Here is a 71310-nt window from a genome sequence, read left to right as displayed (position 1 = left end):
TGTGTTGAAAATGTTACAACCAGTTTGATAACGATATTTTTCAGTCTGCAGTTTTCTCCCACCAACCATTAATAAGAACTTTTCTTAGAGGGCACTTAACCCAAATGCGATAGACGCAGATTGAGAGTCGCGTCACAGCTTTGTCTTGTGAAAGATCGGATTTGATATTAGAACAGCCTGTTTATATTCGCTTAAGTGGATTGTTCATGAGGTCAGCTGAATTACCTTGTTTACAACATTATTCAGCAAAGCAATATCTCTTTTTATTATTGTTAAATCCGGCTTTATATGGCCTCCGAAAACTTTGCTTTGTAGGTTTTGTAAAGTAATTATAAAAGTAAACTTCAAATTTTATTTCCGTTTCAGTATCAGTAAAATAATTGAAAACAAACATTTCTATAGGAAAATGAACTAGAACATGAATGCGTGGTAATTTTCGTTAAATAAAGTACCCTGTACTTCTTAAAAAGTACTTCACAGGTTCCAAAGGTAAATTTTTTTTTCGCCTGACCCTTTTGGGACTATGGAAAAAAGCTAATGATATTAGACATTGCTGGATCGGTAGCGGTAAGAATATGCAAAAACGTAAAACTTTCTATTGAGGAAACAGGGGGTGTAATTGCGCAATGTTAGTGTTGAACACTCAATCTGGGAGGTTGTTACGCGTCTTTTTAAGTACGTAAATGGCGCAAACTTTACCTAAAAACCAAAATGCGTGACGCCTTTATAGATAATTATTGCACTGATATCATCAACCTTCGCTTCTCGATCGCAAATGTCCATGATAAAGTGCAGGGAATACTGAACTTTTTCATTTTCTTATTTTTCGCAGTGGGAAGGGGCAATTCTTTGAGCTTTCTGCAATTGGCGGGTAATGAACGCTCCAAGATCACACTTTATTAAATAGAAGACGGCCCTGATGTATAGGAAAAGAAAAACAGTACATTGCACCAGATCAACAACTTGCGCATGTCGGAAAAACACAATAGATGAAAACAATTGGAGGATAGAAACTTTTCTTTGTGGTTAAGGGTATAAATTCGTTAGTGCTTATAATTTTTTTATAATGAAAACCAAACCATTATATTTTGAAACAATGTCACAAGCACCCGTTAATACAAGGAATTCATTCAAAGGAATGAAGAGGTTCAATACTCAAAATGTTGCGTAGGTTGGGGTCCTGTAAAGCGAGCGAATCGCCGTAAATTCTTGGACTCAATACAATGACCAATTTGTTGTGTATCGACTCAGTCGGAAAATAAGTTTCTGACTCTACCTTTAGGTAAACTGAATTTACCGTCGGAAAAACCTTAAAACACCAGAGTTTTTTGTTCCATTTCTGCGAGTAAATGGTAGTTAAGGGGAAAAGCACTGCCGTGAACTGGAAGGAGTCTGTAGGACCTCTATCAGTTACGCATCTTTCGGGAATGTTTCTTTGCACCCCTAGGAGTCAATATGCACCATACTCTAGTCGCCGCCGAGCCAGTGAAAGTCGCTCAAATGGTAATTTTAAGAATCAAAAACTGCCGCTGATGCCTTATTTACCGCCATTAAGTGAGTCGCATTCAAGCTCGACCTTTCATTAACGGTTTACCTCGACACCGGCGTCAATTCAACTTCGTCAATGAGAAAAAAGATAAATTAATCGTTCGTTTACCTAATAACCGGTAAAATATCTTCACCAAAGGAAGTTGTGGCTGCTTCTATTTTTTCTTCACCTAATAGACAAAGCGGGCCGCTCATGTTGTTGTTTTGTTCAGATCTGGTTCAAAGTTGACTCTGTCCAAGTGGCTATTAGTTACGCCTTTTCGTACGCACCGGTGTTCATTCTACTCAACACGTTTAGAAACTATTAGCAAGTTTTGCATCTAGTTCCGGGAAGTTAGTCAGCGTACAGCTGATCTGAGACAGGCTATAAAGGTATAGATAACTACTCACCTTGAATTTACTTCACCCGTCAAGTTACAAATACTTAAATCGCTTCCAGTCCAAGACTGAATATAAAGGCAAATTGACCTGACTTCATCACCCAAAATAGACTTCAATCGGACAATGGAAGCTTTGTGGAGTTGTTTTTCAAAAATGTTAATTTCTACTCTATTTGATTGAGAGTGTGGATTTGTCAGTATTAGCATGTGACACACGAACTACAAGGATAGGACAATCAAAAATATTATCCGGAACTTTGCCAACTTTTAAGCTATTGTTTTTGGAACTTGGACGGAAGTTTGCGGTCCAGAAACAATCTTCAAGTTGATTGCGTATCAGATTTTTGCGGACAAACTTTGTAATCCCCTGTACAGCTGTATAAATGTTTTGAAGTGTTGATAATTTTTCTTCGCGTTCATTATACTATAGAGTTACTCGCTTTAACAGCCAAGTGACGTTTTTTGATTACCGGAATGCGAACGAAAAAAAAAACGCTGCTCCGGCTCAGAACTTTATAATGTCCACGGATAATTAATGGCCCATCGATTTGATTTTTCAACATTAGCTCCATTCACGGTTGTCACACTGTCTGTGCCACGAATGAAAGGATTTTTCGACAAACTTTTTTTAGTAGTAAATGACAGTTGAGCAAAGTTTTTATCAACAACTGTGTCGAAGTGCTGTCAAAAAACAAAACGCCATTTTTCGAGCTTTTTTTATCTCGTCGCGACATCGCGTCGCTGCAATTTCAATTGGAAGTTCATCTGTCAAATTAAAACTTGTCGTCTTCAGCCTTTTGTGTCATTGTTAAAAACTTGTCTCAAGGTTAATGTTTAATTGTCACTCTTAGCAATGCGTGTGACTGTCTGCTAAAACCCCAACAATGATCGAAGAATCCATTATTTGTTATTATAATCTCCCTAGAAATTGACAGACAACATCTCTTGTGGGGTTGGTGATTATTTTAACGAGCCGAAAGACTCGCAGAAGAGGTCTTTCTTCATTTTTATTCGTTCAGGTTGGCTTAGAGAGAGATAATAAAAAGTCAACTCCTACACCAACCTCCAACTCGTCTGCAAGGGCAAGCAAGATCACTTGATGAGCTTAATATACAGTTATTTAAGGCAAAACCCTCAATATTGACGGAAATGCAAGTGAAGGTGTGCGAGTCAAATATACATAAGCTGACCAAAATCGAGTTATTTGCGACAATAAGTCGCCTATAGTGATCATACATTCTTTAAATAAAGTAATTTACAAGTTACTTTTATCAAAGAAGTTATTGTTTGGCGGTGAATGTTTACCGAAAACAAGACCGCCCTATGTTGGCTTTTAAAAGCTGTTTAGTAATCTGTTAAACACTCAAGTTATGAAACAATAGAAAAGTAGGAACATCTGATGTGGGGAGGAAATATTTAACGGCAGTAAATGGCAGCTGGATTAAAGGACTCTTATGATAAGTTCATAGAATGAAAAGAAATGATTGCATGCTGTGAAATTTCAGAAATTTGAAAGTGCAATGGCGCGAAACATTGACACCTGCGTGCAAACAAAACACAAACTTTTGTTTTCGATAAAAGTAAAGTATGTGAGCGAAAAAGATTTTAAAAAAGATAAAAAAACCTAACGATCAGTTCCATAAAGAATTCACCGTGCTTAATGCTTTGGTACGCATGTTTTTCAACTGAATTGTTCTATGGAGTTTTGAGTCTTGAAATTTTGATTTATGAGGCCAATTAGTGTCTCTGCCATTGAAGGGCATGATTGACAGCCTTGAAAAGGTTCCCCGCTGCTAAGCACAGAAGATTAAAACTTTCGATCTCCAACATAATGCCTCACAATAAAAAAAGAAACAAAAAAAAATGCAACATTTCAACCCGGGCGGGCATTTCAACCTCTAACACACTGAACACCAATTGGCATGTTGCGTAATATCTACTGAAGAGGTTTTATTTGAATGGCAACATTGCAGTCTCTCGCTTTTGTACTATACAAATCATGGTCACTGCTTGAGGTGGGTTAAAACAATTTGTATCTAGCCTGACAAAAACAACTAATAAAAAATCCTCGTTATGAGCCTTCAGTTAACCGTTAATCAGTCCGGGAAGCTAATGGTTAAACAATTTCGGCGCATGCTTTCAAAACATTAAATAAATTTTCCTTAAAAATGCTGCGCTCTTGCACCTTACCTTTACCGCAGATGCGACTCAGCCGTCTTTTCACTTTTTGGGAGAATTTAAGCCAAAGTTTCCTACGTTTTTCTTGAAAAGATCTGTGTTGTTTTGTTGTCGCAAAAGAGGAAAACCATAGCTCCACAACCTGAGGCTGATGACTGCACTCTGGGCCTCTTAACGTGAAATGGGCTCGAAATTTTGTTATATGAACACTTCAGCCCGGTTACCGGGATGAATTCTGGCGGTTCGGATGGCATCGTCTTGCTTTGCCTGTTGTATTTTCCATATCATAATATAAGCATCCTATTTAATACAGTGATACAGCTTTAGGGGTTGCCGAAGCTATGATGATAGGCGCGAAAGTGAAAATTTTTGTGTTTTGTCATTTTTTGCTTTGTTTCTCAAATTTGGCACCAGAACTCGTTCCCAGGATCTTTGGCCTTTTCTCGTCTCGGAAACCGGGCTGAAACTCAAGGCGAAATTCATCCCGGTAGCCGGGCCAGCCCTGTCTGCAATCGGGCTCATATGAAGAGGCCCTAAGTTCTACCATTCTCATCGCCAGTGCGCTGCCAGTTTCAAGTCGGTCATCAGTATTAATGAATTACACTGTAACTAAAGGTTTATAAAAGTCGTTAACCAACTTGGAACCCTGCTCACACCCTCTTTTGCTCAGTATCGTCTCAGTCTTTGTATCGGTAACCAAATGTCGACTCTTGTTGAAGAAATTAACCGGTTCGTTAACTCGAACCAGATTAAATGACTTTTTACGGTTTCACTTCTCCCCATGTCTTGCTTTATAGTTATAAAAAACTTGATTAGCAAGTCCATCTTTTGATAATAGCTAGATCAGCGAGAATCGTTTAGAGCATATAGACAGTCGAATAGAGATGCCCCAAACATGCAGTTTCCTACTTATTAAATATCAGTCGAGATTTTGCCGGAGGTCATTTAGAGTCAGTTGGACGAATTGAATGACAGTGACTTACAGTTTGAAAACGTGGCCTCTGGATTTATAGCCATTTGAATTCTTACCTTCTTCTTAAGTGCTCGTTATTTGTTTTCCCTACAACAACTCTCCAATCTCCAAAATATTCCTCAAGCACCAGTGCTATTTAAGGACTAAGATGTACACGTCAGAACAAAGGTCCTTATCTTAAGTTTATCCTAGGCAGTCAAAAAAAGGAAAAATTCATCCCCGTAATTCGCCTCCGGCAGCTGCCTGTGGTCGAGACAAATTGACTTGTGGTTGCGAGTTGGGTCATAATAAGTCGCTTGATAGTAAGATCACGATTGAGATAGAGGTATTTAACCTTGTGAGAGATATTGCTATAAGAACAGGAGACTAACAATGTCTGTAAAAGTCGCCAGAGAAAGTTATCGACTCTGTACTCGAAACGCCCAAGAACTGACAACAATTCCAGCGGTTCGATGCAGTTGCATAGAATGATTTTCAAGAGAAAACGTTCTACTTGACCATTCATCGCGGCTATCGTCAGTGGAAAAACGTCCCGAACCTTACAAGTGAATAAAAAAGTTTTTACAGTTTAGAAAAGCGAATTTAGCACCCGATGTCACAAATGTCGCATATTACCATAATAACCGATGCTCGATACTACAGGTAGTTTATCCATATTCATTGTATTTTTTAACGTATGAAAATAAGGTGCTTAAGCGCATCAAAACTGTTTCTTTACAAACGTGACTTCGCAGGCTAAAAAACACGGCGTGTTCAGTTCACTAATTGATTTGGAAAGAAGTGGATAAAAGCTATTATCTACTCTGAGGGCTTTCATTCAGGGATTTTCTCCGTGACAGTTTCACCCATTCCTCACTGTAAAAAACCCGATTTTTGCTGCCATACACACAGTACATGAAAGAAAAGATATAGTTTATAATTATTTATTTGTTTATTTATTATTTCATTGTCGACCTAACATTTAATCACAGGAGAATTCGGAAAAGCTCACATTTTAAAAGAGCGAAGTTCACTTATGGATTTCAAGTGTCAAGTCGCACGTATTTTCTATTTTATTTTTCCCCGATTTACTGAACCATACGAGTCTATATTTATTATTTTGGTCCATCATGCTATGCTGGGTATTCGAGCTGGAGATGCCTAAAATTCTGCTGGAATTTAAACGAAAAAGAAAAGTCTAAAATATATTTTTGTGGAGTTTTTGTAAGTTAGTACCTCATCCTAGGTATGAATAAATTTACCAGTCAATGGCCAGTGAGAAATTTTGTCTGGCAACAATTTTACAATGGAAAATATTTAATGCATGTGCAAGAATTTCAATCAGCGTCTCGACCAACAGAAGTTGAAGAATTTATATATGCGTGATGGAGGTGTGTTTTTCTTGCGTGCAGCACCGCTCTGAAGCTGAGAGGTCATTACATCCTGATGTCGAGACCTGAGACCAAATAAATGATAATTGTCACGACCATAAAACTTATTTATAGCGGTAGATAATTGTTTATGATCGTAAAATAGTGTACTCGCGTGATGTTAACACGTGCTTCTTTTTCATTGCGTGCAGCCTTTTAAGATTTAGCTGGTCATACTGTCATCGTGAATATGTGCTGGCGAGACAGCAGGTTATGGTGAAAACTCCACCCTTACCGGCATCAGTTAGATATCTATATAAAATCTCTATCGCCCTGTGAACTGGTAGTACGAAGAGTAGCAGAATACAATTAACAAATTAAACATGAAAGGGCGAAAGCCATTTATAGCGGAAATCGAACCCGAACTAATGAAAACTGATTTGGTCTGAGTCTACCTGCAATAACGCGCCGGGACACAGCTTTGAGGAATACTATAGGGTACGTGTTTTTGATGCAGACTTGTCCTTAAACTGCTGATGCCAGCTCGGTTATTACAATTATGGACGTGACGTCAAAAAGTATTTTAAAACTGAGAAATGTTGAACCTTAGTTATCGTCAAACTCAACACGTTCTAATATTTTTGTTTCGTTGAAATTAATTGCCCAATGAATGAACCGTTTTTGATAAACAATGCCAAGTAAATACATCCTCAAACAACTCTCTCGTTGATGCATTGCTAGGCGGTTGTACTTAGAAAGAAGTACAGTCTTTTTGGCCACCGATCCATTGTATCTTGTTGCAGATTATAACTTACAACTATTTTATTCAGACGGTGGAGGGAAATATAGGCTGTCCATAACTCCCTTCAATAAACGAGCACTCAAACATTCTCGTTATTCCATTATCCCTGTCAAAAGAAAAATCATTACATTTCATTCAAGAAAATATACTTATTCTGAACAGCGGGAGTAAATCGTTCTCTCATATGCCCGCTCAAACAAACGGCATTATTCTAGTATTCCAAAGACAAATATCTCATTCCATTCTGATCCCTCTTCAGGCCCAAAATTCATCGAATGAACTTTCGGTAAGAAGATGGCATGAAACAGCTGAGGGAATTGAAGTTCTTGAAAGGAACAAAAGTACTGTTAAGAACAAAGCAACTCCACCCATAGTTAGGCTTTTGTACATTATGCTTTTGCTTCCCTACTAAAATGCTCCACCTTAATGCTCCATTTTTCCCACTAAAATGCTCGGTCTCCCCCCAAAAAGTCACTAAAATGCTCGGATAATGCTCATTATACAAACGGGTTTTTAAATTAATTTCAAAGTTTACACTTACAAAAACGTGCAAGTGTTCCAGCTGTATTAGGTTTTTTGTGAATTTTGAATTTCAGTCTTCATTTTGTTTAAAGAAGCACCATGGGCTCCTGAAAAAAGTTAATTCCTATTTTATTTTCTCGGAAAATTAATTTTTCGGGGAAAATGCCACTAAAATGCTCGAATAATGCTCAATGCTTTTGCCTCACTAAAATGCTCGAAAAAATGCTAGCATAATGTACAAAAGCCTACCCATAGTTCAACCACTAGTGGGACGATAAAATACTGACTTCACTTCAAGAGAGTAAAACAAGAGAATGGTTGTTTCTCTCGTACAAAATTTCAGTTTTAAGTTTTTCATGAACAAATTTTCCTCACATTAAGGAGCACTGTATGGATGAGTCCTTTCCAACCATTTAGAGATATGTTTGCCCATCGGTTTGCCATATTCGCTTTCCCGCCAAAAACGGCGCATACAATCGAATCAGTAACATTTAATTTTGGCTTTCAAGGAAATATGGACGGTGTTCCCGCCAAATTTCTCGTATCCAGAGGGGTGCACAGGTTACAGATTTTCTTATACCTGTTGTGCTCAGCAAAGCCTCGCAGACAGTTGGTTAGTTCAGTCGAACCTCCATGTGCGACCACCTCTCGTAAGCGACCACGTCCGATCCAAAACATCAAATTCCCAGTCAAAGCCCTGCAGTTAAGACCTCCCGTAAGCTACCGCGACCACTTTTTGCCGGGCCGCTGACGGTTTTATAATTTTCCATATAGTTTTACCCTCTTGTAAACGACCACTTGACGCATGTTCGGATCTCTTGTAATACGCCACTAACCATACGGAGAACTATCAATGACAACTTAGAACTACTTATTTCGTAACTTAGAAATTGCATGCATCAAGTTCTTTTACAACGAGTACAGACCACCTCTTCTCGGAAAAGATCACCGGTGCTTCAATTCTCGTAATATAGGCGACCACCCTTCGTAGGCGACCACTGAGTCCTCACATTTTGGGTGATCGCTGACGGGGCGGGTTCGACTGTATTCCTTTTCAGCCATCTTTTATTATACAAGGCTGCTATTTTAAAAAATTTGAATATTTCACTAACATGTTACAAATCAGCTTCTAGTTAGTTATTTACATTTTTTTTAGAAAGTCCAGCGCTGCTAAATTAGTTCTTCTTTTTGAGGGGGACAATCAGGCAGACAACTTATTTTAGCTTGTTGGGAACCAAATCTTTGCGTGTCTTTTCATTTCCTGCAATTTCTGTCCGGTCTAACGCTTGCTCAAAAATCACTCGACCTCCATAAGCGGAGAGCGGAAAAAATGGAACGTACAAATATTTTCTTTTCAGTTCCCCCCCCCCCCCCCCCACCTTTTTATTTCGCTGGGCTGCCGTTAACATTTTGTTAATTTGTCATGTTCTTTTTGTTTCTGTTATTCTATCCCGCTCAATGCATATAGGTGGAACGTCAGCGGCAAATCTCGAAAACTGCGAGAAGGGGGAAGCCTGGGACTGACCCTGCAACAGACGAGAGTTTTGAAACTAAGGTGCTCAAATAAATGTTTTATGCAAAAATGAAGATTTTCTTTCAGTCCAAAAGCACAATTTTCTTGTCAAGGAGGAGTCAACGAGCGCTGGTAGAGCACGAGAGATCGAAAAATAGTTGCGGAGAATTTTGTTGCTGGCTCCCTGAGCGCACATAAAACGGTGTAAGATAAACGCAGGGTACCGGGTAAGATTAGGCCCCCATGACTATTGTTATGGGACTGCAGAAGCCCTACGGGGCCGGGATGGGCTGGGACCATGAATCTTCAGATTATTTTGATACCCCACCGGGGACTCCTACTTGAATCGAGCCACCAAAAAAATACTTGCCAAAGTTTTCTACGCGAAAAGATCCCTGAATCGAAAAGTAGCAGAGTCAAGAGTATGGCTCTTGGCAGGGTACAATAAACTGGAATCAGTCCCCTGGGACTGAAGCAGCAGTGTTAAGCCTTAAGCTTGAAAAATGTTTCGTTGACAAGGGAAACTTGTTTATTATATAGTCCCGGATTCCGGTGATCCGGGGAATCAGTTTTGCTTGCCGAATTCACGATTCGGGAAATTTTTGCTTGTGGAGTCTGGAATCCTGGACTTTGGAATCCGTTATTCAACTCCAAGAATCTGGAACCCTGGTAACGATTCGAATCGGGAATTCAAGTTCCACTGACAAGGAATCTGGAATGCAGTACCTGGAACCCAGATTCTAGAATCCACAGGGTGAAATATAGAAGGTAGGTAGGAAGGTAGGTAGGTAGGTAGGAAGGTAGGTAGGTAGATAGGTAGGTAGGTAAGTAGGTAGGTAGGTAGGAAAGTAGGTAGGTAGGTAGGTAGGAAGGTAGGTAGGTAGGAAGGTAGGTAGGTAGGTAGGTAGGTAGGTAGGTAGATAGGTAGGTGGGTAGGTAGGTAGGTAGGTAGGTAGGTAGGTAGGTAGCAACCTCGTTCCCAGGGCTTTTCCCATTGAATTTGGGAGGGGAACGAGGTTGGGTAGGTAGGTGGGTAGGTAGGTAGGGAGGGAGGAAGGTAGGTAGGTAGGTAGGTAGGTAGGTAGGTAGGTAGGTAGGTAGGTAGGTAGATAGGTAGGTGGGTAGGTAGGTAGGTAGGTAGGTAGGTAGCAACCTCGTTCCCAGGGCTTTTCCCATTGAATTTGGGAGGGGAACGAGGTTGGGTAGGTAGGTGGGTAGGTAGGTAGGGAGGGAGGAAGGTAGGTAGGTAGGTAGGTAGGTAGGAAGGTAGGTAGGTAGGTAGGTAGGTAGGTAGGTAATATTTTATTGAAAAATTCATGTCACAAGAGTAACACGCTAACCCCAGTAACACTTGGCTGCTTTCCATGGAGGGCGTGACATATAAATACCATATATAATTCCTAAACTAATACTAAAGTTTCTTATGCTACTACTACTACTAATGCTATTCCATACTGAAGTCATGTAAAAAGCATAACCAGTATTAAGATACACAGCTAGGCAAGACCCAACTACAATCTAATAAGGCTTTTAAATGAAGAGATTGACTCAGCGAGCTTTGCTTCATTCGAGAGCTGGTTCCAAAGCATAGCACCGCTAAATTTAAAACTTCTTTTCGGTTATATCCCTCTTTTCCGTTTAGGAAGTGTTAGATCAGTAGCTTTGTTAACGGTAGATGGTAATTAGTGTGATCAACATTCCTTCTCACAAAAGAGTTCCTTAGGCCGAGGGCGGCTTGATCGTTTAATATTTTATACATCAAAATTGACTTTGCACAGCGCCGTTGACCATAAAGTGTTTGCCAAGAAAGAGAGTCTGCGGAGCGAATATCATAACTGGCACCTGCGAGAACTCTAGCAGCTCCTGACTAAAATCGCTGCAGCTTATCTACAGCAAACTTTCAGGATCTTGTGCTTACTACAGTTGATCAAAATGTACCGAAGTTCAAGCTTAGAAGTATCTCAAGACCTCCATGGATAGATAAAGATGTCTTAAGATTAGTAGGGAAAAAGAAAGCAATGTGGAAGCGCTTGAAGTCCGATACTTCTATTGAACTGACATCTAAGTTTAAGCTTCTTAGGAAGCAGACCAAGCCTGAGCCTTATCTCTTCCAAGTATTGTCAATACTTAAAGTCTCTGTAGGATAAGCTGAAGCCCAACCCCAAAAAGTTTTGGTCTTTTCACTCCCTAGATCCGTGAAAACGACTACCTGAGGCAATGTCTTACTCCAGTATAGATAAGTCTGCGAACCCTGTCTTCAAATCTTTTCTATCTAATGAATTTTTTAGTTCTGTTTTTCCCACAAAGTCGTCAGACTTTTCCAGCCTTCAGATTGATGTGGTTTATCCTAACTTATTGATGGATGTATCCACTTCCCACAATGAGGTCAGGGATATCCTATGTAAGCTGGAGGTCAACAAAGCAACTGGAGTGGCTGGTATGATACCGGCTAGGATCTTGAAGGAATGCGCAGAGGAACTATCGTACCAATTAGCCTTATTGTTTAACATATCTCTTAGAAGTGGGAGAGTCCCTTCTTCATTGAAAAAAAAAAAGGTCACCCGGAGAATTATCGATCTGTCTCCCTGTTATTATCCATCCCTAGTAAATGTCAAGAGAAGATGGTACATAAATGGCCGAGAGCCCACCACGTGACCTGCAAATAACTGCCTACAAATAATGGTCTGCTCATGCGCAATGCCGTCCAACTGTGTTTGGCTGCAAATAATATTCTGCACGTGAGTAAAGGAAACCGTGCTTTTCTCCTTCTTGTGATCGCTCTTGCGTGAAAATGGCAGATCGCTTCGCTTCCCGAGGATATTCATTAAAAAAAAAAACAAACTCGGTGATCGAATGAAAAACAATTATTGAACTCGGTTATCGCAAAATACTGTGATTTGTCAGTGTCTCGCCGATCAATTATTTGCCTCAGCCTTCGGCTTCGGCAAATAATTGATCTGCTCGCCACAGACAGATCAAGATATTTTGCTCAACCTCGTCCAATAAATATTCTCATGTGGCCCCTTTCCTGACAGCTTGTTAAGGGTTGTTCATGTGCTACCAAGTTAGCGATTACACATCATCAGTGGAAAAAGGCCTTGGATGACAGACTACAGGTGGATGTGGTGTTCCTATTTCGCCAAGGCATTCGATAGAGTTTCACATGTTATTCTTCTGCAGAAGCTTTACAATTGTGGCATCTCTGGTAGTTTGCTTAACTGTTGTAAGGATTACTTGACCGAAAGAGAACAAAGGGTTGTCATTCAGGGTCAAAGTTCTACCGCAGTGGTCTGTCATTCCTTCTGGTTTACACCAGGGTCCCTTATTAGGGCCATTATTCTTTATGATTTTCATCAGCGATTTACCTGATGTAGTAATGCCCGGGAACACAATAAAATAAATAAAAATAAAATAAAATAAAATAAAATAAAAGGTCTTTATTGTTTTTTAAGCAAAAATACACGCTAAAACCAAGAACACTTACATTAAAAATAGCAGAAAGAATTACAGAGCTTAAAAAATTCCATGTGGAAGCATTGAATTTAACATTCAAGATCCACATTACATTAAATAGCTACTCTATATTTGAAAAATAGCCTGTTAAAAACCTATTTTTAAAACCCTCGGTATTAACCCTGGGGAGTTGACTGCTAGGAACTCGGAGGCGCGCTGAGCTTTGTTTCGTTTAGGGGACGAAAGGGTACAGAGGGTGACCGGGCATACTGGAGATCTTCTTGAATAGTGAGCGTTCTACCTCTTCTAATACGTTATTATATATGTCAATTTGGTACGAAATATAATTTCTTTTAAGGCAGCGTTGCAGAAAATTCTGGACTGTTGTTAATTCAGGTATTGAGGAGGAGTATACAGGAAGACCTTACGTTAGTCTCGGTAAAACAGTTGATCTAAAAACGTAATCTACATCTGGTTGTTGGTATCCCTCTTTACGTAAACATCTTATAACATAAAGACACTTATTGGCCTCCTGCAGCTTAACCTTAATATACTCATTAAATCTGTGATTACTTTGTAAGGTAACCCCTAACACTGTTAAACATGAAACTTGTGTTATATTGTTCACAGGGTCTATATCATGAGCAACCATCTTGCAAAGTATCAGTTCATTACTTTTTTGGGATTACACGCAATGGCGTTATCTCGAGTCCAACTGAAAAACTGATTGACAACCTCTTGAGAAAGATCTGTTTCATTTTTACATACTTTGACTAGCGAGGTGGTGTCGTCAGCATTAGCCTGCGTGGCAGGCGTCATTATCCCTAATGGCCAAATCGTTAATAAACAAATTAAAAAGATGGGGCCCACTTACACTTCCCTGGGTTGTTCCTTTGTTCACATTATGCCATTTGTAGATAACCCCCTTTAAATATTAGTCTTTGTTGACGACTGTAAAAGATCTAGAGTAATAAACTGTCCATCTGACCAATGTGAGTTTCCGCCGGATCTAGACAATCTATATGCCTGGAGTCAACAAAATCTAATGGATTATGATGTTAAGAAGTGTAAATTGATGCGTATCACCAAGAAAAGTATGCCTCTTCTCTCTGACATTAAGCTTAATAACAACACTCTGGAAGAAACTTCGGAATTCGGTGATCTTGGCTTAGTCACTAGTAACAAACTGTCCTGGAGTGCTCATGTTGATAAAACATCTAATACAGCTAGCAAGATTCTTTGTCTTATTAAAAGGACTTGCAAAGGTCTGAATGAAGTTGCTACCCTAAGGACGCTGTATATTGTGCCCTGGTAAGATCCCAACTGGAGTTTTGACTGCCAACCGTTATCTGGTCACCACACACAGCAAGGAAAATCAACACTAGAAAGAATTCAGAGAAGAGCCACTAAGTTTATTTCTAAAACTGGTGATGAAACTTGTATACAGGACAGACGTTTTTTGTTTGATGTTTTTTTATAAAGTTCTTAATGGATACATTACATTTACAGTATTCACTTTAACTCGGATTCTGATAGACACTCCGGCTTTGAGAGGTAGGGATGATTGTGTACTTAAGAAGAACTATGCTAGGACAGACATTTTCAAATTTAGCTTTTTTAATAGGATTGTTGATATGTGGAATGCGTTATCACCGTCAACTCCGCGTTGTGCTTCAAGTATCATTGTAGTTTCAAGCAGCAATTGTCGGATTTCTTGTCTACTCGAAAATACTCTCGAATATTTCTGTAGACATCTATATGTCAGTTGTCATTTTACTTTTTTGATGTACATAATAATTCCCTTTTCTTTTTAAGGTGGTCGGTCTCGTATGGGGTCTATGACTCCGTTGTTGACCATCCTTATGGCAGTTTTTTTGCTCTTTTTATTCTTTCATTCATGTTTGTTTCCTAGTCTTTTTGCCATTAAATCGTGTAAATAAACCGCATCCATGTCATTTTTTAGTTTACAAAGTTTCTCTAAAGCATGTAAAAATGGATCTTCTTTGTCTGTTTCGGAATATCGATCGTCCTGGCTTAATTGTCCCTCTGCTGTTTCCTCGGGGCCGGGTCGACGTCTGAATACCATGCTGTTGCAAGAATTCAATTGCCTTCGTTTGACTGAAGAAGCTTTTGTATATTTGATCAGGTTTTCCGTTCACAAGCCCTTTCACTATTTCCCAAGAATGAAATATCCCGGTTTTTTTAATTGTACATTTGCTTTCAGTACTCCGTATTTTTCTGGTAATTGTTGTAGGCACGACCCCACAAGCAATGCTGATCTTCTTACCGCGCTAAAATAAAGTTATCTTTATCTTTGGCAATAGCATATCTTCTTCTTCCTTGGTATCCATTGGAGTAGAACATGATATACAAGAAGACGATAATTCGCTGGTCTTTTACCCCACCCCAGTTACCAATGTTCTTTTTTTCTCTCTGCTTTCTTTTTCTCGCCCCCTCCCCCATCGTTTTCTCGTTTGACTACGGTTCGCTGGGAAAAAATACCCTGTTACCCCTCATAATCATTTGCACCATGAATAGTAGAAAGACTTTCTATTATCTCCCGGAGTAGTCAATCGATAAAAATCGGTATCGATTTATCAATCGATAAATTGATGACACACTCGGGTAGTTTATCGATTTATCTAGATTTTACCGATTTCATCGATTTATATTGGAAGATGCATCTGTTCTTCTGTTCATCCAATTTATGCAATTGAAAGTCGAAGGATCAAACAATTTATTATTACTTTAAAAAAAAGGTTAAAAAAATCTTACTTTTTGTTTAAAATCCGCATTAAAGTTTTCTTCTGATGACCAATATTGGCCAAGTTTGTAGGCGCCCAGTTTTTTCACGATTTAGATAAAAATAACATCACTTCCGAGTGTACCGTATTTACTCGAATAGACGCCGCGGCGTTTATTTCATTTTTCGCGATCCAGCTGCGGCGTTTATTCGAGGGCGGCGTCTATTCGGGGGCGGCGTTTATTCAAAAGTCACTTTATTCAGTACTAAATATCGTACTTCATATGGTAACTTTTTTACTAGGTAACAGTAACAAGTCTCAATATATAAATGTCGTTGCAAAAATTCTTGAAAGAGAACTTAACACAAGAGCAAAAAAGTACAGTGACTTTGAACTAAAAAATGTTGTTCTAAAAGAAAATAAATTTCCATTTGTGGTTTAAACTCGAAATAGACTTTTCTTTAATTATTATTAGAAATCATTATTTCCTCAAATAAACGCCTCACCGTAGACGCGGCGTCTATTCGGAGGCGGCGTCTATCAATATTTTGAGTCTCAAATGCGGCGTCTATTTGAGGGCGGCGTCTATTCGAGTAAATACGGTAGTTACTTCTCGGAGAAGACAATAGATAAAAATCGAAATAGATAAAAATCGTTAGCGATCAAGTGATTTTATCAATTGATAACCGAAAACGATGAAAAACTATCCAGGGAAACCTTTTTAGCCTGAATTTCATTTCCCTTCGGCTCTAGAGGATGTCTGAAATTATGGCTGGGAAATCTTTTATTTGAGGTTGTATTTCTCGTTGTACTTGCCCGCGAGAAGTGCGAATGTAATTAAACCGAACCATTTTTGTTATTATTTACAAAGGGGTCACAGTTTTAGAGAGAATCTTGTGTCTGTGATAGTTTCCACATTTCTTATTTTCATGTTTGTTGATCAGTTGTTACTCGTGCATGTGTTTTCTAAGCTGTACTGTCTAACTTATCCTGACTTATGCCAAAAAACAACAATGTCGGACTTACCGTTTTAAGTCATTAAAAATTGACGATTTGACACAGCAATTAAGTTTATCTATTTTCACCGATTTCCGTTATCAATCGATAAAAATCACTTAATTGCTATCGATTACTCCGGGATTCGCATTGCACAACAGAAACATTTCTTCCGTCATTTTTTCTTCGTCGCTGATACCGCTGTCCATAAAGACTACAGTTTCATTTGACGCCATTTTACGATAACGTGGGAGAAGAGCTTGAAGGAGAAACAGTTTTAAATTAAGTACAGGATGCCGAAGAACAAAGGTTTGAACTAAGAAAAGTTCTCTCACCATGTGATATGGTGTCGAACCGTCTAACTGAGTTGTTTTCCTTCAGGAAAGGGAGGTAAAAACCGACGAAGGGGAAAGAATGAAAACGAATCGGAGAAACGCGAACTCGTGTTTAAGGAAGATGGCCAAGGTGCGTGATAATAAGTTTGTCTTCCTGGTGATCTCAAAGTTTCCTCATAGTAATATTCCTCTTCTTAATCATCTTCTCTTTTAAGAGTATGGCCAAGTTTTGAAGATGTTAGGGAACGGAAGGCTGGAAGCGATGTGTTTCGATGGCATCAAACGGCTTTGTCACATTCGTGGAAAACTTCGGAAAAAGGTTTGTTAAAATCAGGCCAAGTTTAGTACTCTTTGGTATGCTCTGATGTCTGTCCAATACACACTAGTTGCTATCCATCATATATAACGTAGGTCTTGTACAAGTATACTAAGGGTTACTCAGAAACATTAATGTCGAAAAATTATAGTGTACTTTCGATTTTTAAATAAGCTTAATATTGTGTGGTTTAAGCTTAATTTTATCTTGGTTTACACTTTCCGTTTTTTGGCTATAGTAGTGTCTGACAACGAATTTAAAACAAAGAAAAATGTTATTTAATTCAGGGATAAAACTGAGCCACAGCATGTGCAGCACCTTATGTAGTTTATGATTATAACCCCTCATATACAGTTAATATATATTACATTCAAAAAGGTTGACGTATTGGAAATACATATATTGTTTGTTTTTTCTTTTGTTTCGCAGAAAAAAAACAGAGAAATATATATTTTATATTTCTTAAATGTCGACCTTTATGAAAAAACAGAGATTCCAACCCTCCTGATTTCACATGTTGCCTTCCGCTCTCCTGATTTGTATTAGATTCTCCTGATTTATTCTGAAAACAAGGAAGACAATTGCTTATCTTACCTATTTTTTTGTGATGTGAGTGTGAAACCTTATGTATTACACTTTCCTATCCTATAATGTCCCAACAAGTCTCTCCATTGAACATCACTATAGTGTCAAAAATGCAGCAAATGCTGCTTGAGATAAATTAAATTTGCCAAATTTCCTGGTGGAGCATACCCCAGATCCCTCTGGAGGCTCACACCTAAGGTGCTTGTGTGAGTGCCTTCAGTGCTAAAAATACTCCCTATTTTCCTTGAAAAGGGGTTGGAATCTCTGGAAAAACAATTGCAGGGCAATATCCAGCCATCTTGACTGAAAAGGTTGGTCAATAAAGAATTAACCATATTTCCAGCAAACTTTTTCTTGTGGAACCAATGTGGGAAATTCCCACCGCAAGACAGGCCTTTCTTACCTACTTGGAGAGCCAATCAGAACTCAAGATTTACTTTATCTTGCCCATTTGCAGATTCAGCCTTACAATAATGGATTTTATAATGTCTGATTTGAAAGACTGTTTTGGAAACCTTGTTACTGATTAAATGCCTTTAGAAAGAATGACAGATTGCTTCTCTGCTGGCTGTTCATGCTTTAAGTTGAGGCCCTCTGTTAGAAAAAAATTTTGTCAAGTGACATAGCCTTGGAACAGAGACATAAGACAAGATGAAAAGGCTACAAACAGAATTAAGATGGGTTAAATACCAACAGGGACATGGTGTATGCACTCCTTAAAATGCAAAACAACCGTATTTGAAATTCAGACTAGCGACCTACTGTAGGTGCTCACCCTCCCTCCCCATCCTCCTGAAAGGGCCTTGTCCATGGGTCCACTCTGTTAGGGTCAATATAAATGCAAAAATGAATGAGGCCAATATCCAGCCATCTTGACTGCAACTGCTTGGTCAATAAAGGTTTTTTTTATTTCCAACAAGAAAACTGGGTGTTCATAGCGTGGAAATTACTCAAAGCTCACCATTTTATAGTGGTGTGGGTTCTGTCTGATGTTAATATTTCATATTATGTCATTAGTGCATCATCTGCAACACCAAGAAACTGCTGTTGTCCTACTTAAAAAACATGAACGTAATATACATGCTCTACTGGCTTGTCCACTGCTATGTTAATGGTTAAGTGTTTCAGGCTATGCGGGGCTGTGCGCTAGCAGAGCCCTGTGGCCCCTGGCGCCTAACTTTTGCCCTTGGGCAATTAGAAGATCTCATACTTTTCATACAAATCATATGCTGGGCACCCTAGATTTTACAGTTTCAGAGCACTGGGCTCCCTTCAATTTTCCTTCAAGCACAGCCTTGCTATTTGATTGGCAATTTCTTGCAATATCTTTTGATTTTTTATTTCTGTCGGGACTCCCAAGTCCTTGAGTGTTTGTTGGTGCCCTCTAAGAAAAAAACAATAGAAAGGGCTCGAAAAAAGTCCCGTCTGGTTGTCTAGGACAGGTAGATTTTCATGTTAGGCATGTACATCGTAACTTTTTAACTTGACCGATGGGCTAGGATTCAGGCAAGTCATGATTGTCTATGATTGTATGCCTTGCTGAACTACTACTGAACTGGACACACTAGACAATGTTTTAACTGTCAACTCTCTTTTAATGGCACCTCTCTAAGATGGACACCTGGTGTTGGTCCCTGTTGTTTTTCAGTCATTTCAGTGTAAATATACTCTCTATAGGTCTAACACCTCTCTAAGATAGACCACGGACACTTTTGAAACTGTCAGCGGCCACTACAAGTGGTTTATGAAGTAAAAATACCACATAGGGTACATGTAACAGAAATTTAGGTGCTCTACATAACAGTAAATTGCAATTAGAAGAAGGAAATTGAATGAGAAAATGATTCAACTTTCATATTACATACTTGTTCCAGTTCTCACTGTTTTGCACAAGTTAAACAGGTATGTAAGCATTTCAAATAGGTTCAACTTTATTCTCTTATATTATTACTGGTGTCATGTCACCTTGATTCTTGATAAGCCAAACAACCCTCTAAGATGGACAGTCAGGGCCAGTCCTGAAGGTGTCAGTCTTTGAGAGAGTTTATTGTATTACATATTTAGAACTTAAGTAAGTTATGCAAGTTGGCCTGGCAGATTTTTTGGACACCTACAGCAGCGGTATCGTTCAGGACCTCACTCACTCAGTCAATGATTGTAATATTCACATGAAATCATTCTGATTTTTTTGCCTTAGGTTTGGATCAATCAAGGTGATATTATTCTGTTAGGACTTCGAGACTATCAGGTATTGATTACAGATGATACCAGGCTTATTTTTTGGTTAAAAGATTTTTGTGATAAATAGTAGGGAGCTTAAGATGTCACAATGACAATGACAATGAGAACATCAAAATGTTATAGGTATAAGTCGGTTGGGCATGATCAGGACTGTTTTGTGACAGTGACTGACATTTCGACAACCTGTGCAGTAGTCATCTTCAGAGTCAAAGTGAGATGTATCTCATCAGTTGTTGGTAAAGTCTGGCTGTTGACCTGATTGGTCAATTAAGTCGCAATGTTATTGGTTCTCTGTCAGTTAAGCCATGATGTTATTGGCTATGAAGACTGTAAATGTCATTGCTGTGTTTTGATCTGTCTATTGTCACAGTTAAACAGTCATTAATATATTGTTAGTCCAATTGTCGGTTGTCCAGTCCTTCTTTTGTGGTTAGGTCAGGTCCTGATGATAATGCTCAACCTACTTATTAAAATGACTCCTGGGTTCAAACCTTTCACAGGTTTGGGTAAGAAAGGCAAGAACTTGGCATGTGCAGTGCTCACATTTTTGTTTATTTCTTTGCCGTTACAGCACAACTACCAAATGGAATTGCTTATTTTTCCAAATCTGGCATACTTGTAAACCCTGTAGTGAAATCTCATTGTACCACAGAAAGCCTCATGTATGTAACTCAGGGCCCACATCTGGATATACCAGTAATTTGTGTGTTGTTTTGTTGTGATCACCAGGACGGTAAAGCGGATGTTATTTTGCGATACAATCCTGATGAAGCCAGAAATTTAAAGGCATATGGTGAACTCCCAGATAATGGTACAGTGCATTCAATAGCTGTTGAAAAATATTTTTCTATATAAAGGGGTCCTTCTGATATTATTTGCTAGCTTAAGCGACAAGAATGTGGATGTCTCACAATTATTGTCAGCAAGGTTTGCCAATATGCCAAATTTGCGTATTTTATGTCAAAATTGTTGAGATGACTCCACTGAGGTTATGGAGGGAGTCACTCTGACTCCAGAAATTTTTGGTTACTCCCTTCTATCTATGCTTGCCGAGCAAGGGTGGTGCAGTGGTGAGGGCACTCGCCTCTCACCAGAGTGGCCCAGGTTGGAATCCTGGTGTTGATGCCATATGTTTGTTGAGGTTATTGTTGGTTCTGTCCCTTGCTCCTTGAGGTTTTTCTCTGTGTATTTCAGATTTCACCTCTCCTTAAATACCAACACTTCCAAATTCCAATTCGATCTGGAATGCACGGACGTGATTGTGTCAATGAGTTCTTAAGAACTTGTAAGTGCTCCATGGGTAAACAATTAATACCAAAAGTTACAAAAAAAAATTCAAGTTGTGTTTAAAATTAAAAAGGAGGGAGGTTGTAAACTGTATTCTCAATTTTTCGGGAAGTTGTCAAGAAATAATAGCTGGCAGTTGGTATTTTTTGGGCTGGCTAAGTACTCTGTTGGGCTATTCCTTTGATTAAAATGGCAAATCAGTCACCTACTTTAATAGTGGTGTAATGATTAAGCAAGTTCTTGGTTAATCATGATTATGACTGTTTGGTTCAATTCATGATTCTTTGCCTCCACATTTCGACATTTGGGTTCAATTTTTGCATGTCTTTCCCAGGGTGCCCTCAGTGAGTTATTTTATTGTAAAGTCCGAATCCAGAACTCTTTAAAATGTGTTTTTGATTGACAAGTAAAGATGATTGCAGTTTGTGCGCCATTTTGTGTTGCCTGGTAAAAATGCTGTCCTTCAACCACCCCTAGGGAATTTTCAAATAAGCTAACCATGTGCGACACACTCTTTGTCAGGTTCTCAAACATGGCAACTAATGACCAAACAACTGTGAATCCTCCTTTCCTGTTACTGTTCTCAAATTGAGGGTTTAGGGTTGCATGTTGTTTACATTATGCATTATGTTTTAAGAATTGAGAAACGTTCACATAATCAAATCAAAATGATTGAAATTGAAAGGCAATAATCGAATTGAATCGAATCGCAAGGAATATGAATCGTTACACCCTTATACTTTAATCAACAGTAAGTTAAGCCACCTACTGTATTTATTTGGCTATAAGCCAAGTGATTTTTACACAAATTAAAACTTAAGTTAAGTGAAATTTGAGGTCAAGAGTGGGTTTCGGCTTATAGCCAAGAGTTTTTGAAAACAAGATCTTTTTCTGTGCATTGAAACTCTACTAAATGGGAATATATTCACTTAAGGGTACTTTGACAAAACTTTCTTACAACTCTGTTTCAAGCTCTATTTTTGGCTCAAGACAAAGAATCCAACACCAAGAAAATTATGCTAAGAAAAAGGGAATGGAAAGACATGATTAAGAGCTGTGTAAAAAGATGCTGGCTTCAATTTTCTTTTCCTCATTTTGCCTTGCAGTCAAAGTCAACGAAAATCCAACAATGGGAGGTGATGGAGACGGAGAAGAAGTGACGTTTGAGGAAGGTGAAGATGTTGAAGAAGAAGATGCTGATATTGATAATGTAAGTGTTTTGCTTATGATGGATTACGTTCAAATCTCATCTCAATGAACAGCCCTGGAAAGCTTAAAACTGTGGAAACTGAAGTTGGGTACTAATGAGGGGGAATAGGGCGGGGGAGCGGAGGGCAGGGGGGCATTCATGTGTTATATTGATGGGGAGGTGCAAATGAAGCCAAATTGTTATACTTCAAGAAAGCTGCAAGTTGTTTGCACATAGCTCATCTGTTTTTAACAACAACCCTTTATTTTTCTTTTTGTTAACACTACCCCTACCCCGAAAGAAAGTCTGCAATCAAGTCTAATGCCCAAGAAGAGTCACAGATGATACAATTTCTAAGTCTGTGGATTAACAATAGTGAGCTTAAGCAAAGATGTTTTTGAGTGACACTCATCGACCGGAAGTGGAATGTTTTCTCTCTTGGGCAATGATTTTGCCCAAAATTTTTAATCAAATTGTCTTTGTGAAATTAAAGACACTCAGCAATACAAATTTGGAAGCGTTGAGGCAACTAAAAGGGAAAGGGACTCATTTCTAGTTGATGTGCGTCACTGAAAAATGCCTTTGCTTAACCCATTCACCCTTGAGCTGCCCGTAACTGCTTGGCAGACCCACGTCCCTTCTACTGCTTGTGACATCATCAGTTTTAATTGTCAAGGACAACTTTGTGCGATAACTTGTGCAAAGTGAAGAGATCTTTCAAACCATACCAGAATGAGCACAATCCAGTCAAGAACATCAGAGAAAAAGGCAACAAACCATGTAACATTGACCTGAAAATTTCCATGAAAATCTTGTCCCACTACCCACCTACCTTTCCTTTCATCAAATTCTAAGATCCTAAAAGCTTTCCTAAAAATTTTTTCCCACCAAAATGAAGCCTACTAAATGCCCAGCAAAAGAAAGGAAATGAGGCAAGAAAGGCGAAAAAGAAGGGGAGGAGAGAAAGCGAAAAGTAAAAGTCAAGACTGCTGTGTCACTTTTAACCCAATTTCAAAATTGTGCTTCCTGTGCATGGCTGAACTTCTCAAGTTAATATTTTGCATCTGGTTACTATTATTCTTCCCCTGGGAAACACTCACTGCCTCTGGGAAAAATACACATCCTCACCAGGAACAAGATGGACATAACCATCAGTAGGAGAAGAGAAAATTATTCAAGATGAAATGATGTTTTTGCTTATGCTTGTGTCACAGGTTTCTTCATTATAGACCCATGCTTCTCTCACTTGTCTTGCCAATAAAGATTGGATATTTGGAAAGGCCTTTTCTGTCTGGAAGGTTTTGTTAAAGTTGTAAACTATTTTCCCTTTTTCCATGTAGATATAAAAGAAAGGAATGGAACCACAAGCCGGCAAAGACTAAAACTTGGCAACATGATACACGAGACTTGCTGCTTACTTGCATAGCAGTTGCCCCAAGGATACCAGAAACTTTGTGAAATCATATTTACTATTATTATATCAAAGTGTGTGCTGAAAACACCCTTGTCTACATCAAAGGAGTACATTTTCTAAAGAAAGTGTCTGCTATGTTCTTTTGAATTAGTTCATTACTTTGTTATTTTTCATTTAAAATACCCCATTCAGAGAAAGATCACCATTAACTAGTTGCAGTGTAACACTTACACTCTAGGAAATTGATATTCTTCTGAGAAAAATAATGACTTTTTGATTTCTTATGCCTTCAAAAGTCTACTCAAAAGCATTTTCTTCAAACCATTTAGTAGATTTGGTTTTACTCAGTAGATGCAGAGTCAAGTGTTAACAAATTATCTGTTTTAAAAACATTTTGTTTTAGAAATTAAAACAAAAAATATCAAGCATATATATCCTTATTGTAAATCTGAGGAGGAGTGTCATGGAGTCCTAATGTGTTGGCATAATGATTTCTTGCTTGTTTGTTTGTTTTTTATTTTGTACTATTTTTTCAATTTCACCTCAAGTGAACCCTCCTGTTTTTTTTTTTGTTATTGTGCAGAGGTTGTGATGTAAATTATTATTATGGCTAGTTATTCGAGGGGGAAAGATGAAGTGAGTCCTGTGTACTGATTGGTTAGCTGAGCAGGCAAGATCAGCGTGTCTTTCCTGCTTTAAGTCCTGCAAGAAGTAAGTTCTCCACGTCATAATCTATTTAATCATTTATTAATAAGGTTTTTTGGTCAAGGTGGCTGAATATTAGCCTCATAATATTCCTTTTTTCAGCCCAGTGATATTATTACTTATTAGTAGCTTTGCTGGGTAAGCTACAGTGTATTGCATCTTATTAATTTTAGATGAAATTGATTTTTGATGAGAATGAGGTCATGAAAAGTCAAAGTTTTGACAAATTATTTCATGCAAACCTTTTCCCTTTCTCAGGGCTGAAAAAAAAATAGAATTCAAAATAAAAAAAAATAAAATAGAATTCCAGCTTGGCCTTTAAACGAGCAGCTCTCAAATTTTGCATGCTTGTCTTAGTGAATTATTTAGTTGCATGTTCCTTAGGCAATTGAGCTTAATGCCCCGCAAGAAAATCTACTTGTCCCACACAACTAAACAGGGCTTTTTTTAGTCCTGCTTTATTCTATAGTTTGACATAAAGAAGATTATTTAAGCTGGCAAGTTGGAAATACTGTTTTCCCTTTAAGTCTTAAGGGTGACAAACATTAATTTTCTTCTATCTAACAATATCAAAAAACCAATAAAGTCAAAAGATCATGAAATATCAATCTAAATAATTATTCATTTAACCAAAGAGAAAATGTTCCAGCTTTCATCCAATTTTCTCAACCAGGCCCCAGTTGTTCAAAAGGTGGATAGTGCTATCCAGTGGATAAATCTCTAAGTATTTTATCCACTGTATAGTGATTTATCGGGTGGATAGCACCATCTTTTGAACAACTGGGGCAGTTCTGTAAGGAAAATTATTTGGAGATTGGTCTGGAGAAATTGTATGTGGATGTCAAGACTTAAAGGGTCCATATATTGGACCATGAAACTATACATCAGCGGACACATCCAGTAGTTTTATTATTTGTAAAATAAGTTCTTCCTTATAATGATAATAAAAATGATGCACCTTCAGAACATGTTGTAAGTCTTTTATATTTGCCAGTCTGTTTTACTTGTTCTGATACTGATGATGTCATTGATTTGCTGGCTTTCTGTGCTTCCCATGAGTGAGGCAATGTCCAGAATCGTCTGGTCTTTTATCTTAGCTTATCACAACTTTTCTGTTTTCTAAATGTTAGGGAGGGATGCGGGAAACTATGTGTGAAATGTGAAGGTACACGGATATCTTTGAGTTCACACAAGTTAAAACTTCACGACGTGTGCTTTAATACTTCTCCATGTTAAAGATGTTGTCAAATTGAACCCTGAGTTGCTTGTGATAAAATGCTTGATTCTACTCCCGATTTGCCGTGTACATGTACGTGATAGTGGGTAAAGGAGAGAATTTTAAAATTAGGTAAGAGCTCGGGAGGAGGGGGGAACTTGATATATCCTTAGGTGGGGAGGAGCGGCCCGGCCCCCCATACCCTGACCCTGTTTAAGACAAAAATCGCTGATTTTCCTACCCCATTTAAGTCATTGAACCCAAAACCATACCCTGTGTAAGACAATAATAAATATCGAAACTCTTTCTTCTTATTTAATCCATAATTTGGCAATCACAAAACTATTTAAAAAAATACCCTGTTTAAGACAAAAATTGATAAAATCGATACCCTGATTAAGACAAAAAATGATAAAATCGATACCCTTTTTAAGACAAAAATCCCGAAAAACATACCCTGGCTGGCCGCACGTCCCCATTAAGCCCTTATAAGGGAGTACCCCCCCCCCTTCTTGTTCTTCAGACTTTTTCAATAGGCCAATCTTGATGCTTTAAAATTCATTCTTGACTCTAAAGCTTAGGGGAATAAAACTTGGAAATCATAATATATTTAAGTTGAATATTGACCTATTTTGTTTTTTTGTTTACTTTTATTCTAGACTGTTCACAGTCCTATTTTTCCGTAAGATCAGTCGTCGAGATCGAGCGCTTTGCGTTACGGGCTGACATCTTGCATGAGTGTCAAAGCTACTTAGGGGGCGGCACTAGAGCTATAAACCCCGACGCCCACCCCCTCGCTACATTTGAAAATCAAGATGGCCGTCATTCTTGACTGTAAGATGCGCTATATCTAAATGATCTCACGAAAAAATAGGGGACTGTGAACAGTCCACTTTTATTCCCATAAGCATGATCTTTGAAAGATCCAATTGGCCTCAATCAAATGGTCCAAATGGACACCAGAGTGATGTTGCTAACAAAATCTGGTATCTTTGAGACTAAGGGAACTGTCCCTAATGGAGAATGTTTGTGTCATGGAGGAGTTTACTTTGCCCCTAAGGAAAAAAGTTTTGGGTGAAAAAGGTGCAAAAGTAGTGACGAAGTTGGGTGAATGAAAACGAAGTGGCAAGAAGGTTATATTATCACCTGCCTGATCAAGGAATAACCAAAACAGATGAAATACTGGATGTAGAGGTTCAACTCCCAGAAGGGGGTGGGAAGTGAAAAGGGTACCCCTTTAGGGCGGAGCCTTCCCATGCAGGCCATCATAGGAAGTATCCCCCCTGAGGTTTGACTGTATTTACCCTTCCTCCTATATTAGTGTCTATCCCTGTTCCACCTGCATTATTATTTATTCCCCTGTAAACCACTGCTCACCCAGCCTTAAAGAAAAATTTGAATACAGTCAGCTCTCTCTTTATGGACACCTCTGTAAGACAGACATCTAGAGTTAGTTCCTGTCTTTCTTTACTCCCTTCATTTGACTCTCAATAAGAGGGACATCTCTTTACGATGGACACTTAATGCCGGTTCAAAAGGCGTCCGTTTTAGAGAGAGCCATATAAATAACAAGAGTAGGGAGCAGCTTTTCAATTTACAAACAAGAGTTTTGGACACCCGGAATTAAACCTGTAGCAACTTTGTGCTAGCAAAATTTTATTTTTTTGTTCTTCCAAATGTATCCGCAAACTTCTTAGTTAGCTTGAGATAAAAGTCAGGAGAATTAGGGCGATAATCTTTGTAAAGCAGTCCAGGAAACGATCTTGGAACAGCTTTTTCTATTTGTGTTCCTTCATGCCATTCATTGAATGACGTAATTGAGACAACATCTGGCTCAGTTTGAAGAGCCGCCTTCCAGCTATTTTTATAATACTCTCCATTACTTCTTAATCTTGTGTTCATGTTATTCCACGGCCGCACACTCGTGTCAATATACCCTGGTCCCACGCTTGGAATAAATAAACTGTTTGTCTGTTTGGCGACAGCTTTGAGTTGAGGCCACGATCGCCATGTTGACCCATAGGTGAACTTATCAGTAGCAAAGTAAGTGTAGAAGCCATCAAAACCACCCTCATCTATGTACTTCCTGTGACTCATTTCAACCATCAGCGCTATAAATATACAGTCATATGGTGTGTTACGTACTGAATGTGACCCATCAGGTCTCAATAACTGTGCCCAAGCTTCTGGTGGGGTATGATATGAGTCATAAATGTACAGCATGGGTAGATTTCTTCCATCAGTGGTCCTGTACGTATAGAAAGCCTTGTGTTTGCCGTAAGTGTCTATAATATACTTTACGTCATCATGGACTGTATGATCATTCCTGCCTTTATAGGGCTCAATGTGAAATGTGAGTTTAAGTTTGTACTTAGCTGCAGCATCGAGAAGGAGAGGCACCAGTGAGTCACTTGGTATCCCCTCCTCGTCAGCCTTACCAGGGGGGTACCATGAGAGCACGACCACACCCACCCTTGCAGTTCTCATTTGCATCATGTGATCATCAATTACTTTAGGGTCTCTTGAACTGTAAGGCCCAAGCTCTGGATAAAAATTGGAACCAATATCATCTGGAGGAGAGTGAGATCCTTTCTTGTATTTCTTAGCTACTTCAGGATCCCAGTGTGGAAGGAATCGGTGATTCCAGTGAACATATTTCCTATCGTGTTCAGGATTTCCATACCACGCGTAGTAAAAAATGTGAACGTTATAATTTGGTTGAGGTAACAAAAGATCCTCTTTGTCAGAATTAATTCCTTTTCCTGTGACGGCATCTTTTATGGTTGGTCTATGCGAAAGGCCGGGTCCTGTACTATCCCTCCCGTTAGCTCCTTTGACAAAGTTGTTTTCTCTTTTTTCTCTCTCTTCCCTACTGATTTTTTGTTCACTTGCATCTTGAACCCTGTAATTTAAAATTATTTCTTCAGGTGCTTCTTTATTGAATATCTTTGGTCCCAACTTGTCTTTTTCCGAAGATGAAATAACTTTTAAGGCCGCAAGACATCCCAAAATAAATAAAGTCAAGACTACAAAAAACAAAATTCGTCGTTTTCTCAGGAAGCGAAAAGGAAGCATTCTTACAGATTTGGAGGAAAACCGGAACAGATGACATGAAGAAATCGACTAATTCCCATTGCACATTTTCACAAAATTAAGTGAGCCTTACTAGGCATTAGTCAGCGGACGTTTCTTCTTACGGCAGATACTTCATATATCGCGAAGAAATCTTGTTTTCAAGATGGCGATTCCCTGGAGAGGAATGAGAGTTCGCTTCATGTACATTGCGAGAGATACCAGTGGAAAATGATTTCCTGACCTCATGTAGGGAATCGAATGAATGAAGACTATTTCAAGAGATCATGGATTTAAAACCAAAGGTCACCTGTAAGTACAAAATGATGTCACTAGTTTAGACTTGCTTCAGTAGACTTAGACTTGGAATACTTTAAATAAGCTTAAGTTAATTAAGTGATAATCACTCACTGCGGTCACTAAATATTAAAATCTAACAAATTTTGTTGGATTAGTGATTTAAGAAATATAGGCGTATCACAAATATCACCTAGTGGCCCAATAAAATTAAGTATGGTTTGATTTTCCTGTAAATATCTTGCATCGTAGAGAAAACCATCTAGTCAGTCCATTTCAGCTTCCTTTTACTAGCTTAAGTACTTTTGTATGCTACAGCCAGTTGCAAAAAATATTGGGTCACTATACCTTATTTTGGCTTAACTGACCAGCTTATAATCTTGTTTTGTTTCGTGGTGATTATGATTGGCAACCAACTTTCTCTGAATGTTTTGTTATTTTTGTGCAATACAATTGATCAACTTTGTCAAGGTGGACTTGGTTACAGTAGTTGCACTGTAACACTGTCACAAATCAACTTTGCTTTTTTTTGCTCTAGAGGTATTAGGACAGTTTTTTCGCGAGAAGCTTGTAAATATATATATTTTTTGCTTGAATAATACAGTATTGCTTGTTACTATAGATCTTTTTACTACAGGTGAAGATCTCTTTGTCAACTATGTGATGAATATTTGTAGGTTTTGGTGATAAGGATGTTTATAGCAAACTTAACCCAGAATTGGAGAAGAGGCTTCCCAGAGAATACACAGAGTGGAGAAGGTTGGTCTTGTCTCTTACAGTAAAAACAGGTCAATTGTATATTTACGTTGTAGGTAAAATCCATTCCTGTTCAAGGCTGTGCTCGAAGGAACATTTTAGGGATCTACATGTACACTGTAGGAAGAGCTTTGAATCTGTGAAATCCAGGGTACCCAGCATAGGATTTCTATGAAAAACTAAGATTTTGTTAATTGGGAGCAAAAGTTAGGTGCCATGGGCCACAGGCGGGCACTGCTAGAGTACAGCCTTGTAGTTTGATAATTTTCTTTGTTTTCTTACCCTAGCTATTCGTAGGAGACATAAGAAAATTGTGGTTCATCGAAAGAACTGATTCTGCCCACCTATCCCCATGTTTCTGTTAATGAATTTATTGTTTATAAGTATTGGATTTGTTAGTGTTGCCAATATCAGATTCATTATTATTTTCTGCATTCTTGCATGTGTAATGAGCAGTGAATTCATACACCAGGTATTTAAAAATTCTGCAAGCTCAGTTTTCTTCCAAAAAATTAAGTAGATGGAGATCTGAATTTTCTCTAATGCAACACATGAAAGGTTTCTAATCCTTCTTAAAATAGACACTTACAGGAACAATATTAAATTTAGAGTTGGTTCCTACCTATTAACCGACTTGACTTTCATCTGATGCAGCAAAACCAACCTTCACTTGCGTACACTTCTTTGCTTGTTTTTGCAATTTTTATTTTGGCTAGTGGAAAGGGAATTAATTGGTCTGACCTGTAGACCAGTCAAAGTGGGCCACCTTCAAAGGTGGTCCCAAATATTCTGGTTGAAACCAAACTGAAATGGTCCATAAATTTCTGGAATTTTGGGCTGAATGGAAGGTGCTCCATGTGTCTCCTTGCAAGAGTTTTCCACTTATGGGGGTTAATCCTTCAGGATTTGGCGGTAAAATTGCTGGAACTACGGTGTGGTGTTATGTATGTCTGTAAACACAAATTTGTAAGTGAGGAAATTATTTCAGTTATTGCCAACCCCAATGATATTTGGATCAGATTTGTTTCTTTATAGAGTTGTTAGCAGTTGACTTTTTTCTGCCACAGATCCTATGGAAGACCTCCCAAGACTGTCAAGCTAAAGGCAAACTTTGTGCGGTTATCACAGGATATGCTAGTTGATGTTAGCAGTATAGAAACATACCAATCTGCCTCAAATCTTCACAAACAGCCATTCTTTCATATTTACTGGACAGACTGTCAGGTAAGGGCAACTAAGTAATGTTCTATATTTTTTATGGTCCATGCTGTTAGAGCATGACTCTAATGAGGGAACTTTGAATAAACGGAAATAGTAACAGTAACAGTCACGTGTGATAAGTATCTCACTTAACTAACCGCCTTTCTCACCCACCCTGAAACTTTCTTAGACAAAGTTGGACCCTCTCAAAAACAACTACCTCTTGTAAGAGACCAAATTCACTTTTTTCCATTGTTTTTAGCCTCCTAGGTAAGTGAACACTTGACACTTGGTGTGAACTCTCTTTGCATGTTTGGTTATCTCACTGTAATTAACAACTCACCATATGATAAATTAACAATTATTCCACGAGTGGCTGCTGGATATGAGATGATAGATAGCCAACGAGGCGCGTAGAGGTGAGTTGGATATAATCATCTCATATCCAACAAGCGAGAGTGGAATAATTGTTTAATTAAAAACGCGCATGTATGTTCATGTGTTTTTTGATAAACTTTCAAAAAAACTTTTGTGGCTTCTTTGTTTGTTTGTTTTTTTTTTCCCCAATGAAATTGCATATTTTTCTAGTATTCTAAGAATAAAAACAATTTTCTTTGGGTGCCATTCTATCCTTCGCAAAAAAAAATCTCCGCTAGCTTCTAACTTTGAACTGAGGCGTACACTGACCATACATGGAGAGTATGGTACTAGTATAATGGCTTATATACCATTATGGCTTACCAATCAAAACTCTAGAATTGCATTATCCAGTTATTCAGTTTTTAATAATGATAATGATACAATAACTTTTTTGTAAATGATATGTGGTAATAATAATGAAAGCGTTCTAAATGGTTGTGTTGTTGGGTTTTTTCTGTGTTTTGCTTAAGATACCCTAAAATGACCATGCTACCACTGTGATGGTAAAAATCAGGGCCTGCACCAAATTCTTATTGTATCCCTTTTGGAATTTACAATAAATGATATAGGATCCCGATGAGTTCAAGAGTTCAGTGAAAGATGGAATTACAGATTGGTTGAGAAAGCTAAGAGACAGGAATATTGTGGACTGGATGATTATTCATGTCATATCTCAGGATTCTTTCAAGGGAAGTAAGCCAAAGATTCAGCTTCCTCGCAGCACAGTATTTGACAAGATTAAAAGTGACTTTGGTAGCAAGAATAGTGATAGGTAAAACCAGAACCTAGCTAGTATCTCATAGTAGCTAAAATGCGATATTCTTTTGGGCAAAAGGTACTTTAATCCATTTGCCTCTAACGTGCCCATACACTGTAACTGCCTTTGCGGATCCAGCACCCGTCCACCACTTGTTGCATCATCAGTGAAACAGTGTGCAAAGAAAGTAGCATCCAATAGCCCAGGGCTAGTGGATTTTGCTATCGGGCTAGTGAATTCTGTTTTTAACTTGCCTGATGGGCAAGTGATGTTTTTTGAGCAAAATTTAATCAAGGAAGAACTGTGAAATTAATTGTGCTCGTCAAAAAGCTTTTGGGGCTAGTTAAAATGATGTCTGGGCTAGTAAATGATAGCTTCAGCTTGCCAGATTGGCAAGCTGTAAAAATGATTTTCTTTGCACCCTGTGAAACATGAATTTCTTCAGAATTGCTGTTTTAACTTTGCATGTTTTTTTGCCTTTTTCTCTGGCCACCCTGACTGAGTTGTGCTCATTCTGATATGGTTCGAAAGATCTCTTCCCTCTTCACAAGTTAAATGACAAAGTTTTCCTTGTCACAGTTAAAACTGAACATGTCCCAAGCAGTACAAGAGATCTGTATGGGTGTGGATTATGGGTTGTTCATTGGTGAATGAGTTAAAGCCCTTCTTCCATACAATTTAAGTAAAATGAATGGTAAAAATAGAGAAATTCCAAGGCTTAGAGGAAATCTACCATTATTAATAGTAAAATATTTAATACATGTATATTAATTTTTACCTGCACACTAATTTATGCTCACCAGCCATATATAAATGGTTGCCACTGCCCTGTTAACTCAGCTGGGAGAACACTGATCTGCCCAGCAGTGGAATGCAGGTTCAAACCATGGTCGAACCAACAGCCAGGGCCATAAAAAAGTGGTAAAATCATGCTGAAAAATTTAATTTTTCAATCAGATTTTACCATTATCCAATGTATACAGTCCTGCCTAACTTTCCAATGTTTCCTAGCCAAGCACAGTGCAGTTTTAAAGGAACAATTAGCAGTTTTTCTGAAGTAACTTAGGGCCAGATGCAAGCAACCAGTTCAACTAAATAGCTGGTTCTGGTACTTATGAATTACTTACTGTGCCTTCATTCCTTTATCATAAATATATTTCTTTTCATTTCAGAATTATCCAGCTATGGGAACCCTTCAAAGAGAATCAGTTAACTCGCTCTGTTGAATCCTGGCAGAACTTGGTCACCAAGCTGCGCCAGTTGCTGTTGGTTTCTTTCAATCGTCACTTGGGCAAGTTTGAGGACCAAGTCAGAGCTTTGAGGGAGAAAAGAACAGAACCACGCTGGAGTTTCACAACATATTTTTCACTGCATGTAAGTTAGTATATAATCTTGTCTGATAAAGTAATGCATATAACCCAAGAGGCACCCTTTTGTTAGCAGTTCTTTTTCTATCTGGCCTGTGCATGCCGTGCTGACTGAAAGTGACAGCTAAAGCTATGGTCGCGGAAAACTGGAGATGGTCATGGAAAAAGTCATGAAAGGTCGTAGAATTTGAAGAGCTCAAGAACCCCTTATAATAACCCATGCCCTGCTCTGCTGATGGTCCTTGTGTGTTTTTTTAAATGGGTCTCTCAGGAGTGCAAGTGGTTACAGTTTGCTCAGAGTAATGACTTACCTTACCTCTGAATTCAATGATGCGTGTTTGTGGATTAAAAGTAAAGACCTGCATAGTTTGATGTTAAAAAAAGGAAACAAGAACGTGTTATTGTACACAATCATTGTAGTATATATTATGTCAGTGGATTTTTGTTAATGTTTTCCAGCCTAACATTGTAAGATAAAAAGGAACATCCATTTTGTCGTTTGTTTTCAGGAAGAACTTGCATTTGTGTTTGAGATGCTGGGACTTTTTGAAGAAGCACTTATCCAGTATGATGAGATTGATGCTCTGCTAACTCAACTTGTCATCAACTCAAACTTTGGAGGTAAGCACTGTTTTGCATGTATGTAGTGTGTGAGTAGTTGTTTGTTTAGCTCTAGCCAGTCAGTCCTTAACCTGTCACTGACCTGTGATCAGGGATTGATCTCTATCTGGTAGTCATTAACCTGTGATCAGGTGTTCTTTGTTTCTGGGAGAGTACAAAAAACAAAGGGTAACGGGGTGCCTGATCAGAGCAGGTTAGCCAGCCCTGTCATGGAACCAAAAATGTCATTGGTTCATAACAGGACTTTTTTGAGGTATAACATTTTGGGCTCATTTGCACCTCTCCATCACTGTTATACCTGCACGGGGTGCCCTGGCCCCTTTGGGTCACAATACATGTAGTATAAAGTCTGTTCTCTCTTAACATGCACCTCTATAAAATGGACACCTAGAGTTGGTCCCTGCCTCTATTTACTCCTTTTATTTTTATAGTTGACTGTCTGTAAGGTGTAGACTTCTCTAAGATGGACATGTAGAGTTGATCGCTGCCTTTGTTTACTCCTTTTAGTGGACCCTCTCTAAAGATGAACACATAGCGCCGGTTCCAAAAGTATCTGCTTTTGGAAGTCAACATTTTGTGAAAAATTTTTTTGTCATTAGATTCCCACAAACACACTCTTTTTTTGTGAGCTCAGTATTTGCCCACTTTTGAGAAAGCAGCAAGGTCTATTCAGGTTTGCTGAAAAAGGGGGAAGCTTACCACGAATTATAATGAAATATAATTTTACCACATCTTTTTAGAACCCTTAGACTGCATCGATGTCTTCATGCGGGACTGCAAATGCTGTGATGGAGTTTCATTAGACAAAGGTCCCCAGGAGTTTTTAGGCGGGCTGATTAAGACCCAGGAAGCAAGCTATATTGACCTTAGAAATTACCTTTTTTCCCGGCAATGCAACTTGCTCCTGAAACTGAACCGACCTTCTCCATGGGAAGTTGCTCAGCGAACACTAGATTTCCTTCACAATCTAATTCATGAACTGTCCATGGATACACTGAAGGTTTGTATGAGATGCCGTCTCTCCCCCACAGTGGCTCAAATTGGGTATTTTATCAAAACAAAATACAGGAAGCGTGCAGTGGACAAAGAGAAGAGGGAAAAGGCAGGATCCTTGAGGCCTCTCTCCTTCCTTTCCCCTTCCCATGGTCCCTTGTGCACTTTCTTTTTTTCTCTCCCCAGCCTCCCTGGGACACAGAGAGACCTCTTAGGAGGAGAGAGTGACAAACCCAGCTGCTTTGTTTTTGAGATGTTGTTATGTTTACATGTGGTGGTGTTGTGTTTAAAATGTTGTCACATGTATAATTGTTTGCTATACCTTGGTATGTTTTTCTTGTCACTGGTGAAAATTTTAGAAACTTGACTGTAAACTTCCAATGGCCTTTTTATCATTCAAGCTTCATTGCCATTAGAATTTTCCGTTTTTCCTATCTTTTGACATGGACCATTGAAAATCTATCAACAGCTCTGGAAAAATGCGTCAAAAGACTTAAAACCAGTGAAGCTGGCCATTTGGAGAGTAAGAGTGAAAACTAACAAAGTAATTAAAAAAAAAAATGAAAAATTTAAAATTTAACTTGGGGTACACAAACCCTGCCACCTTTCAATAGTCTAAAATTATTTTGCAGAATTGAATTAAATTGAGGCCGCTTCAATACCAATGCGTTTTTCTTTTGAAAACGCATACATCTCGATGCGTTTAGGCCTTCCGTCCACACTAATACGCTGAGCTTTTTCATCACAAACGCATCGATTTGAAAACGCTCGCATTTTCATCACAAACGCATCGATTTGAAAACGCTCTTGAAAGTGGATTAAAACGAAAAAAATGAAGAAGCCAGATTGGTACCGGAAAGAATTCAACATAGACCTGTAAAACCTTGATTGTTTAGATACTTAGGGTCTCGTCGATGCGCATGCGTTCTCATTAATTAACATTTTTAAATATATGGTTCTATTTCGTCCCACATGGCTGGCCGCCTCACATTGAACAAGCTCTCTTTCTGGCACCTCATTGTTAACTCTGGTTTTCCTTCAAACACGCATAAATCTTTCGCCTTTTACTAAAGATTTCCGTGGAGGAGAACAATTGAATGAGTCTATAGACTAATTTTTCGTTGCCCTGCCTTGAGGCGGGGCCCACAATAAACCAATGAGACACTTTTTCACTACTGTCCTCAGTGGAGCGACAGACATTGTGCTCGAGACCAATCAAAATAGTTCGATTCTTTGATTACAGGGGATCAAGCCCTAACGCCGAAGTTTTTATGCGACAACCCTAGACTACGAGTAGTCCCCCATTTTTCCTCAGGGATAGTAGAGCGAGCGAAACGCGAACGCGCGTGAAAATCACCCCACGGGTCGCCTTTTCTTGCGTGGGGTGATAAGACGCGTCTTAGCTAAGACGAGAAAAACTTCGCATAAATGACCTTCGCGTCCTATATAAGACGCGAACGCATAGTGCGCATGCGTTATTTTTTGGCGCGCCACGTTGGATTGCCGTTGCTACGGGCAACATTCACATGAAAACGAGTCAAGAACAGAAATAAGACGCGAACCATTTATACGAGCTGTTCTCGTCTTAGATAAGACATGCTCCTATAAATGGTACAGTTCGCGTCTTATTTAAGACGCGTCTTATGTAAGACGCGTCTTATTTTTCCTCGTATAAATGGCCCTATTGTAAAGATCGTCTCCGGGACGAAGGTCAACCTTCTCATGAGACGAACTCAATAAATAGATTAAAATTTTTTTTGTGATAAAATGTGATAATTTGTATGGAAAATTTAAATGTACTCGCATTATAAAAACATTTTTTACTGATCATTCCCTGCCAACTTGTACGTGTTATTGCCAGTCCTTCCGAGTCAGCCTACCGATGCCGAAACATGAGCAATCGTTTTTAGTCGTCGGTTTTGTAAAACGAAAGTACCTTGTGCAGTATCACGAAGCATGCAGTCATGAAAGGGGCACGACAATGCGTCTGTATCATCCGGGTTTCCGTGTTATGTGGTTTATTCAATAGAAATATTTTGAGTTTTTCGTCGGGCAAACTGGAAAACCGTCCGTTTAAAATGGGTTCCCGCAAAGCGGGCTTCCACTGTACGACTGTAAAATGTTTCGCGCCAGATATCTTGGTTTTGAATTCAGGTGATGTTCGATGCTGAGTCAGGGGGAGGGAGGGGGTAATGTTCGGCGTTTGACTCAACTCAATTAAGGTCGACTCAAATGACAATTTGACACAATTTGGTTCGTCTCATTCAGGGAAAGTTCGAACTCTGGCCTATATCTCTTAAGGGACTCTCCTACAAGACCGACAGTTCCCCAAAACAGACAAATAGAGTTGGTATCTGGCTTAGGCAATTTCTTTCCAACAACATGATTATACCAGGTTGATTTATATTGCTTTAGATCTCCATGCCTACTGGTGGAGCATCCTGCTCTGTCATCCTAACATGCCTGGAGGTGCTACAAGCGTGTGAAAAACAAAACAGTGAAAATGGCATCGCCTACAGTCTGCACTTTGCTCTTCTTTACCAGTATGCACGGCAAAAGGTATGAAGATCATTTTGGGCCTGTTTACATGGAGTGGGGGACCCCGGTCTAGTGGAGTTGGTTTCTTTTGTTTTCACGCTCTGGGGGACACAAAACAAAAGAAACCTACCCCACTAGAGCGGGGTCCCCCACTCCATGTAAACAGGGTCTTAGTGTACTCATAGTTAGTAGAGGAGACTGGTTAGGAAAGCCGGCAAACATCAAAGCTGAAAACAATGGTGCTGTAGTTTATGTTGGAAGCTCCCTGACCGTACATAATCCTTTGTGTTTTGTTCGCAAGTTGTGACTGAATAAATTAATGCGTCGTTTCTATTGGTCTGTAAGTTCAAAATGATAGGAATGCTATTGAACGTTGTGCACGGTCAGGTCCAAAAAAGCTAACAAAACATATAACAAAGAAGTATAATTGGTTTCATAACGATTCTGTAAATCTCTGGTTTCTCCTCACAGTAGACGACATTTTTCTACACTTTACGCCCCGGTTCTTGGAAAGCCGATTAGTTCTAATCCAGGATTAAATATCGCTGACAGCGTGCTAAATTTTATCCCACGATTTCCCCGAATCTAGGAATAAACTGCGTGTTAAATTTAACCCACCGAGCGAGGTCGATTAAATCATTATAGGGTGAAAAGTTTGTCAAAACAACCACAACCAAGCTGGCGGACTTACTGTTCCCTTTAATTAGAATTGGTCCATAAAGAGGCGAAAAAAAGTTCTAGCAGCGCGAATTTGATCTCCACTATTTCACTGACAAGGAACTTCGCAGTAGATTTAGGTTGGCCGAGATTCAGTAAATATGTGTGAGAGATCCTCAAAGACGATCGGGCTCCAGAGACAAATAGACACGGAGAAACCATGCTCTTTCGACAAGATTAGAAGTCCTCGTAGCGTTGCATTGTTTTTGCTAGCAGCAGTTTTCTGCAAATTATTTACTCCTCACCTTCTTGACGTTTTTTTTACTTCACTTGTGCCACGACACGCGCATGACACTTCTTGTGTCATATTTTTAAAAGTAGGCATTCGAAAAACTAGTTAAACAGGTTTATTTTAGCACTAAGAACCCCTTTTAACCCATGATTAGTTATCCGGGAAAAATTAAATGGTGGCTTAACCGCTAATGGAGGGCATTCTAGGAACCTCGGCCGGCCAGGCGTTTGGAGAGTCTCAGAGTCTGGTTTGTATCCTCCTCTGGGAAGGAACATTGGCGCATGAAACGGCTGGTAATCAAGCCTGTTATAATAGTGGTAAAAATGAAAAAAAAATCGCTTGTTTCGTTTTGTAAAATCTTAAGAAATAAATAGTACTATGCAAAAATCTGCCAAGGAAATGGCAACACCAGAGGATTTCATCCACAGATTAAAAAGTTATAACTACGTAGTAAATAATTATTACCATGTTAAAGTACTGTTGAAGGGGTTTCATTTCAGTGGTGACACCATAGGATTTCATCCACAGATGTAGAAGTTAGAATAACAAATCAACTCAGCATAACGTGGTGTAGCTAGGATTGATATGGTGAACAACTTATTGTGGACTGGTGGGGGTAGGCAGGGCTGTCGAGAGGGGAAAAAGAATATTGAAATCAAACGATATTTTTCTATCGGAAATCGATACCCATCGAAGATTGATATCGATTACTAACGATTGTTGTCGATTATTGGTTTATCGATCGACTACGCCTGAATTATTTAAAAGCAATTTAAGCGGACTTAGCTGCACAGGCGATTGCTTATAATCCTTTTGCTCTGTTATTCTATTGTTTTTATGAATCTTCAAGGGGTCATGGCAGTCCAGTTCATTTTGTTTAATTTTGCCAATTACTCGCCCTCAATTACTACGGAAATTAAAGTAAGTAAAGAAATTACAGGAATATGACAAAATCAGAGATCCGGGACAAACAAATATGCCTCCTGAACATCAATTTTGAAGTTGCAAGCAGCAGGGATCAACTTTGAAAAACTTTTAGGCTGAACAGTTTTCAAAAACCTTAATTTCAATCCGTTTCAATCTTCTTCAGTTTTGCCCATCCGTGGCATCTGTTGTTTCTGTTATGTTATTTTAACCGTCCTTTAAAGTTTTAAGCTGTTGTTTTTATGTTTCTCTAAATTTAACGGGCATTTTGTAATTTCCTAATTTGGCGGAATTTCGTGGCACAGCTCCTTTCATCATTTTGGGGGGTACGCACGTGCGTCCTGGCATGCAGGTAGTGACGCCTCTGAAACTGAAACTCTGTCACGTCACCATGGTTTTTATACACTGGTATGAATGTTTGTTTTCAGTTGGATGACCTTGGTGCCCTGTGCGGTCTGTTGCCTGATATGACACCATCTGAGACTGAACTACAGACTGTTTGTATTCTGCTGTCAGGAATTGGTAAAACACAGGGCGAAGGTCAGTAGACAGAGTACTAACAGTTCCCAATAGACCCTTCAACGGGTCATTTGGTGAAATTTCGTCAACTCGGCTGAGAAGAGTGCCTTTAGTTAACATTGGATGCTTTCCATTGTGTCAAAATCTTAGGAAATTTCGTTCGATATATAAATGAAACGCTTCTGTTCGCATGGAAATTTGCCGGGCAAAGAGGTCCACCTCCAAGGGTGGGCCTTTTCGACCGGTCGGTCCGATCCAACCGAAATTTGCCGTTCCATTTCCAAAGATTCTCGTTTTCGGTACAACTTTGCGAAGCAGTAATCAAAATTTCGGTCGAAACCCAAATGGTTCGTTTCAATTCGATTGAAAACTTTGTTTCAATCAAACAACGTCCTTTCATTTTCTTTTGATAATTCCACTGGTTTCTGACTGTTTGATTGGGCAAAATGGAAGGCACCCTTAGTAAACTTGCCAAGTTTAAAAGTGATACGTCTAAAGCGAGCCAAGATGTGGTTCCCCAAAGTCGCGAAATTTTACAGACTTACAAACGTCTGTAAAATTGTGCGAGTTTGCGGAGTTTTATCTTCGACAAATCACTCCCAAAACTTGACTATTTTAGGCTCTCTTTTCAGCCATGGCGATGGATTTTCACTATCTGGCCCATATCTGAAGTTGTAAAAACCGTGGAAGGGTCTATTGTCAAGTTTAAGCGAGCCATAAGAAACGGGGAACCTATGACAGCAGACAAGGGATTAGAATTATAGATCCTTTTGGCCTAAACCCCTTTTCGTTTTCATTTAAAATTACTGATAAATGAAGGCTTACTTTCTTTCAAGGAAAACGTAACGCAAGGGAGTAAGCCTGAAGCCTGAACACTTAACTTTTACAACTTCAACCATATCCATTACTCTGGATACAGCAATGGCTGCCGACAATCGTAATTTTCATGGTTGTTTTATAGAGTTACGAAACAGTAAAAACTGAAGCCATTCCTAACCATCAAATCATTCCTATAACGCCAACCCTGTACACCAGTGTGAGGCCTTAAAACACTGTTCTTAGCTTAATCGCAGCTCTCTTCCTGCTTTTTGTGTTTCGGTGTTTTTCCTCATATTTAAAAGGGAAACTTTGGTGAAGGCACCTCTCTCTCTAGTTCCCTCTATTTTTCTTTGCTCTCCCCAGTCCTACTAAACTTTCACTCGCCCCACCCAAAAGGGCTGCTTGCACATCACAGCCAATTGTAACGCTTTTCAGTCGTTGTAGGTATAGCTGCTATCAAGGTGCTGGTGGCTGGGCCGTTGAAAAAGTGGTTGACAGTTTACCATACAAACATGAATTCTTTGTGCTACTGACAAACGTATATAACAGAATTTTTCGCTATAAGAGCTCAAATAGCTGTTGTTTTTTGTATTGATGGTTATTCTGACAAGAGTATAAGTCAATTAATTAATCGATGTGGTTTAGTTATTTCCAGTATTGTCAGGTCGTTGTTGATAAAATTTAATTTCCAGTTTGTTGTTTTGTAGAAGAACTTGAGCCCAGGAGCCCAGCTAAAAGACTTCAAGAGGCTCTATCATCAAGGCGTGCCTTTGAGTCCCTTTATTTGGTGAGGTGTTCAGCATGGTGTTATTCTATTTTACCGGAGTTGGTTAAAGAATAGGAAGTTAACATTACTGCAGTGATTTTGTTACATATAGTTATGGTGAGTCCTGGGACTCATTTTGTGAAAAATCGTGAGTCCCAGTCTAGAATCAGTGAGTCCCAGTTAAAAAAAAAAAAAAAAAAAACGAATCCGAAATTGAAAATGCTTTGGCCTTCATGTAACCAGACAGTTAATCTGCAGAGAATTCCAAAACTCTTTACTACAGTATATTGAAATTAAAATATTGTCCTTCTACTTTAAAGCACAACAAAGGCTAAGGATTTGTATGCGTCCGGGACGCAGTACGCAGAGGTAACAAAATCACTGTTATAGTAAAGTCTCCAAACACTCAGAAAGTTTTGGGCAGAACACCCTGCACACGTGATCCCTGCTATCTGTCTGGCGTACCTCGCCATTTCTTTTGATAGCGTCTCGGAAGTAGGCCCGATTACCAGCTGCTGTTTGGGAAATGACCCCGCGCTCCGTCCCGAAAAGACTCTTCTCGGCACAGAACAAGACCCGACCCGAGAGTGCGGCGGCAATCGACCCTAACCGGAAGGAACGCGTGGCAAAACCGTAACAACGTCTGCGTGGAAGACTAGTCCTTTGATATCCCACGTGGTGAAATCATTCAACCGATATCCTGATAAGTCATAAAAGTTGTTCTAAAATTGCGGAATATTTATTTATCGTTTTGTCTTCAAGAGAAATGCCTCTTTTCAAGGTATAAGCTCGTTTGAAATCTGCGGATTCGATCGAGGTAAAGAGAGCTGGTTATCGTAGTACAAAAGCAAAGTTATGATGCCACCGTTTAGGAATATTTAAGTTAGACCCCCCTGTTTGCTCAGTACTCTTTTATGTGAGTTTTTCACGACTTGAGGACATATTTTTCATTGAAATTAATCACACTTGCTGTCTGATTTGTTTTGCAGGAATTAACAGAGTTAGCAATTTCAATCTATAAGAACATCGGACGATACAGAGCTGCCAGGTTTCTAGGGATGGATCTAGCTCAGTTTTACTCGTAAGTACCACGTGATCACTTTCGGGCGTAGATCTTTAACCCTTTCACTGTCAAATTTAGCCAAAGGCAAATCTCGACCAATTTCCAAGTTTTATTTTGTAAAATTTTGAAAAACAAATAGCGCCATGTGTAAGTTCAGGCAGAGAGCTTTCATTTGAATGGTCACATCATAGGATTTGGTCCATAGTCTCAAAAACTAGAGTCAGTTTACAAAACTCCATCAAACACTCTGGCATTGAAAGGGTTAAGGTCATACTGGTAGCTGAAATCACTGAGGACGAGAAACTGAGGCCCCGTACTATTAACCCCCTTGGACAGCTGTTTGAAGAGTTTTTTTACGCGTTATTAGTATCAGTTAACTAATACAACGGCCACCTTGGGGACTGGAGAAAGTGGCCGTTGTAGAGAGATTTTAAACAAGAGTCAATGAATGCATTTTTTATCCGCCGGGACGAGAAAAGTGGCCGTTGGCGGAGGTTCGACTGTACTTCAGTTTAGGTATCTTTCATGAGAACAAACTGGTACTCCTTGGACTGTTTTATCAAGTTAAATCGTTTACATATCTAAAAAATGTTTCCTTGTCAGTAAAAAGGGAGTTAGAAAATTGGGAACAGGAACGCGAACGTCAAAAGCAGTATATAACGTTAATTTTGCACGTCCGTCGTACTTTTTGGTTAACTCCTTTCTTTTAAAGTGTCCTGGTACGTCATTTTGGGCGGTGTTACATGACATGATTTTCAACCGCGATCTTTAGGGAAACAATGTTGGAACAATATAATGTTGCAACAGTTTTAGACAACGTCGCAGCAATGTTGCAACGCTGTGATGCACAGGAAATCCTCATTGCGAACCACCTCGTGTAACATCGCAAAGTAGCCCGTTTCATTTCTTTCTCCTTCTGAACTTGGATACGGTTTTGATAATTCAATTCCGGGAGAATTCGGCTGTTTTCAACAAGTTGGTTGAGTTGAATTAATGACGATAAAAATGAAAAGAACGCCGCGAAATCAATTTGCAAGTACGGTTTGCACTGCCGTTGCCGTTCTGTATCTTAAAGTCCCAACAGACTTCTCAAGGAAAACTTGCTACTGTAAATAAGATGTGCTGCTAACAGGGAAAATCAGTATTTAGCGGTATTGTGTTTAAGCAAGTAGCTTCACTTACGGACATAATGCTTGAGATTTTGTTTGTCCGCAAAATGTATAATTATCGCCCCCTTTCACCCCACTTCTCTGCATAAAATAGAATTTAACGTAGAAGTTAATTTACCTTGTTTTCGATGCGCATGCGTCCCCTCTGATATTTTGATTGGTTACATTTCATCCCACTTGGCTTGTCGCCTCATATTGAGCAAAATCCCTGTGTGAACGAAAGGACGTTGCTCTGGTTTTCCTTCAATACGCATAAATCTTTCGCCTTTTACTAAAGATTTCCGTGGAGGAGAACAAGTGGATGAGTCTATAGACCAATTTTTCAATGCCCTGCCTTGAGGCGTGGCTCCTTTCCGCAAACGTAACAGAGCAAATCCATCAAACATCCATATTACCAACTATATACAGTGAAATTTCCATTAAGCGGACACCCTCTATTAAGCGGACACTAAGCCGGATCCCGAAATTAACGTCTTATATTTCCCTTTATGACGAATCCCTATTCAGCGGACACCTCTATTAAGCGTACACGGACACTAAAATAAATTGTATTTGGCGAATTTTTATTGTCAAAAACCTCTATTAAGCGGACACCGGACTGAATTGACAATAGTAGCATTCGATTTCTTCCTTGAAATACGTACTGTAAACTGTAGGTTAGACCGATATTCGGCCGTATAATTGTCATGCGCGACCAAAGTTCACCTAAAAGTCTTACGCAAAGTACAGCACAGCTTCCTTAGCTTCCTTAACAACATGGAACTTTATCACAGTACAGAGTAACCGTTGAATGTTGATCGTTAACAAACATTGCACAATTTTTACAAACCTTTATTTAGCGGACACCCTCCATTAAGCGGACACTTGGGAAGGTCCCGACCGCTTAATAGAGGTTTCACTGTATTACAGAGTTAACGTAACCACGAAGGCTTCAATAATTCAACCAATTTAATTATCTCTGCAAGAAGACCGAGAGATTGACAAATGAAGAAGGCAGATTAGGACCGGGAAGAATTCAACATAAAACTGTAAAACTTTGATTGTTTAGACAATTAGAGTCTCTTTAATGCGCATGCGTTCTCATTAATTACATGGTTCTATTTCGTCCCACATGGCTCGCCGCCTCACATTGAACAAGCTCTCTGTCTGGAATATCATGGGCAACTCTGGTTTTCCTTCAAACACGCATAAATCTTTCGCCTTTTACTAAAGATTTCCGTGGAGGAGAACAATTGAATGAGTCTATAGACTAATTTTTCGTCACCCTGCCTTGAGGCGGGGCCCACAACCAAATCAACTTATTTTTCTACTGTTCTCAGTGGAGGGACATGCCGAGCTTGAAACCAAACAAAATAGCTCAATTTTTTGATTACAGGGGAAGGAGTCATTACAAATTAATTTACGGTTAACTATGGTCAAGGCGTAACGCCGAAGTTTTTATGCGACAACCCAAACTGAGTGAGTTAAGTTCATGATGAGTTCGACATCTGTCTCAGTAAAGTTCGTTTGACTGAATTTGGATCGACAAACATGTTTTATCCATGCGCCTCAGAGGAAGGGAACATTGTAAAGGTCGTCTCCGGGACCCGGGCTCCGGGACGAAGGTCAACCTTCTCAAGAGACGAACTCAGTTGTAAATACATTTAAAATTTTTATGATAAAGTATGATAATTTGTGTGGAAAATTTAAATGTATTCGCATTATAAAAACATTTTTTACTGATCATTCACTGCCAACTTGTACGTTTTATTGCTCGGCGGTCCTTCCGAGTCAGCCTACCGAAGCGGAAACGTGGGCAATCGTTTTTAATAAAATCCAACTAGTGGTCTATTATAAATGCTGCATTCTGATTGGATGAGCTACTACTAGGCTATATGTTATAGCCCACTAGTAGCGAAAAGCGCCGGCTTTGAAAACCAAAACAATTATTCCTCTCGTCGTCATGGCCTCTGAGTCAATAGCCCATGAGGCCGAAGGCCTCATGGGCTATTGACTCAGGGCTCGAGGAATAATTGTTAATTAGTCGTCGATTTTGTAAAAGGAAAGTATGTTGTGCAGTATTACGAAGCATACAGTCATGAATGGGACATGCCAATGTGTCTGTTCCATCCGGGTTTCCGTATTATGCGGTTTATTCAATAGAAAATATTTTGAGATTTTCGTCTGGCAAACTGGAAAACTGTCCGTTTAAAATGGGTTTCCGCAAAGCTGTACGACTGTAAAATGTTTCGCGCCATAAAATATCTTTGTTTTGAACTCAGGCGATGTTCGATGCTGAGTAATTTTGGGCGTTTGACACAGTGGTCGAATTCAACTCAATTAAGGTCGACTCAAATGATAATTTGGTTCGTCTCATGCCGGAAAAGTCCTCAACTCTGGCCCATTTCTATCTTATAAGGGACTCTCCTATAAGACCGACAGCTCCCCAAAGCAGACAACTAGAGTTGGTATCTGGCTTGAGTTAGTCGTTTTGTTTCACTGTTAAGGCAGATACCCCAAAGAGGCACGCCTTAAGATAGTTTTGGCATACATGTTTTTACTCGCCACATTTTTGTGGTAATAATGCCCTTTGTTTACCCTCGGCAGTATTTGTAGCACTTTTGCCGGTGGGGCTGAGCAAATGCCTGAAACAAATAATTTAAATAAAACTTAAAAGGGTCAGGAATTCCAACTGGCCGGGGGCAAACCAGCTGGCTATTTGCAAGCGTGGCCGAGGATTTGAACTTGGGACTACCGTGAACAAATCCAGCTAGCGGTCAGGGCGGGACTTGAACTCGGGGCCTCCGAATTACAAGTTCAGCGCTAAAACCGCTCGGCCAAACCTGCCCCTATAATTAATGATTTGTTATTGGTTTGTTACTAATTAATGTGAGTTATGATTGATGTAGATCCCGAGGAGAATTTGAACGCGCAGAACCCCTGTTAGTTGATGCCTATAAGATGTATAAGCATGAAAGATGGACTCTTCTGGCGACACAGTGCCTAGTAAACCTGTCAAGATGTCAGAAGCAGTTAAAACACATGGATAAGTATCTTTTTCTGCAAAAATTAGAATCAAAACTTTCAGTTTTCACAGTTGGGTTCACGTGTAGACAGGAAGGAAAACAAACAGTTTGTTGGTGTTGCGAATAGTATACCCTGCTAGCAGTGCTTTTTGTTTTACTTGCTCGATTTTAGCGTACTGTAAAAAGACTCTGCGTGAATCGAGAAAGGTCTTTGTTGAGCATTCGATGCATGTTTTTCGGATACAATTTTGAACCCAGGCGTAATAGAGAGGAGAACTTGATACGTCACGTTGCCATGGTAGCAAAATTTCTGGATGACAACAAATCAAATCGTCACTTAAAAAGTTGATTTGCACAGTTTCAAACTTCATCGATCTTATTTAATTTCATTTAATTTGTCAAATGTCGGCGAAATTTTCTGGGTTGAATCCGAAAGGACCGTATCTAGGTTTGTTGTACTCACCTACTTGATAAAGCGGGCGAGTGAGATTAGGCAGGTTTATGTCGCAGTCGTGCTACAACGGCTAAGAAATGTACAAAAAAGCGTGATGCACGTGCACGTGCAGCGGACTCCGTTATGACCGTCGGCTTATCAATAAATCGATGTTTGCGATTGGAAAACCAGTTTGACGATAGAGGACAAGATTGACTCACTGTCCAGAAGGTCGAGCTTCGTCGCGTTTAAAGGCTTGACGCAATTTAGACGTCAGAGCTTTCTTTTCTCTAACCTGCAAACCGCAGACGTATTTTCCGTCGTCGCTTCTCTCCCTCCGAAGTTTTCGGAAGGCGAAGGCACGAGCGCCGAAGCACGCGGGTCACTATAAAGACTTGACCAAAGCCTAAGACCGCGCATGTAAAGTGGTTGGCTCCCAGGGTAATTTGAGAGCGCTTACCATTCGAACTGGCTGGTCAGACAAGACCGGTGGTAAAGGAAATTCCTGCCTGGCTAACTCAGTCTATTCTTCAATAGTTTACACGCAAGGTGAAACTCCTAAAAACGTCTACCGTAAAATTCCGAAAATAAGCCCCTCCATGTACAAGCCTCTCCAAATATAAGCTCCCCAAAATCGTAACGCAAAAAACCCTCCGTTAAATCGCCCTTCCAAATATAAGCACCCCCCCCCCCCCCTCCGGGGGGCTTGTACTTGGAAATTGCCCTCAAATACAAAGTAAAACAAGGCAAAAACGGTAAATTTCCTTTCAACTAGAAGGCTAGCTCAATCGATTTTGAAACGCAAATTTCCCTCCGTAGATAAGCCCCTCCGAATATAAGCCCCTTCAAAAATAAGCCTCTCAAAAAGGGCCTTTGAAAAATATAAGCCCCGGGGCTTATTTTCGGAATTTTACGGTATTTCATTTTCAAATTTACCTGTCCGACCGCCAGTTCTGACTTTTGGGTAAGCGTCCTTTCTTGTTGTTAACTGTTATATAACACTCCCTTGAACACCTTGCGTTTCTCCGGTGAGGTTATTTATGAGAGAAATCATTTATTCCTTTCCCGGCAATGAACCTTAATGAGCCCCAGATACGCGGCGTCATGCGCAGTACTGGCATGTGAGAGGCACTTGGCTCCTGATAAGAGATCTTACTACACTCAGGAACTTTTACAGGTCATGCGAGAAACAATGGAATCAGGTAGGAACAGCTGAAAACATAGGGATCTTGCTATACCTTGAAGCTTTTCATTGGGCGATAGAAAAACAATAGACACAGTCTCGTTCATTTATTATGCAAACAGCAATGTCATCCATTTCGTGCACACAGTTAGGAGACACCTTTAGAGCCAATTAGTTATACGGAGTTTTAGCCCGTGTTTAACAAAACCTGGCTCTAAGCCATTTTCATTTGCCCAAGACGCTTTTATCTAGGCATCTTTTTTCTGAATTTGAATAAAGCACATAGCGTAGTCTGTGAAAGCACTTTCTTTCTTAAATTAACACTGTAGTAGTACAAAGAAGTACAATGAAGCTTCCCGGTCGGCCTTTTTTTGAGAATACGCGAGAAAACTGTAAGTTAATTCTCGTCCTTGAATCTAAAGGTCTCTCATATGAATAGAGTCGAAACATATGGGCATAATAGAGAGCTTTAGATTCGAGGACGAGAACTACTAGGAGTACGAGATTTTCTAATACTAAGTAGCGCCCGCACGTGAATCAGCGTCATTTTGGCGGGAAACGTGGTAGTCGTCGTCATTCTACTTCGAGTTTTAGCGTGAATGTCGTAGTGGCGGAAAAAAGTTCTCAAAGGTTAGAAGTTTTATCATTTTGCGATCCGGAGACGGCTTAACTTCCTTTAATAAAGATAACAGTGCTAACTTTTATTGTGATATCAAAAGGACAATGAAGCTTTCTGGAGTGTGCATTATTTGAGAATACGAGACAAAACTTTCAGTCAAATCTCGTAATCGTAGTCATTTTCATTTTAGAAACTTTTTTCACAATGCGATTGTAAACCTTGGTTATTCCCATTACTTAGCTGAAAGTTTTCAGTCCACTACTGAGCGGCGAAGCCGCAAAGCGCGCGCGAACTAGCGCGCGCCCAATCTCCTCGTAGCTTCACTGCCCTTTCCCACCTTCGCCCTCCTTGGCTTGTTTTCTCGCCCGACCAAAACCACCATGCTACGCAGGCTAAAGCTTGGTTGACAAGTCAGTGTGGATATTAGGAACATTTGAAAGTGCAGTGGAACCGTGATATAACGGAGGACTAAGGGACTGGCAAAATTTGTTGGCTGTAAAGAGGTTTCGTTATATCAAGGTTCTTTTCCATATATTTTACTATAACTGGAGCGAAAAATGTCGCTCGTTGTACACAGAACGTGGTTATTAAGCAGCCTAGTCCCCAGGCGGCTCGGTCATTCCTGAACTCTACCATGAGCTGTGACGAAGCTTTGACGTTACCAAGAGATATTCGCCCGCTCTCTCCCAGACTTCGCGCGGACACTGGATCAAGAGAGAACGCCTAGGGACTAGGCTGGTTATTCAGATATTCGTTGTATGGAGGTTCCACTGTCGTGCAAAACGAATTTTAATCCCCGTAGAACCCCAAACGCAACGTCAAGAGGTATTGATGGGTTGGTTTGAATCACTTTTCAGCTCAAGCTATCATAGTACGTGCCGAGCCACTGCTACGAGTAGAAGATGTAAAAATTGACCTTATGAAGGGGATTGGTAGCGTAGGAGAATGCATCAAGGTTAAACTCAAGTTGTTTAGTGCTTTGGAAGAGGTAAGTTTTCGTGCAAATCCTCGATTCTTACACTCGAAGTAAAAAACAACAAAATTGCAGGGTACAGCATGAGTAAGAAAGTCATCTCCCCTAAACGGACACATAGAGTAAGTACCTGCCGTTCTTCAGTCGTTTTCTTTAACTCCATATATGATTGAAACCTCTCTAAGACAATGCCGGGACAGAGTAGACTCTTAACAGTTCCTTATTTTTTCGTAAGATCGTCGGTATGGAACACCCACCCTTACGGGTGGCCATCTTGGTTTCAAAGGTACTGAGTCTACTTAGCGGGTGAGGGAGACCCGTTTGGGAGGAATTTTTTCGGATCCCTTCCTGCAGCGATTAAAACACCGGGGCCTGCCCCCTCTATACATTTGAAACAAGGTTACTGGTAAGCCCTCGATCCTGACGATCTTACTTAAAAACGAGGACTGTCTGTCTTAGAAAACTGTTTCTGTACGGAAACAAGGTAGCTATGAACGATCGAGTCCTAATGGATTGAAGTCACGCTCAGTAGGTAAGAGGTAGGAATGCTACCCCTGTGAAGAATTATAGGAATTCACTTTTCTTTGCTGAGGTAGGCGTTGTCTTGAGAATCAGTATAAGATTCCAGGAAACGTACGACCTATCCCTCCCTAAACAAACATTTTTACCTAAGGAAAAAGTTAGTGTTAACGTTGGGTTAGGAGAGGGGTAGGTGGGACAATATCCTAGTATGTTATTTGTCTTGATCTCTCTTTCCTTGCAGGAGGTCACCTGTGGACGCATCAGTTTCAGTATTCAAACAAACGAACTCAAACGTGTGGGCAGCGTGCGCTCAAGCAGAAGAACCCGTGCCGCATCTCCGCCCGTCGTAGTTGTGGAAAGCGGACTCACATCAGCTGCTCTGTCTGAAGAGGACCTATCTGATAAACCAGAGGGTCAAGCAACAGGTAATAGTCATGAGTTGCTGCGGATTTGTTTCACAGTTGGACTTTGAATTCGCGGTCTTGAAATAATATTTCTGGAGAGGCCATTTGACGTGTTGTTTCTTTACGCCCTGATCTACATTAAGCCCTGGTAGGACTCGAAAAAAACATTGAATTCCACCTTGTCCTTGGGGCAAGCATCTCTCACGTTTTGCTTGCCCGGGGTAAATTCCTGTTCGTCTTAGTTAATGATTTTATTAAAGGATGACTTGCCTGGAGCCTTGCCCATTGGGCAAATGAGCTTTAAAACTGTTAGTTGCCCAGTAAGGAAACCTACAAGTCCCGGACTACCCTACGGGCGTTTTTTTCTTCCTGCTCGGCTTAGTTAATGATTTTGCTAGAGGATGAGTTGCCTGGACCCTTACCTATTGGGCAAGTAAACTTTAAAACTGTTACTTGCCCAGCAAGAAAATCTACTAGTCCCGGAATACCGTGCGGGCCTTATTTCGAGCCCTGGCCTGAGACATTTCTGAAGAAACGAGAAGACCTCTATGCAGCTTTATAGCTGAATTTCAAAGTAATTTAAGAAAATAAAAAATACTTGCTTCGTAATAACTGCACTGTAATACAGTATTATGAATCTTTAAAAATCTGCTGTGATTGAAACGTTCTAAGCGCCTTGTTGTACACATCTGACGGTCACCAGGCAGAGCATTGTCTGACCCAAGACTGCTGGTAACTCTGCGGGGCAATGAGCTCTTCTCTGTTCCAGAAAAAAGTAGAGGGATGATTACCACTTCTGAGCCTATTTACATAGACCAGTCAGTCATAGTTTCTTTGCCTTGAGCTTCGATTCAGTTTTGTTGGTTTTTGAGGGAAGCGAACAGAAAGCAAGCAAGTTATGTAGCTTATTTTACGGTTACTATCTTTGCAGAGGAAGAAGCAGACAGCGACGGAGCTGAAATGCCACGGCCACCTCTCCCTACTCCTAAACCAGACTCCAAACCAGTGGTGAAGAGTGTAGAAGATTTGAATGTGTTGCCTGATGTTGACTCGGACTGTTGCTTGCAGTGCTTTAATGCTCCACTCAGATATGGCATCAATGAGTACATTCTTACAGCTCAGGTTTGTAACACTTACACCGTTCCCGGCACTTGACGTGCTTTGTGTCTCCCAGAACACGCCCAAATGATTCCACTATCCTTAATACTCCACTGAGCTTCTGGTTAGAGATAGATAAATCAAACTGATTAAAACTCCTCTTCTTTTTTTTAAAGGATTTTTTATGTAGATGTCGTATTGAGGGTCAATTTATTAATTTAGTAAAGAAAGCTCACGTTGCAGAAGCCTTAAGGTTTCCTCTAAGAAGTGATTAACATTCCATGAATTTTTGATCGGTTAAATGACCTAAGAAAGCTCACCACGCAGAAAGCCAAAACAAGGTAATCTTTGACGTTCTTCTTCTTCTTCTTTTTTTTTTTTCACAGTTGGCCGAAATAGGGCATTACCATCTAAAACAGCTCTGCGTAGAGATTGGGAAACTGGATTTTGTGTGGCCACAGCTTTCTTTGTCAAGAGAATCCAGAGGATTCGCAATTGTGGCTGATCCTCCGCGAATACGGTGGTCTCATGACAAAGGTTTGTACACATTGTCGGAGCGTATTCACTCTTGCCATCACGACCCGGAAATGTTTGTTCCCTTTTTTTAGAGAATTCTTCAAAACTGTTGTTTTCGGGCTGTACTTTTAAGCTTGGTTTTCACGTAATCGTGCGGATCGTCTAGAATCCCTCGAGTTTTTGGGGAAGATTTGGACGATCCGGACCCAAAGAGTGACCAACATCAATTTTCTCCTAACAATATCCACACATTATTAAAAGAAGAGGTTATGGGAATTAATGAAGTGATCGACAATGGCAAAAGGCTTTTATTTGATATCAAATTCTCTCAACTACCTCATTTATTCCATTAATTGCCCTGGGCACTTATGAAATTTTTTGACCTCCAAAGTGGTTGCTTATTCGGGGCTGGGCGCTTATTAAATTTTCTCCATTTTCAGCAAGAATAGTATGTTTATTTTGCAACAAAACAATAAATGGTAATAACAAAACGCGAAGATGTAACAAAGCAAAGTTTCTGTAAAATTAATAGTCTGAAGAAAACTACATCTTCGGGGAAGTCTCTTATTAGTACTTATTCAATTTTTTTTGGGTGGGAGGTGGAAGGGGAGCGACGAGGGGGTGGGCGCTAACTATTTCTGCCTTTAGGATGGGCGCTTATTCGAATAAATACGGTTATTTCTTTAAGGAAGTGTATGGAGGTCAGCTTGGAGAATTTGTACGTGGGTATAGGGACTTAAATGAGTAAAAAATTCAGTTCTTTCCAGGCGCTTGTGATTACCCCGATCGTCCATATTATCAATTGCCTCTGTCGTCTTAACCCTGGCGTGATCAATCGATACAATTAATAATCGATAGTATTCGACAACGGTCGATAACAATTCATTAATTACATCGGAAATCAAGGGATATCCTCGTAACATAGCTCCTTTAATCAAGACTATTTAACTTCTTTGTTTAACAGAGCTTCATCTCATCTCTGGCCTTCCTCAGCAAGTTACTTTGAGCATTTCAGTTGAACCTGGCTCTATAGCGAGTGGTTCAGTTCTGGAGATCACCTCTCAGAAGAGGGGGATCACATTTGAACCCATTCACTCAGGCGAGGCCATCATTCAATCTTCAATGGACCAAGAAAATAAAACAAGTGCGCCTTACAGCGTTCAAGTGCTTGCCGTGCACGGAGATGATGACGTAGCAGATATCTCAGTTGCTGTGGTAACTCTACCAGCAATTGGACCCTATGCTAAGATTGATCTAAAGTTAATTATTCAGGCGCCTTTACAGAAGCAAAGTCTTCAGGAAGAAGTTACCGAATACAAGGTGGGGTTACCTTTCATAATCGTCGAGCTCAGTTGTATGTCCTTGTAACACATCAGTAGTTTTTATTAGTTTTTTTATCATAAGTTTTTTTTATAAAGTTCAGATATAACGCGCACTCTGATTGGTTGAAAAAGTGTGCTTTATGAAAGTATAAAACCCGGAGCTAAAGCAGTCACTCCATCTGCCAATAGCTTTTTTGAAAATTAGTAAGCGAATTGCGTTGGAAATTTAACAGAAACCAATAAAAAAGCCTTGACTGTGCTCTATTGTGTTGTAATACACGTAGAAAGCGGCTAGAGCATTCGACTACGTCTCGTATTTCCCCCTACAGTTCTCTCGTGCTTCAGCCAAAGCCTGCATGCTTCACCACAGAAGAGAGCGCAATCAAGGCTTCTTTATTTGTTAAATAGTCGAGTCTGATCGCTATTAAATAAGAGCTCATGTGTACAGTGTAATTCGTAGAAAACAAGAATAACTTGAGCTGGTGTCCTACTTTCAATTAGGCTGGATCTGTCTTCGTAAACTCTTTTGACCTTCTTTAAGAGTAAAATTAGATATAATCTATAGCAACTCGGTATCAATAGTGACGGACAGAAAAGCGGTCGGTAGTAGGAGTAAGACTGCAAAGAAATGACAGCGTGGCGTGACTGTAATTAATTGTCGAGAGAGACTTGTTATTTCAATCCTTGCTCGGTGTATCTGTTGGTTAACTTTCGTTATTTGTCGTCTCATTTTTCAGCTTTTATGTAATTGTAAGTGGTTGTCTCCCGCGGTTACCGCTGACCTTACCGGCTTGTTTCACCGTCCATTTACTGCTCGACACATACTGCACTCGTCTGAAACCACGTGAGTCTCTCCGTGTTCCATGTGCTTAGTGGTATTTGTTGCCTTTATGCGAGGGATAAATAATTGAAGAATCAGTATTTTATTGGCTGATCTGATTGATAAACTCAATCTTTGCCCAGTACTTGTTGATAAGTACCATTTTGCACACACAAATGCTTGAGTCTGGCCAATTCTGTTAAGCCATGATTGTAAAGCCAAACTCTGCTGAATTCAGCTATATTACGCTACATATGGGAGAACCACACCTAAGCCGCACTGGTTTCCGTCCTTAAAACTGGTGCTCTCCTCCCTAATGTGCGGAAATACGAGGAACATGTTTAAGTTAAACCAAAGTTTAACTTGGCAGAAGGCAAAAACCGCTCAGTTGGCGGCTTAAAGCGAGCGGTTTTTTCACTTTTACGTGTTTTTTACCCCGAGAAAACAGCCAGACATTTCGCCAAAGGTTTACCCGCGAAATGGCGTCTGAGGAACGAGCGCAGAAACTCCATATTGATGATGTGTCACTAACCTGATCTGGCTAGTGCTTCTGATTGGTTGAAGCTAATTTTCAACCAATCAGATGCGCTACCCAGATTTGGGTATAAAGACGTCATCAGTATGGAATTTGTATGCTCGTTCCTCCGAAGTCATTTCGAGGGGAAACCGTTAATGACGTCGCGAAATGTCGGTTGTTTTCTCAGGCTACGTTTTTTGCGCGCCATGATATTTTCAAGGATTTTTTTGTACATCTGAAAAATATGCTTTTTGTTTGTGTTTTTTACAAACTGTTTAAAAACGCTTTTATATAATGCAAAACGCAACTGAACCTGAGTAATTCAATAGCGTTCTTTCTCCGGTCTGGCGTCGGTCGAGTCAATAGATGAAGATCGAAGATTTCATTTAATTACACTTGTTCCATTGCAGCCGTTTTATCCAAGTGATTGTTACTGGTATAAACCCAGTTGACTTGGTGATCCAGACTCCTGAACTGATTATCACAAACTGTTCTTCTGTGAAGTTAACTCCCATGCACAACAATTCGGAATACGTGAGTACTTAGGGTCTGTTTACATGGAGGTGGGGACTCCAGGTAGGTGAGGTAACCTGCGGTGGGGCACCCCACCTATCGTGTAAACGCGATCAAATTAAAATGGGAGATTATATGGACAGGCGGGTTACCCCACCTAAGCGGGTTATCTCAACTACCTGGGGTCCCCCACCTCCTTAGTAACTGGTTTATGTGGATTTTGAGGGATGCAACGCGGTCCCTTCCTTTAATTACGTCTGTCTCAGTTTTCATCACCAAGTTCTGGCCTGAAACTTGGCTTTTAGTTTCAGGCTTTTATGGTAAAAAAAAGGGGAAAATCGGTGATAGCCTGCGAGCAATCTCTCTGTGGCACTCTGGCAGTGGGGCGGGAAAAGGAAGGAGGGCTTGAAACTACGTCTCTGAAATTTGAATATCTGCATCGAAAAGTAGATGCGAAATGCTGACAGTTGCAAGCTCTCCTTCCTTTTCCCGACTCGCTGCTAGATTGCCCCGGAGAGCTTGCTCGCAGGCTATTTTTTCTCTGGCCGTCTCCTCGCGATTTAATCCCCCTTTCCCCAAACAGAGAGCCAAAAGCCCTGTGTTGGAAGTATCTCAATTATGAACAAGACGCCCTTAGAGCGTTAACTAGGTGAGTACTCAGTAGTCTATTTACATGCATAAAGAAGAACAAAAAGAACTGTTTCAGTTATGTTTTTGTTTAAAAGGGGATGTTCGTAACTAAAATAGGTCTTAAAAGATGTATTGTATGACCAGATTTATGTCGCATTTGTTGATTTCTAAATTTTAGGTCATCTTTAACCAGCAAGATATGTCCTTCCTCTGGAAACTAGAGAGTGAAGAAGGTAATTAAAAGCTTCCTTTAGCACATCAGTTTAAGAATTCATTGTACACAGTTTTAGCTAAATTGCGATTCTTTTTGTCTTTTTATCCTTGTAATTTGCAGGTTCGCCGCCTGAACTTGACTGCGAATTTAAGACCTCGTTTTTTCCTAAACAAGCCACGGTAAGAATCTGGAACATTCGAGAACCATTCTGTTTTAAAGGTTTGACTTGTAGCATAGTTGTCATCAAGGATGGTTGAAACTCTCCTTAATTTTCACTATGAAGAGTACAAGACAGAACTCTTTTCTTGTTCTCGTGTAAAGGTAATATTTTCCGGGCTTGGTCACGAGTAATTCTGTTTGTTTTTGTCACAACCTCTAAACCTAGAATTGGTAAAGTAAAAATTATAATTAACCAAATCTTGGCTACAAAAGAAACAGAGATTTATCTGAGCGTTAATTAAAATTCGCACTTTTATACGGATCGAGATGGCCTTAAAAAGTGCCTGACCGATGTTTCTCCAGTTTACCTGAGTGCAGCGTGCTTCAATCTTCGCCAGTTTTGCCCATCTATACATTTGTTGTGGTTTTTGTATTTCTTTTAGATTATTCTACCCTTGATATTATAGTTGGAGATTAAAATCAGGTTCTATGATCAGTCGGCAAAAGCTGAAATCGCCCAAAATGGCTCGACTTTCCCTTATCCTTTCTTTTAGCCTGTTTCAGGCGTTCAGATAGTAGAGCGCGGTATTGACATAGCGACGAGCGAGTTAAATCGTATGTGGGCAAAACGAGGGGAGACTGGGGCAATTTTTCGACTGCGATACTGTCTGAACACCTGGAGAAGGAAACCTTTCTTATTAGGGAGTTTGAACAGCGACGTTTTTGAGCGACGCAAGTCAACCGGAAGTGAGCCTTTTTCTCTTTAAATACAGTAAAAACCCACGAATAAGAACCTAAGATTTAAGAACCTGTTAGGGTAAAATTTGCAATGTAGACCTCCTCTATATAAGAACCTCTTTAGCCTAAAATTTGGAGAAAGGTTCTTATAAAGATGTTGTTTGATTGAGGTCATTGAGAAAATGTTTAAATTGTGTTTTACAGCACAATCATGTATATAAAGTTGTTTTGACTCAAGAAATTAAAATTCATGAGAGAATAGATCTCTATTATGGTCATATTAAAATATAAGCAACATCAGGTATGCAAATTTAAGGGTGCTGATCACTAAAATCTTCTTAGCAACGACATAATTTTTTGCAAGAAATGAAGAACCTATTAAGAACCTAGATAGCCTATTAAAATTTATGTTAACCACCATTTATGTAAGAACCTGTTTAGGCTAACCCTGGAAAATGTAGGTTCTTACTCGTAGGTTTTTACTGTATACCTTGACTTTACCAAATTTGGATTGTTAAGTGTCTGTAAGAGACGATTTGTCCAAGAATTTGTTCAAAATTACGGCCGAAGAGTACAACATCTCCACTTCCCGTTGACGTGTGTCACTCGAAAACGTCGCTGCCGAAACTCCCTAGTATGTGCACTTTATTTGCGTATGAATGTATTTTGCACGAAAGTGCTAATTTTGAGACGGGACCGCCATTTTACGTGGTCATCCGTGCCACGCCAAGGTTTAACCGCAAAGGCAGTACCTTCGTTTCTCAGTTATTTTAAAACCCTGAGTATTGGTCCGTCCCGGGAATCGAACCCGCATCCTCCCACTGAACAGTCAAGCACTCTACCGACTGAACTAACCCTGTTGCGGTTTTTTCCGTTTTCTCCTCTTAATTGCAGGAGATGTTAACGTGTTCATCCGAGACGAGTTCTTACCTGTACGATTTTCATGTGGCTAACACCCAGGTAATCATGTGTAATGAATTGCTACGGAGTGGTAGTTGAATGCTGAAGATTTCCAGTCTTGCATGAGTGTCCGTACTAGGCACGCACATCTGTTTTTGCAAACGTCTGTAAAACTTCCCGATGCATGCGATGGCTCCCAAAGTATATTTATGTATCTGTTCCCAGTTAACGTTTAGGTAACTTTGCTGTAGTGCAAATGGCAAAAGGAATGATTCCGGCGCTCCTTAACACTTTGTTCCCTGATCTCTTGTTGACAGGAGATTTGGGTACGAGATAAGGTAGACTTTCCAAAAGTCCTTTAAAATTTTTCTTCCTCGTATCTCGCTTCGCTCGCTTTTTTTTTCGCCCGGGATAAGAACTACGTCGACTTGTGGCAAGTCTAGAGATAAGGGCGCGCGAGGGAAGAACACGTGACCCATAGCCTGCGTTGCAGCCGGCCCACGCCAGTCAGAACTGGCCAGCCGGACCGTAGGCGGACAAATCATTTTAACACTGAAAAATGCTTGTTCAAAACGTTTTTGTCGAAAAACCCTTTCCTTCGGGCATACTGTTTAAAATTTGACTAATCTGATTGAATGGTTATGATTAAAAGTGAATTTCTCATCACCACAGGAATGGTCTGGCCGGTCAGTTCTGACAAATGGAAAGCGCCCTAGGTGTAGAGCGTCTGCGACGCAGGCAACCGAATTCCCCTTCCCCATCGAAAGCCTGCTAGGCCGCCAAATGCGCGTCTTGCAAGGTTGGTCCCTTTCAACCCTAATTCACTAGGGTTGTTGACGTCGATTCGGTTGGGTTTGTCTTTTTGACGATGGGTTTGCTCAGGTGAGCGACAACCAGGAGCTCGGAATGCGTTTAAATTTCCCATAAACAGGTACCCTGGGTACCAGACGTTTTGGCTCGCGTGCGACGAGGAGCTTCGTCGCCGAAGGCCGACTCGTCTTTGGCCGAAGGCCGAAGACACGAGCGGCGGGTCACTTTTTAAGACTTAGCCGAAACCGGAAACCGCAGATAAAAAGCCTCTGGCACCCAGGGTAATAAACAGGCAGATTTTAGCAAAAACAAAGCAGCGTCCGGTGAGAATGCGAGAGCTTGCAAAAGGGATTGAAGGTGACTTCCGGTACTCAATTTGCGCTTTACCATTGGCCAGGTCGATTTTTATCTGCGCGCGCCTGCGTCACTGGCGTCTCGTTGTCTTTGCTGAATCTGCCTTTTGCCTTGTGACTGTCACAAAAGGAGAAAACGTCGTGTTTTGTTACAGCCATGATACATTTTTTTTTATTTTTAGACATTATACACCATAACCTCGACAATGAAGCCTGCAGTAGAGTCCGGAAATTTTTTTGCGGGTTCATCTTGTAAGTTGCACATAACTTTTACCAGGCTATCATCCCACGGAGATGCATCCAACATCCCACAATTACTTTACGAAGTTGACTCCGACACAAACCTATGGGCCGTCAACGGACGGAAGCGCGGTGTTATAGCCATACCGCATGTTGCCAAGGCAACCACAGACGTCGTTCTTGATGTCATACCACAAACAGGTGGAAACCTAGCATTGCCGGCGATAAAGTTAATGAAGTATGTTGAAAAAGAAGATAAGCTGCAGCAAAAGGACTCGAAGGAGGGCACAGGCGCGGATGCACAGTCAAGCCGCGCATGCCCACTTGTTTCTTCGTTTTTGTGCGGTCAGGTTTATAACAGGACTCTTGCTACCCGAGTTCGCGTTTTACCAAACAATAACACTGAGTCTTCCTGGATTTAAAGCCAAATTGTTGTAAGATGTTCTTGTAAAAGGTGAGCTGCTGTGTTGGAGTGTCCACATCGTTGCAATCTATGGATTAGAGTTTTTGCGTGGTCAGTTTTACCATAGGACTCTTAGCTGGTTGAAGCGTTGCACCCGCATCGCAGAGGTCAGAGTTCGAATCCCGGCAGTCTGATTTTTTCAGGCTTTCTTTTCGCAACTACATAAGTTGCGACTTAAACTGCGGAAATCATCTTTGCACTTATTTCTTCATTCCGCGCTTCAATAAAGTGGAATTCATGTATTCATCATTTCAACAAGACCTATGCTACCCAAGTTCACGTTTTACAAAATAATAGTGAACTTACGCAACAGGACGAGAGAGGGAAGAAGACGACAAACCTTGTGTGACAAGCGTGACAATAATTTTGTTTGAAAAAACCTTCCGCTAAACTTCACCTTTCTTTCGACAGACCTTTTTTTAAAACACCAGATTAATGTTAAGTGAAGATTACGACAAAACTCGTATGTAATAGCCCTGTCACCTTTGTCACATACAAGCGTTTTGTCGACTTCTTGCTGACGTCCTGTTGCGTAAACTCACCAATACCCGGGCCAATAACACTCAGTATTCCTGGATTTAAAGCTAAATTATTGTAAAATTTTTCCGTAAACTGTCAGGTGCTTTGTTGGAGTTTTTTTTTATCTTTTTGATCACATCGTGACTTACCATGGATTAAAGGAAAGGTTGTAAGAATAGTAAAGGATAGATTAAAGGCTAGGCTTGAACTCGCGCTCTTATTGACATACACATCTTTGGTCCCGTCCATATTTATCTGGATATTTTTGACAGTCCGGGCCACAACCAGAACTGGATATATGATTTCCTGTCATCTGATTGACTTACGCAAAACCAAAACATTGCTCAGACCGCAAAAGGACTAAAGCCGAGAGAAATGGCGGCGATGTCGCGTCGAAAGCCGCTCCAAAGATACTCAAGATACGATAGAATCCTTCCAATGTATCGATCTCTCGACTTTTAGAACTTGCGGAGAATTCCATCGAAAAGTCGATTTCTTTATTTTTCTTTACTGGAATTACGTGACTCACAGAAGCTCGCGAACTATAAGCTTTAATCAGCAACCTTGTTTACGACTTCTTTACACGATGTTGGCCGCCTGATCTCAAGTCCTCAATTCGGGAGAGCCTAGGAAAGTGAACGCTACCTTAAAGCATAGTGGTAATTTGGGTGACGTCATCATATATCCAGTTCTAGTCGTGGCCCGGACTGTTTGAAAACGGAGATTTTTTTCTCCGTTTTAGCCTTTCGTCCACCAAGCCGTTTCTGGACACGACAAACACTGGTTATCGAAAATGGTCCCCACAGTGTAGTTTTTTGAAAAAGTCTGCTTATCCTTTTCGAGTGGACTGACAAGAACGGAGGTTTTCGAATATGATAATGTCATACGTCATGACAGTGCATGCCCTGTAAAGATGCTATCGTCTTCATATCTTATGACTCGTCAACAACATTTAGTGACTTCCTTCTTTTCGCTTCAAGTCAACACTGCAATCTCGACCCAGAGTTCTTCTGCGCATGTAGAGGAGAGAGATCATCCCAAACCCGTAAGCACTGGGGTAGAGAATTGTCAAAACTGGTTCTGTCAGTTGGCCGATCCGATCCGTGAATGATCTCTAACACTTCATGTCCAGTTTCCAAAATGTCTGCTATTCATATTAGTGGACCGATTACGAGCCCTCTAGATATAGAAGCATATGAGGATACCCATTTGCCGAGTTCGGTTTCGAGATGAATTTTCGAGTTAAGATTTTTACTGGAAAAGAGCCAGCGGTTTATCGAGGTTTACAAATATTCTCTTTCGAAGGTCTCTTCCAAGATAGAGGAGGAAAGCGTGGCTTATCTTCGTTGGAAGAAACAGAGGAGGATATTACCATCTTCCCAGCGTGCCCTGCACCTATTGTGGGATTGTTTCTGGTCTGTGTGATAAAGACAGGAATTTTCCTTTGGAAGAAACTGTAAAAGCACGTGTGTGTGACGAAGTTAACATATTAGAGCCTAAAACTAAGAGGTGCAAGAAAAGAAAATAACTTCGGATCAAGTAATGTTTCTGACTAATGTAACGAAAAAAAGTTAAACTCCATAAAAGTCGTCTTGATTTATATTGCCCGGGATCGCCCGATGACCACTCGTTTACGTAACAACCGCTGTTCGGAAAAATGAGCCCGCACGGACCCGGGAGACAGCGGAAATCGAACCTATTACGTATTGGGCAGGTAGTCTAACTGAGGCCTAGCTTTCGTAGCAAGCGTTTCCGCGCGAGTTCGTCGAGAAATTTGGTACGAGAGCTCTAAATTTCGCGCAATAACTCGATTGGAAACGCTCACGCAGGCTAACTGAGGTCGCCAAGAAAACTTTCAATATCTAGCCTTTGCATTCTATAAAGAAAGTTGTAAAGTCTTGTAATGTTCAGAGAGTGTTTGAGAACATGGCTTGTGGTTTTTACAGTCAGGAGATTCTTCAGGAGCAAAAGTCGGAAAAGATCAGCTTTAAAAGAGATATTTGAGGGTCTTCAGACGTTTTTACGGTTAATATTACTCTGGATTTTTGACGGTTGACGGTAAAAAGTAACCCTAGACGGTTAATGGCTACCTTTTAGGCCGTTTGACGGCTGAAACCCCATTGTGACCCTATGAAGGTGGTGCAAGCAGTTACTAACATTTAGCCAAAAAATAGTTAAGGATCGGCGTTGTGGAAGAGGGTATTGAAGTATCCTTAGAATCCCCAAGCTCAGTGGGTAGTTTTTGCTGCGTTTGATTTGGCCCTCCACTGCTCCAAGCCGCTCTCTAACAAGCTTCAGTGGCAGGTTCTTAGAGCATACCAGTAGGAGGCAGAAATCCTCCTCCTCGATTACTCGCTTCAATCTTGTTCGAACTCTACATATCTCATACCCCTCATTCCACGAGAGCAAAACCTATGTTGGCGAACATCTTTGCGTGCGTGACATAAGTGCCTTTCGTTGCAATTCATGACGAGACTCCAGGATCTTGAAATGCACCGTAAAACAAAGCCTCATCCCTGACCGACGGGTGTGATCGTAGAGCCAAGCGAGCTTTTGACGTAACCTTAACGGCTCGTTCCTCATTTAAATTGTGTTGGTTTTTGTTTCGCATTTTGGATCAAAAGTGAAGCTACCAAGAAATTCTTTTACTCACTTTATATTCGTCCTTTTGGACAAATGCACTGACGAGGCCTAATAGGCCTTTTGCATTAGCTGAGTGATCAACTTTCGGTAAACATAAAAACAGTTCGGTTTTGGAAAACTTTGAGGGCACAAGCTGAAATTTTTAAACTGTCGTAAAATCTTTCCCTTACGCATTTAAGGGCTCACAGTCCCTGTTATGAATTAAAAGGAGATTTGAGCCCCGTAATTTAAGGAAATATTCCACGACAGTTTGAAAATTTCAAAACTCACAAGGATTTGTGGGGAAAACCATGCAAGCGTAACTGGTTGGCAAAAATTGTTTTTCTCATACAAATCCTTCTAATTTTCGGCGGCCGTTGCGATGGCTACTTTTGAGATATACGGCTGAAAATTACCTGTTACCTAATGTTAATATGCTCTTTCAGCTTGTGCTATCGACATTTTCCAAAAGCGAACTCTTTTCGCGTTTAGCGAAAGTTGATCACGTGATCAACTCACGCAATAGGCTTTTTCACTTAGTACGTCGGAAGGGAAGTTTCTCATATTAGAGATACCACAATGAGCCTATTTTCAAGGTCAGAAGCCTGAAATCTATTCTCGTTTATTTTTTCGCTAAAATCTTCTCAAAAATCCGATTAAAATCAGTCTATGGCGCTAGTTAAACCATCGGTCAGTCACCATTTCTTAATCCGTTTAATTTCCCTTAACGTCAGTTGAATAGTACATCTTGGCAGCCAATTTTGCAGCCAGTCTTGTTGTTTATACCACAAACAGGCGGAAACCTAAAAATGCCGGCTATAAAATTAATGAAGTAGGTTGAAAAAAAAAGATAAACTGAGGCAAAAGGGCTCGAAAGAGGGCGCATGCGCGGATGCACAGTCAAGCCACGCATGCCCACTTGTTTCTCCGTTTTTGCGCGGTCAGATTTATAACGGGGAATGTTGCTACCCGAGTTTGCGTTTTACCAAACAACAGCATTGAGTACTCATGGATTTAAACCTAAATTGTTGTAAGATTTTCTTGTAAAAGGTCAGCCGCGGTCTTGGAGCGTTCTCATCGTGGCAATCTATAGATTAGCGTTTTTGTGCGGTCAGTTTTACAATCGGACTCTAAACTGATTGAAGCGCTGCGGCATCACGGAGGTCACGGTTTAAATCCCGGCAAGCCTGAATTTTTTCAGGCTTCTTTTCGCAACTGCATAAGTTGCGACTTAAACTGCGGCTCCAAAATGGCGGCAAAGCGTCAATAAACACTTTTTTTTGTCATTGAACAGTCTGTACCAATAAGTTCAAATACCTTTTGGGGGACCGCCTTGCTTGAAAAAGGGCCCCTAAAATTACAGACGGGGGCCCATTTGACCCTCGTTGACCAAATTCTGGAATAAACCCTGCAGGCCCACTCGTTATCTGGTGTTTTGCAAATGGCAGAACTCTGCACAACTCTAACCCATTCCTATTTTCGGAAACATTTTCAAGTCCAGTACTATTTGTCAGAAATGTTTTACCGAAATTTCCTTACCGATGGTAAGCGCTCCTTTGCTACCCAAGTACACGTTTACGCAGAACGTTTTTCGAAGTTGGGGAATGGTTACCCTGTGGCTTTGTCATCTGAATTTGATTAAGCTGTTTACTATCAACAATCAGGTCGCGGCTGGTGTTCTTGTTCTGATCACCGCAGTCCAGTCGCTGATAATTGCCGGTCGAATTCAACAGTGTTCAAAACAGTTTTAGTAACAAAGAGTTTCCTCTTATGAATATGCCCTCCATGTTGATTGGGTCTTAACTTTGCACCAACCTTGATCCTGTCATTTCTGTTTTCCGCTTTGTAGTTTTTTGCATCCTTAGTCTGAAAATCAAAATACAGTGTCCGTAAAGAGTTGGTCATACCTGCGGCCACTTGCCCTATTGTTCGAAAAGCATGATTCCTTGTAGCACGTCCCTCAGTTCTCGTCTGATTATTGCTGATAAAAGGAATAGGAAATCTCACGCTATTTGTCACCGTTTTTGTTGAAATCTCCTTTTCTTTGAAAAGTGTTTTGTTCTTCCTCACTCTTGTTGTCTTGACTAGGCCAGGCAACTTTTGGTGTTTTTAGACGTAACGGGCTCGGTGTCATTGCCTTGGATGGTAACGTTAACCGCCTGCTTTGTCCGCTGCTTGGTCGCAGTTTTAGAAATTTCTTCAATTATTTGCTTGTGACGCTATTTTATGTCGATTGTTTCGTCATTTGGCGATAGTACATGCGTCAATTTACGCGCGCAATCAACATTACTAACCGCGAGATACGATCGAGGAGCCGAAGCGAAAGTTTATTGAGAGCAGATCATCGCTTATTAGCGACTATAATCATGATAATTCGAGGGCTCCTTTTAAACCCTTTTTACTTTGTATTATTTAAGCAATAGACCACACTTTCTATGGGTTTACCAGAGTGATAACCCACGCGGGATGTTACGAGAACACGAGAAAAGCTTGTAAATCACGAGCCGAAGGCGAGTGATTTACAAGCTTTTTGAGTGTTCTCCCAACATCCCAAGTGGGTTATCAAGCCGGTAAACCCATAGAAAGTGTGGTCTATTACTTTTATAAAATAACTTTTAATAGAATAGAGTCCTTTAGGTAAGAAATATGGTTTTAGTACCGTGATCAAGTCATGTCTTCTCTCTAAAGTCATCTTAAGCCAATCATGACTCACGATTTAATAGCGCTGAACTTTCTCAAAACTCAGTTCAGTCAAACAACAAACAGCAGCACTTCAAAACACGAGTTTTTGCACTCATTACATGATAATTTATGAAAGCTGTTTTACAGGAAAAGTCAACATTTATTCATGCGAACGTACAATGAAAGAACACGTTCGTGGTTTGTTTACTACAGAAGTAGAAACTAATTGAACATCAGACTGTACGCAGCTATATTTTGTTGAGTCGATCCATAAGAATGTCGTGCTTACAGACGGAACTGGCAGCTATTGTAATGGAGGACTTCCTTCACATTTTACAAGCCGCAGTCGTTTGAGATCTGTTTTCTGGACTTTATTATGATTAAGAAATGCTGCGGTAACGACGTGGCTGCATTTGCGAAGTTGTCGCATGTAACTTTATATGCACGTACAGCGACCGATGGAAATATGAATGGTTTCTTTGCCGTAGCCACATATTGGCGTTAATATTTGTCGATTTGTAAAGTCAGGTGGTATGAGGTAGGTTATGGCATCGATATCACCGAATAATTTGTGCAAATGTTGGAAAAAATCAGTCCGAAACTCTGACATCTTTCATCATCGTTGGCAGATTGTTTACAACCTACAGCGGCCGATTTTGTACCATATCTTGATCAGAGATCTCTTTTTGGAACAATTTCTTTCATTAAGGAATTTAATTTTGACATAAAATAAATCAAGAATGCTAAAACTATCCGTTTTGTTGCTGGTTGGCACATGGTTAAGTTTTCCTGGAGACTTTCTACACCAGAAATTCACACAGTTGTTGTCTTTCTCTGCGATTTGGCATCGTCGTGAAATGTACACTGCTTTCCAGCTTTGTACTTTATTACTTTTAAAGCTGTGGTAGTAATAGTCTAAAATGTGAGAACCAACGCTTTTGATATAGGGCTGGGTAAGTAACTTGTTCTGTTTTTTAGCCTTTCTAAAATCATTGTTTGCAGATCAATAGCCGGTTTGGTTTATGGCTCGTGCTTTACCGGTATAATAAACCATAGATTTTTGACCAATCAGATCACGCGTACTATCTCAGTTATTTTATAAATTATTGTATGCAGCAGGAGTCGCACCTATTTTCCAAAGAAAATTGTAACATAACAAAAGTAAATCGCGCGCTCTGATTGGTCAGTTAGCCACTACCATTTACCCGTGGGTGCACGCCAAGAAACTGAGCTAGCGCGGTAAAATTTAGGCAAATCCAACAAATCTCCTCTCCTGACGGTAAAATACATCGATGAAATGCACAGATAAAAAGTGGAAGTTGAAGAAAATACTAAGCTGTCGTTTTGAAGGAAAAAAGACAAAAGATCAAGCGACAAATTTGCCCTGGATGAATTAATCACTGTTTTCCTCGCGGCTAGAATCAGCTGAAGGAAAATCGAGCGAGCGAAGATTTAAGGTACATTTTGTGTGTTTTTTTTATAGAAGAGAAAGTCTGTTTGAAATGTAAATTTATCAATTAGCATTGTGTTATTGACTTTTTGGTCAAGCTGATGCTAAATTCAAGCAAATATTTTGGGAAATACGCTCAAATTCAAGACAGCTTTGTTGTGAAGTTTTCATCGCATCGATTAAAAAATTTTAGTTGAGTACAGTTTAAACGGGCACATTACGCTGGAATAAGCGAATTTCATTTGAGTACAGAAACATTTCGGTTTCAAATAAATTTTTCAAAAATAACTTCTATGTGTATTATTTTGTTCCTCAGTGTTCATTCATAACAGTCATTCAGAGAACGGTCGAAAACCAACAGCTTCAGCGCCGACTGTGTGTCGGCGAATTTCAGGTTCAACTTTGACTTTCATAGCTGGATTTCCCCACACAGATTTCGATACAAAGCTAGTTACTTCTTTTTGAAAATTAGTGTTACCTGTTATTCTAAAGGAATTACAGTCAAATTTTCTCATTTCTACTTTACGTTTATTTCAAAAATTGTCACATAAATAAGCTTGATAATTATTTCATTTATTTAGTTTTAACTTATTTTTTAGAGTCTTTTTAGTTGCAGCTATAGTTTTCCCTCAAAGTTTTTACCCTAATATTAAGAGCAAGTAGACAGATGCCATTCAGAACAACAACAAAAAACGTTTCGCAATTTACCTGAAGACGGAGAACGGTTAATTCAGCGAAAGAAAAACTCAAAGGCAAGTTTTTGAAAAACATAGAACATGATTTGTTTACGCGCGGGCACATGGCAGCATACGTGAACTTGGACCGATGACTCAACCGAAGGCAAATGGAAAATAATGTTTTTCTCTTTCGATTATGTTATAAAAGAGATGGTAAACGTTGCAGCTGTGCAACCATGGAGTTATGGATGCACTTGGGTGGTTTGCTTAGCCCTTAAGAAGCTAGAGTCGCACTATGGTTGCACGCCTGCACGTTTACCATTTCTTAAATATGAAGGCTTAATCCTCAGGGTGTAAACAGCAAACGTTTGAAAGTTGAATGCTTTGGAAGATTCGTTAAACACCGATCGATAGTAGACCTTCGAGCTTCAGCAAACTCTTAAATATGTACGCTTTACGAAGATTCAGCACACTTTTAAAAGATGAGCAATTTACGAAGACAGAATAGCAGAACTCAGCAAACGTTTGAAAGATGAACGCCGAGGACACACGAATCACCACGTGGGTTAGCGTGTCAAAGTGAGGCAAAACGTAAGCAAGCGCCTCAAAGCCAGGCTAATGTGTGTCGAAGACAAATGCGATCTCGAAAAAACCGGTCAGTGTAAAACGCAGACTGCGGACTGCAGACTGCAGACTGCGGACCAGGGCTAAAATGCAGACTGAGTGTAAAATGCAGACTGCAGACTAAGAGTAAAACGCAGGCTGGGGTAAAATGCAGACCGAGCATAAACTGTAGTCGTGGAAGGGTTTAAGGGAAAAAAAATCCCTCAAATACATGTAAACGAACACTTACTTGATGACATCTGCTTTCACAAATCCATTCCTTTCTTCTCTGGAACGTCGTCGACGACCCGAAAACATAATCGCAATCTTGAATCTTTTTTCCATCCGAGAGACTTCACGCTTCAACTTTTGATGCGAAGTTTGAACTGGTACAACACCACGATGTTTACGCTTAAATGAAAGCTGCTGACCCAAAATACTGTACAGGAATTATGGCGATAAAAACGGGAGTAAGTCATCCCAACAACAAAGAAAGATGTTCTGCAGGAAATTTGGATGACCTTCTATGAAAGTATTGCAAATCAAGGTACGCAGACTTAAGCTGTTTGGATGTTCATTGAAACTTCTGGCGAATGTGCAATTCACTTCGACTAGGAAGCGAAGTGTGTAACTGATACCGGCTAGCTATTTCATCGATTTGAAGAAGAAGGAGCACAAATGTTTAAAAAAGTCTACAGTCTTTATTCTACATTTTACCCCAGCCTGCGTTTTACTCTTAGTCTGCAGTCTGCATTTTACACTCAGTCTGCATTTTACTCCTGGTCGGCAGTCTGCAGTCTGCAGTCCGCAGTCTGCGTTTTACACTGACCGCGAAAAAACCTCCCTTATTAATTGCACATGACACCCAATAATGCAGAGAACACCCAACACAAATTTGGAGTTACGTTCTCGTATCTCGAACGCAATTAACACAGCGTTGAGCCGCCTATGTTTTCCAAAAGGTTATAAAGGGTCGGAATTTAACGTATGTTTCCAAATGTTTCAGAAATAAAGGAAAACAACAACAAAAAGATGTTTAAATTTATTGCTAATAGGCCTTTCCCGACTGCGCTTAGCACCTTTTGAGCACTTTTTTGAGTTTGGAGCACTATTTTGCATTTTGAGCACCCTTAAGCACTTTTCGCACTTTGGGCAACATTTGAGCAATATTTCACATTTCGAGCAAATTTCGAGCAACATCTGTCTTCTAAAACATTTTAAAGCAAAAACTGTGTGTTGCTCGCTACTAACTATGCTCGCAACGAGAATCGTGTTCCAGGTCATAAATTTGAATAGCTAATGATGTTGTCAAGAATAAAAGACCGTTGTCATGGAAAGGCACGTGGACTTATCCTTAGTGAGCGTGAGAACAGAAGTTTCTGATTGGCTGATGCACCATGCGTGTGTCATCTCAAATTTCTAAATCATCTGATGTCTAGGCTTTGCACTAGTACTGCTGAATTTATTTACAATTCGTAACCGGCTTTAGTTTTTTAAAAATATTATTGTTCTATATTCTATCAACCTTTCGTAAAAGGCCTGTCGAATAACACTACGCAAAATAGATTGTTAAGAGCCAATGTCCGTAATTTTCGAGAATCGGTTGACAGTCGTGAATTTTTGAATTTCTTCATATTTTGCCCAAATAATCTCTATAGTACACTAATTTCAAAAATCACGTTAAAACTTGTAAGAGCTTTATATTTTTTCAGGAATCAGGCAATGTTTGAAAAACTCTAAACGGCGCTCTTTCGAGTACGGAATTAGCGAAAATTGAGCATTTTCTTCGCGCTCGTACATAAAAACGGAATAATATCTCTAGATGAAATCAAGTCATAACACAGACACACATTTTTACTTTATAATTCAGCAGTTAACTTTAAATAAACCGTTTAAATGTGACTGTACCGGCCGCAAGAAGAAACATGGTTTCAGCACTTTTCAAAAGTGGCAAATTTGACCTAACCTCACCATCGTAAAAACCCAGTTGGTACACGGAATTTAAATATGAAACAAGAACTATATTGAAGCATATCCTCTGCTGTTGTTTGTGTTAAAATATTTCTGGCGGCATTCCAAATGCACACCGTCGAGAGACCAAAACCTGAAGGGTATTTTGACATCAGCAAAGCGCGTGCAACAAGCAAATTTCGACCCTTGGAATATTAATCCTTCACAAACGTAAGTTACTTCGACATTTAAACGCTAGTCAGAGTTGTAACGGTTTCAGATTATTTTTCGGCGTTTCTGTTCGGTCTAACATGATTCCTTTCAACTGATTTTTGCGATAAACCATATAAATGAGGAGACGAATACGCAGTTCAAATCACAGTTAGTAGAGGGGAATAT

At 39.9% G+C, this 71310-nt stretch overlaps 3 protein-coding genes and 3 non-coding genes across 7 annotated transcripts; 5 read left to right on the top strand and 1 right to left on the bottom strand.

The window, feature by feature from the left end:
• Positions 1 to 16646: 16646 nt before the first annotated feature.
• LOC140953290 (eukaryotic translation initiation factor 1A, X-chromosomal-like) lies at positions 16647 to 24829 on the top strand. Of its 2 annotated transcripts, XM_073402789.1 has the most exons (7): positions 16647 to 16767; positions 16840 to 16923; positions 17009 to 17112; positions 19892 to 19942; positions 20665 to 20746; positions 22329 to 22432; positions 23752 to 24829. In XM_073402789.1, the coding sequence occupies exons 1-7, from the start codon at positions 16752 to 16754 to the stop codon at positions 23755 to 23757; spliced, it is 447 nt and encodes a 148-aa protein (XP_073258890.1). In that variant the 5' UTR covers positions 16647 to 16751; the 3' UTR covers positions 23758 to 24829. The 2 variants fall into 2 exon arrangements, with proteins under 2 accessions (XP_073258890.1, XP_073258895.1); XM_073402794.1 differs by lacking the exon at positions 19892 to 19942.
• Positions 24830 to 27385: 2556 nt separating this feature from the next.
• Positions 27386 to 28882, bottom strand: LOC140953217 (glycoprotein endo-alpha-1,2-mannosidase-like protein). Its single transcript, XM_073402719.1, has one exon. It carries the CDS (start codon positions 28819 to 28821, stop codon positions 27403 to 27405), a length of 1419 nt encoding a protein of 472 aa, XP_073258820.1. The 5' UTR covers positions 28822 to 28882; the 3' UTR covers positions 27386 to 27402.
• A 96-nt stretch (positions 28883 to 28978) lies between these two features.
• LOC140953206 (trafficking protein particle complex subunit 10-like) lies at positions 28979 to 61157 on the top strand. Its single transcript, XM_073402709.1, has 24 exons — positions 28979 to 29130; positions 29793 to 29874; positions 30939 to 31095; positions 32061 to 32263; positions 33421 to 33622; positions 34125 to 34236; positions 34977 to 35236; positions 37645 to 37788; positions 40069 to 40180; positions 41686 to 41765; positions 42734 to 42825; positions 46865 to 47005; positions 48507 to 48616; positions 50074 to 50204; positions 50953 to 51136; positions 52047 to 52237; positions 52600 to 52750; positions 53694 to 54049; positions 54789 to 54895; positions 55799 to 55922; positions 56710 to 56764; positions 56866 to 56924; positions 58537 to 58602; positions 59888 to 61157. Exons 1-24 carry the CDS (start codon positions 29106 to 29108, stop codon positions 60365 to 60367), a joined length of 3624 nt encoding a protein of 1207 aa, XP_073258810.1. The 5' UTR covers positions 28979 to 29105; the 3' UTR covers positions 60368 to 61157.
• LOC140924305 (U5 spliceosomal RNA) lies at positions 36252 to 36373 on the top strand. Its single transcript, XR_012164237.1, has one exon. It is a non-coding gene; the product is annotated as a U5 spliceosomal RNA (small nuclear RNA).
• On the top strand, positions 44204 to 44324 carry LOC140924317 (U5 spliceosomal RNA). Its single transcript, XR_012164241.1, has one exon. It is a non-coding gene; the product is annotated as a U5 spliceosomal RNA (small nuclear RNA).
• Positions 45138 to 45258, top strand: LOC140924326 (U5 spliceosomal RNA). Its single transcript, XR_012164245.1, has one exon. It is a non-coding gene; the product is annotated as a U5 spliceosomal RNA (small nuclear RNA).
• Positions 61158 to 71310: the final 10153 nt, after the last annotated feature.

This window comes from Porites lutea, chromosome 1 (genome assembly GCF_958299795.1).
Source record: "Porites lutea chromosome 1, jaPorLute2.1, whole genome shotgun sequence".
Classification (NCBI taxonomy): domain Eukaryota; kingdom Metazoa; phylum Cnidaria; class Anthozoa; order Scleractinia; family Poritidae; genus Porites; species Porites lutea.
This window is presented reverse-complemented; position numbering and strand designations above follow the sequence as displayed.

Coding starts and splice junctions, on each gene's coding strand:
- LOC140953290 (XM_073402789.1), top strand. Junction 16,924..17,008: donor GTTTAAGGAAGATGGCCAAG/GTGCGTGATAAT, acceptor TTCTCTTTTAAG/AGTATGGCCAAGTTTTGAAG. Junction 17,113..19,891: donor GTGGAAAACTTCGGAAAAAG/GTTTGTTAAAAT, acceptor TTTTTGCCTTAG/GTTTGGATCAATCAAGGTGA.
- LOC140953217 (XM_073402719.1), bottom strand. CDS start 28,821: ATGCTTCCTTTTCGCTTCCTGAGAAAACGACGAATTTTGTTTTTTGTA.
- LOC140953206 (XM_073402709.1), top strand. CDS start 29,106: ATGGATTTAAAACCAAAGGTCACCT. Junction 32,264..33,420: donor GGTAGCAAGAATAGTGATAG/GTAAAACCAGAA, acceptor TTTTCATTTCAG/AATTATCCAGCTATGGGAAC. Junction 51,137..52,046: donor ACCAGAGGGTCAAGCAACAG/GTAATAGTCATG, acceptor CTATCTTTGCAG/AGGAAGAAGCAGACAGCGAC.